Here is a 72,089-nt window from a genome sequence, read left to right as displayed (position 1 = left end):
CTAATTTTAGCTTGATTCTGTGAAATTCTTTAGCCTATCTGGAATCTTGGAATAACAGCAACTTGCCATTTTCTGCTTACTAAGTCATTTCTGTCCATTCTGTGCAATACAAAAAGCATATCTGAAGTTAAAAAGAATTACTCATCAGTGGCATACGCTGAAGTGTATATACTACAGAGCCACACCCAATTATACTTCCTTGTCTTCCTGTAACAGGTGGTACAACCAAATTTCTAACTGACTGATCTGTACTGATGTGTATTTAACAATTTCTGGCCAGGAATTTCTTTTCCTCCTTCCTTTTCTTCCTTTCTTCCTTCCTTTTCTGTAGATATATGAGGAGCTGTTTAAACTATAAAGGTGACATTGCTTTCCATTTATTTTATAGTACCTGTAGAATTAGGCTGTTTCCAACCAAGCATGGTGGCTCACGTCTGTAATCCCAGCAGTTTGGGAGGTCAAGGCGGGAGGATCACTTGAGGTCAGGAGTTCAAGACCAGCCAGGCCAACATGGTGAAACTCTGTCTTCACTAATAATACAAAAATTAGCTGGGCATGGTGGTGCATGCCTGTAATCCCAGCTACTCAGGAGGCTGAGGCAGGAGAATCACTTGAACCCGGGAGGCAGAAGTTGCAATGAGTGAGATTGCCCCACTGCTCTCCAGCCTGGGTGACAGAGTGAAACTGTCTCAAAAAAAAAAAAAAAAAAGAAGAATTAGGCTGTTTTCTTTTCTGCAAAATGTGGATAAAATTGTATTTACCTACTAGGGCAGTTGTGAAAATTAAATAAATTAATACATGTAAAGCATATAGTTCCTGTCACGTATTTAGGACTCAATACATTTTTATCTATATTATTTTATTATTGCCATTATTACTACTGCATTCTCAGCATTCAAACTCTATGACATTGTCGATATCGCATCAAAATGAGCACATACACACATATATTTATATCCATATTTATACATACATAATACATATATAAAATATACAGAGATTTTAGTTAATTTCTTTTGATACAGTTGTAATTTTCCATACACGTAGCAGTTTCTTATTATATTTTTAACAAATGAAGGGACTTCTACACTGCTTCACCTATTCAGTTTTATTCTATTCAACTAATGTTTGTTGGGTTGATTATTATGTGTTAGACACTTTTGTATTGTGTTGAGCATAAAGTGTCAAACCGTATTAATACTCCCTGCTCTTGTGGGGCTTAGAGTCTCGTAGAGAACACAGATATTAAACTAGAGATAACAAGTTAGATTAATGTTATGCTTGGGAAAATATTTGTTACTACAGGAAAGTACAACTGTCATCTCTTGACTTATTAGTTTCTAGGGAATAATAAATTTAATTATTTAATAATTCATTTTGATAACAGTTTCTTAAGACTATACAGCCTAACCACGTAAACTTTTGCACTTCTTGCTTTACTTGTTTTAAAAATAGAACCATTTGATCATTGGAATTTTTGTGGTAATCAGATATCTAATAGCTTGGAATAAAAGAATGAAGATTTTGAATCCAATTATTCACAAAATCAGAATGTACAGAGTTAATGAAGAAAACATAGGCACAAATTTGTTATCATTTAAAAATGCACTGGAGTTATCAGTGCACTTAGTGAATGAATACACGAATGAATGAGCAGAATAGAAGTTTGAAGGTAAAACACTGAAATATATTTAAGTTTAGATTTATCAAAGATTGACTTTATAACCTTTGCCAAGTCATATTTTATCTCTTTTATAAGGGTTTTGGTCTTTTAAAGCAGAAAATAATTAGGAGAAGTGAAACTGTACTTTAGAGTTTACAAACTACATCAACTATTCTGAATGAAAGGAAGTAATAAATATAAAAAAATTATAAAATTTTATACACTTCAGTTTTATTTGACATTTTAAGTAGCTGTAATGCCAAATATTACAGAAATAAGCAAGCTTTAGATGTCATAATGTATATCGCATTCTTCAAAGGAACTGTAATCCTCTTCAGGGCATAGACTTTCTTATTGATCTATGTATTTTAATGACTCTATAAATATATTTGGAAGGAATGAAGTGTTTTTGTTTATAATTGATTGAATAGCTAATGAAGAATTTTTTCCTAATATATTTATTTATATATCCATGCATATATTCATCTATTTAGCCAGGCAGCCAGCTATAGGTTTGGAGTTTGTCCGAGGCTGACAGTCATTCTTTCAAATAGACTTTTTTGAGTATCTTCTTTCTGTGTGCAATGCTAGGCTAGATGTGGCAAAAGAGATGAAGATAAACAGGGCTGGTTTCTGGCTTCAAGTGAGTCATGATTATCATCTAAAGGAAATTCTCTAAATATCATCAATTGTGTTAGTCATTTGTTTGCTCCAAGGTGCTACATTTTTATGGCTGAAACATCTTAGTCCATGTGATTTGGAAGTACTATAGAACATAAAATAGGCCAACATTTTTCAAAATAATTTTAAATCCTTACATTGAAATTCTTTTATAGTTGAAATTTCAGAATTTAAATATTAGTACTGCATTCATCTAAAATTTCTATATTGAAGTCTTTTTCTTTATTTTTCTCATTCTCAGTCTCCTTGCTACATCATCAAGTATATAAATGTAGGTATAACTTTCTATTATTAAATCAGAAACCAACAACTCTTTTTCTTCTTCATACTACATACATTATACCTTACACTGTATGTGTATGTGTATAACATGTATGCATATGTACTATATATACGCACACATGCAATAGTATACACGTTAACATCAAACATGAGGCCTTGCCTCTGTATACAGGGCAAAGTGTGATACACAAAAATGAGTTAGAGCTAATGAAAGAGAGAGAGAAAATTAGATTTTCTGAGGATCTAAAATAGCTGGCAAATAGCACTGCTTAGAAAGCCGACAAACTTTACCACAGGTGGCTTTAACTTTTCACTCATTGACTCCAGCTTATACACAATGCCTCTTAGCAAATAAGGGCACCAAAATGTTGTAACCAGCTATTGAGGCATTCAAGCAATAACAGGAAGAGATAAATGGCAACTCAACAGGAAGAAAGTAAAAGAAAAAAAGAATATTAAAATTCAGACACAAAATTCTGAAAGCGTAGCTACCTGGGATCAGTGAAAAACTCCAAACACTTTATAAGTCCTCAGGGCTGCCTTATTTCATAATATGATACAATAATTCATATTCATAATAATCATGTCAACAAACAAAAATGTTTTTCTATTTGATATAGTATTTTGAAGAAGTGAGTGCAATGTAATTCAGTTTATTAAATTTTCCTCCAAAATCATTTAAGAATTTGGTCACTGAATAGGGAAATTTCCATCAATCCAGACACTTTTCTGTGAAATGCTTTATTTTCTAATAACTTTGGGTGTGTAAGGCAGTCACTCACTTTTCCTGGGGTCTAACCCTATGCATTTATTTCTTTCTGGATCTTCTCTGTTTAACTTGCCTTCTCTTGGTAATAAAATTTCCTTAAATGCAGTGTGGTTAAGTATGAATATAGAGAAAGATTTGTCTTTATTATGTACTGGGGGAATCACATTAACGTTGCCATACTTTGTCATCTTTAGTGATAACGTTCTTAGAAATTCTTACCACAAATGTATTTTCAAAGTTACTCTACAGCTAAGAATGTGAGTGTATCATAAAATTGTCTCCTTTCAGTGGACAATTCCATTTACTCACTTAAGATTGTTTTGTTAATGCATCCAATTTCCTGGAATGACCTTTTATAACATTTCTTGGCTGTTGATACCATCGGTCCTTTTGGAATCCTGAAATTTAAAAGCATACGACTTTATAAGTCTTTTAAAAAGTTACTGTTTGTTTTTCGTCTATTTTAGTTATTTAGGCAATCACCAAGATTGATCGCCATTTGGTTTTCCATCTAGATTTAGAGGCTTACTGCTTATGGCTTTTATTTTCCTTTCTTTCTAATTCTTTTTTGTTTTCTTCCCTGTAATTTACATTAATTCGTTCTTCTTTTGTTAGCCTCAGTTTTTCTTCCCCACAGAATGCAGTCTTGGAAGAATGTCCATCAAGGTTTCCTGGCCTTCCTAAGCTAAGAGATGTCTAAAGCCCCAAAGACTGAAGTCTAAACTAGCATAAAAGGGTCATATAAGGGTCAGGCATGGTGGTTCATGCCTGTAATCCCAGCACTTTGGGAGACCGGGCTAAGCGAATCACGAGGTCAGGAGTTCAAGACCAGCCTGGCCAACATGGTGAAACCCTATCTCTAATAAAACTACAAAAAGCTAGCGGGGTGTAGTGGCAGGAACCCGTAATCCCAGCTACTCAGGAGTCTGAGGCAGGGGAATCACTTGAACCCAGGAGGCAGAGGTTGCAGTGAGCCGAGATCAGGCCATTGCACTGCAACCTGGGAGACAGAGTGAGACTCCGTCTCAAAAAACAAACAAACAAACAAACAAACAAAAGCAGTCATATAGGAATCCAGAAGATCCTAGATTTTATACTATCCACCAGAGAAGGGAATGGCAATAAAGTCATTTTTTTCTTTATGCACTAAATTATGAGCCTATCTTTCTGAGTTATTCCTACGCTCTCCTACTGCAGATGGCTTCCACTGTGTATGAAGGAAGAGTGTCTATGACAGCTCCAGTTTCCATCACCTTTATTGTTTGTAATCCCAGACGAAGAAAGATACATAATCTCTCCTGTCATCCATATATTAAACCTTCCAAGAAATCGATTGGCCATATGATTGAGTAGCATGCTCATTCTTGAACCAATCACGGTGGTTGGTGAAAATAGTTTATCTGATGGGCCAGCCTAGGGCATGTCCCCACCCATGAAAAAGAGAGGCAGAACAACGGGTTTGCAGCCTAATCACCACCACATGGAAGAACATGTGCTGAACGAGAATAATCAATGTCCATTATAAGGAACAGGCTAGGGCACCATCTAAGTGTAGACCTGGCTTTAAATAATAAAAACAGAAATTCTACTTTTAAAGTATGTGTACTTGTGCCAAATGCCCATTGCCTAGACATGTAACTTTGTACTAAATGTCATTCTTTTCTAAATGGAACATGATAAATTGTCACCCTGAATGCAGATTGACTTTTTAAAAAATGTAAGTCTTTTGATAGTGACTAACAATGACAACTAACAACATATAAACAAGGTACATGAAAATGAAGACCTCATAAGAGCAAAATGATGTTAACAGTAGTGAAATCTATTTTAAAATCCATTAGAAAAGCTTCAATAGGTACTAGTAATGAGTTTTAAAGCACCTAGGTCAGAAACATTAAACAAGCTGCTAGGTTACCCCACAAGATCCATTAATCATTTATGTTGCCTGCAAAACTGATCTGTTAAAATGGACTGAGCATGCAGTAGAGGAAGTGCTGACCTGTGAAATGTTCAGATGTGAGAACCACACAGATATTAACCACCAGTGACAGCTCCAATAAGAAGCTGAAGGCTATTGATACTCGAGGAAGAAAAAATTAGGAAAAATGACTGAGTAATCTGGCCAGATAAATGTTTCTCTACTTAACTGTTCTTGCTTTGTGCCAAGCAAAAACAGCCAGGTGCTCCACACAAAACGCCACTAGAAGCACTCTTCCCAGCCCTTTAAATTGGATTTGCTGGTTTCACCAACATGCGTCATCATTTGGATAAACCACCATGACCATCTCACTGGCTACTGACATTGCAGGATACCACACCTGTGGTATGCCTGCAGGCTTCAGCTATCACTTGTTGATGCATGTGCTAAGGGTCAAATGTGTATGTTCCTGAACCTCTTTATGCCAGTTCACTTATGACTATAATAAAATAATTAAATATTAATAAAGCAAAGTTATATTTATCATAAAAGTGTTGCTTCTGTGAAAATTAAGTTGGATCCATTGTAAAATCTTGACAAACACCATTTTCCAAAAAATGCTGTGGAATAAGGTAAGTTCAGCACTTACTTAAGGTGGTCATGCTAGCTGTCTTCCTTACCATCTCAGAGACTTTCCACTCCACTGTTTACCCTGTATATCGTCTGATGTTCCCCTCAACTTCACCTTTCTTTCTCCTCTTCCTGCTCTCTTCTGTTATTCAGGAGGCTGGACTATAAAAATTAACTCATCAATAGACTCCCTAGCTATCAGGCTCTGACTTGTTTTGGCCAATGAGGAACAATGGCAGGAGACAAAAGGAAGAGACGTTTTGAATGTTTATTGCTCTACTCCCTCCCAGTGGAGTCACATTGGGCTGGCTGTACCCCTGACCAAAGTTCTTATTTTCTGTCAGGTAGCATCCTTTCTCTGGCTTCCAGTAATTGCTCCCTTTTCTTTTCAGGCCTGTGAGTGTTAATGGTGCTCAATTTTTACTAGGGCACTACATCATCTCTGTGTTTCTCTATACTTTGTCCATGTCTTTGTTTCTAGCCCCCCCCTTTTTTTTTGAGATGTCATCTTGCTCTGTCACCCAGGCTGGTATGCAGTGGCATGATCTCGGCTCACTGCAACCTCTGCCTCCCGGGTTCACGTGATTCTCCTGCCTCAGCATCCCAAGTAGCTGGGATTATAGGCACCAGCTACCACACCCGGCTAATTTTTGTATTTTTAGTAGAGATGGGGTTTCATCATGTTGGCCAGGCTGGTCTCGAACTCCTGACCTCAGGTGATCCACCCGCCTCGGCGTCTCAAAGTGCTGGGATTACAGGCATGAGCCACCGTGCTCAGCCTAGACCTTATTTTAAACTTGCCATGACTTAATCATTTTGCGTCTATTAGCTGCTCCTACCTGCACCCTCACTGACTTAGCGAAGGAATTGAAAGTGTAGCTGCTGTCGTGAGACAGCCCTGGATGCCTGTATTGACTCTATCATTTCCTATTCTAAGTGGAGGATGTAGAGCAGCATCTAAGGTAACTTATCAAACTCCAGTTTTTTATTCATAAAAATATGGATAATAATAAATTTGACTCCAGAGCATACAATCTGTTCCTACCGCTATAGGAAGAATGAATTATTTATAGCTTTTTTTTGCTTAGTTCAATGTCTGGCACATACTAAGCACTTACTAAATTTTGGTGAATGAATAAATTAATTTGTGAATGAATGACAATATTTTCTTACACAGATGCACTTCCTGGCAAATGTTTCAATCAGTGATCTGATCCTCTATGGCATTTAGGAAAAATTTTCCTTAGGCAAGAACCAGATTTGCCCCATGTTGAGAACTTTCATTAATGTCTGTTCCCATTGGGTAAGCTCAAACTCTAAAATAAATCATGTAAAATTTAAATGAGCTAAAATAAAATGGGGCATAATGAGTCGTGAAGATACATGTTACTTTGGCCTTAGAGCCATGTGGGCTAGAATTAAAAAATATATATATTTTATATATATATACACACACATATATATTTGTATTAACTCTGTGTGTGTGTGAGTATATATATATATCTGACTTCCTAGTCAAGGTTAATACAAATATATATATTTGTGTGTATATATATACACACACATAAATATGCATGTGTATGTATACAAATTTATAAAATATATATACATATATAAAATATATAAAAATGAATATATATTTATCAGAGATAAATATATCAGAAATTATATATAAATACATACATAAAAATATATAATATATACATAGATATCTTCTCTGATATGTATATATATTAGAGAAGTATAAGCCAAGCAGAGTTGAAAGGGAATTGAGAGTACAGAAATGTGAGTTAGCTTTGCTGTGTTAGAAGATGGCAAATAGTTAAAACTGAGATATTACAAGACATTGAAGGAAAGGTCTAATAAAACCTCTCAGTTGAATAAAGTGATTTGGGGCAAAGATTAGATGAAGAAGGTAGACTTCCCACCTACAGTTCCAGAGAGTCTCAAAGAAATAGCCACTGACTTGAGAAAGAGGGGACCAGGGATGAAAGTGGGGTGGGGTGGGAGGCGCTGAGCATGCATGCAACACATGGGGTCTGAGAACTCTTCCTAGTCAGGAGCTTTATGAGTGGTTGCTGGTACATGGAACCAAAATTTAGGATCCAAAACCTATTAATTTTTTTTTTTTTTTTTTTTTGAGAGAGAGTCTCGCTCTGTCACCCAGGCTGGAGCGCAATGGCGTGATCTCGGCTCACTACAACCTCTGCCTCCCGGGTTCAAGCGATTCTCCTGCCTCAGCCTCCCGAGTAGCTGGGATTACAGGCACCCGCCATTGTGCCTGGCTAGTTTTTGTGTTTTTAGTAGAGGTGGGGTTTCACCATTTTGGCCGGGCTTCTCTCGAACTCCTGACCTCAGGTGATCTACCCACCTCGGCCTCCCAAAGTGCTAGGATTACAGGCATGAGCCACTGTGCCCATCCCAAAGCCTACTAATTTTTAAAGGGATTACATTGCTAAAGAAACTACAACTCTGGTCTAAAAAATCCTTTGATTTCAGGAGATCTAAAACAATCCTCAGGTGCCAAACCTTTGAAGAAAAAGAGCTAGGCTTCAAAGGCTATTACAGCTGCAGAAGAAGACACGGTCTCTAACATCTGCACCAGCTGTGGCCAAGGAGAATAAAGGACAAGGTAGACCTTCCATGTACACAGAATCAGGGGGTAGTAGAGAACACTGGTCAAAGGCATTCCTCCCAGGCAGCATAGTAATGATGGTGAGACAGCAGTGTACAAGAGCACACATGCACTTATTCTGGCAGCCTGAACAACCTTATATTCTCAAATTGGCTAATGGCACTGCACTGTCAAATTGCCAGGTGTAGTGTCTCACTTTAACAGAAATATCTTGCTTTAAATAATAAACACAAGCCTTTTTCAACTCGAAAATGTCAACTTGATAAAAAAGAAATAGACCATAAGATCATCATGGACATTATAACAATTCAAAATACCTCATAGAAGTATCTTCTTGGAAAATTGTAATTGCTAGTCTCTCATTTGGGAAATTCCAGTAATTGTCAAGACACTCAGGGAAACTAAAATTTCAGTGAATATGAAAATGATCAGGAGTCAATAGGATTGATTTTTAGCCGGCGATTATATCTTCATGGTCTTATCTGTGTTTGGTTTCTGTGTGAGCCACCAAACACAGCCTTGTTTATTGGATTGAGATATTCAGACCAGTGTGCCTGGGAGGTTCAAAGCAAAGGAAAGCATGGCCTGTCTTTCTCTACTACCAGTTTTACTTAAAGTCCAGATGGACACATTATTTTATATTAAAATAAACACACTATAATGTGGAATAGATTGAAACATTTAGATAAATTTTTAAGATGAGATATGAAACTGCAAATAAATTTATTTTTGCAACATTGACATATTTCAGCTTCCCTGAGCTGAATCACTTGGCAAGAACAAGTTTGCATGCCTAAGTTAACTGTGAAACTGGGAGGTGAGAGAGAACAGAAGGAATAAAGAAGTGTAGGAGGAATTTTACAATTAAACAAGATGGATATTGGTGCCTTATGATATTTATATCCAAGATCCCACTGATCTTAGGCCACTGGGTAGAAGAACAAGATTGAGGCCTAGGACTTACAAGATTGAATGCTCCAAGAAATTGTGATGTATCATGTTAACTTGGGCAGGATGAAGGTAGAGTAATGGCACACCTTTGCCCTTTGTGTCTTTTCATTTATTTTCCTTTCTTCCATTCAGCCATTCAGTTCAATTCAAAGTCAACATAATTCAGAATAGTAGTATTCCATTCAAAGACATATCAATGTTTAGATAGATGAATAGGTAGGTAGACAGATAGATGGAAAAGAGAGAAAAGGAGACACAGAGAAAGACAGCAATTCCATGAGTTAATGGAATCTTTACTCACCCCTCATCTTACCCCTACTCCTGCCACACAAGAGCAAGACTGAGCACAAGACTAAATGTAAGCAGAAGACCAAGACAGAGCAACTTGGGGACAATCACAGGAAGTTTTATCACAGTCAGCAAGGGACACTATATTTATCCCTGGAGCTGGTAAAGTGGGAGGATGAGTGTTTGGAATTGCAGGTGATCATCATTCTCATTACGGGATGAGGGACTACAGAAAAGAGCCAAACAAAGATGACAACAACCTAGAGAAGGCAGAGCCCTTCAGGCCCTGCATCAAGATAGACTCCAATCCAGCTGCAGTCTTGTGTTTCCCAGTTTCCTTCCCTGTTTCCATTAGTCTGAGATGGGTTTCTGATTTCTTGTCATTAAAAAATTCTGGAGCAGCAGTACGTAGAAATGATGGTGCAGAGGGAAAGGGGAAACTTGTTTCTGGGGTAACCATTACCTGTGCAAATGACCTTTTTCTTGATTGAACTAACAGTGACTGAAAATAAAATGTCGAGTCATGCCCTATGTGTAGGGATTTGATTAAAACTTAAATAAATACACAACAACCAACTTACTGGTAGTTCTTTTTGGATAGCATAAAAAACAATTGCATAAATATCCACTTTGCAAGCATGATGCCTGTGGTGCCAAAGAATGTCAGGGTATTGTTGCTGGAAATGTTTCAAAAATGGTTTTCAAAGATAAGGATTGGCAATTACAGGAGCGTCCTCAGAGACCTGACATGCTAAGATGTGCCAAGGGGTGGACCGCCCTCTTGAATTACATCTGGCACTGTTTGCCTTAGCAATTTAGAGAGTTCCTAAAGTTAGAAATCATCTTAGACCTTTTTGTAGCTGTCAAAACCAGCTCTGCAGACTCAACAGCTCTCTTTTCACCTGTAAATAAACCTATTTACTTGCAGGTATTTTATAAAAAGTCCCTACAACAAGTTCTATTGTCTTAGAGAACTTCTCTTGGCTTTACCCTCTATTTCTCATTAAAAATCGCCTGTTCAATGCTGGGTTCATGTTCCATTGCGTAACATCTGGTTTCTACTATTCTTCTCAGTGTTTTATTCTGACACTTTATTAGGACTGTCTGTATCAATTCTGCTTGCTATTTTTTTGAGACAGTTTCACTCCATCACCCAAGCTAGAGTGCTATGGCGCCATCTGGGCTCACTGCAATCTCTGCCTCCAGGGTTCAAGCAATTCTTGTGCATCAGCCTCCTGAGTAGCTGGGATTATAGGCACTTGCCACCATACCTGGCTTTTTGTTTGTTGTTTATTTTAGTAGAGACAGGGTTTTGCCATGTTGGCCAGGCTGGTCTCAAACTCCTGACCTCAAGTGATCTACCCAAAGTAATGGGATTACAGGTGTGAGCCACCGTGTCTGGCCTACTTGCTGTTTTTGAACCAGTTTATCTTGCCCTGGTCTCCAGAATCCCTCCATCAGCCTTCATTTGCTGAAGAAGTGAGTTTAGTCCCCTTCTTTGTGCTATATATATTCATTTGCTCCTCTAATTCCATGTCTATCTGGCTTCACCATGTTCAGAGCCTCAGGAGTCTGAATTTTATAGACAACAACAACTGGACGCTTTACCCCTGGTTTCTTGTTGGGATTGACCAATGGGAAGCACCTGTAGGAGAACAAAGGAACAGCAGGAGATGCAAGTGAGCTGATGACCTCTTGGCTTCCTTCTGTGACTGGCAGCAGGTTGTTTTCCCACCTCGTAGGCCACAGTTCCTCTCAGGGAGTCCTTGTATGTGGCTCTCTGTAGGTTTGGTTAACGGTCCTCACATCGGCCCTACGGTCTCTGCTGCAAATGCTCTGCATGTTTATCACCCCTTGATGGTTTCCCTTAACCTTGGCTATACCTTTGTAAAAAATTCCCTTTGCTACTCTTCTCAATTACTCCATGTACTGTGCCATCTTTCCCATCCACATGCTGACTAAAGTATCCCTGTTCCCTGATTGGTACATTGCACATTATAGGATCAGTAGCCACCTAGAGACCTTGAGTTCTATTCATGGGTTCATCATTTATAAGCTGGTTATAGGGCAAATATGTATGCATTACTTATTATATCCTGGACACTTTGCCTTGGACTTCATGCTACAGTGATGAATGTGGCATAATCCCTGTCTTAACAGGAAATACTATGAAAGAAACATATAGAACTTCACTGAGAGAGATCCCTGAGAGACTTTGGGAAGCTGAGATATGTGAACTGTATTTTATCAAATGAATGAAAGGTTAGTCAGTAGATGCTATGGTCTGAATGTCTGTGTCTGCTCAAAATCCATATTTTGAAATCCTAACCCCAAATGTGAAGGCATTAGAAGGTGAGGACCTTGGAAGGTGACTAGATTACCAGGAAGAACCAGCATGAATGGAGGCGAAGGCAGGAGAATGGCGTGAACCCAGGAGGCAGAGCTTGCAGTGAGCCAAGATAGCGCCACTGCACTCCAGCCTGGGCGACAGAGCAATATTCCGTCTCAAAAACAAAACAAAACAAAACAAAACAAAAAAATCACCTCAAAGAGCTCCTTTTTTTTTTTCACACCTCCTGCCATGTGCAGACACCGTTAGAAGACAGATCTCTTTAAAACAGCAACTGGGCCCTCACCAGACACCGAATCTTCTGGCTCCTGCGTCTTGGAATTCTCACCCTCCAGAACTGTGAGAGCTAAATTTCTGTTGTTTGTAAGTCATATAGTCTCTGCAACTCTGTTATAGAAGCCTGAATGGACTAAGACAGCAAACAACAGGAACAATACATAAAGGAGGCAACACACACAAATCAGAGAGACAAACCTGCCACTGAAACTGCTAGTACATGTGTCTATTTGCAGGTATGTCCGTGGAAGGAAGTAGCAAACAGCAGGAGGTGAAAATGCAAGCAAAGGCCATATTACAAAGAATGCATATTCATTCATCAAATATCTAAGTTTCATAGCATGTCATGTTGTGAATTTGTGGCTTTAATCTGCAGGTATACAAGACTAAGAGCTAGGATTGGAGGCAATACTTCTGTGACTGTATAACTGCAAAAGTTAGAAAAATGATTGGCATCATGAATTAAGCCCTATTGTATTCTAAAAATTAGATAAAAGCAGCCCATCCTATTATTTAAAAGTAACTAGGATGTGCTAAAGTAGTAGAAAGAGAGGAAAATAGCACTCATTTAAAACTGATGTAGAGTAACTTCTCTAGTCTAGAATAATATTTCTACAGCAGAGGGACATGAATGCTTTTAGAATCCCAGACAAAGGACTTGAGGTCCTCACCACTGTGGACCCCTGAGATGATGCTTCCCTCCAGCAACATTCTCAATGTCCTTTAAGAAGACTCCGTGCTCTCCATCTTCCCAATATACTCCCTCTCAGGATAACATCACTCCAGCCCAGGGGACCCGAATGTGTCATCTTCCCCCTCTCTGTCAGAACAGTTGTTTTTCAGAGCAAAAGTATCTCAATAGATACTTTTATTTTTTTTCTTTTTAGGAGCTTTATCATGTTTGACTTTAAGTGTTTATCATGTTTGACTTTTTAAGTGTTTTCAACCAGATCCCCATGGAACACTCTATCTCTATTAGAATCATTTTCTTTATGTGAGTGTATATTTTTCCTTGCCTTCTGAGGGATAGAAATGAGAATAGTCTTCAAAATTCTTGAAATGTCTATTTGTTTCTTTTGAAGAATGGATGAAATGTTTCTAAGTTGCAAACATATTCATAGCCAATGGAGGTGTTGTGTAACAGTAATGTTTTTATAGTCTTTTTCTTCCCCACACATCCAGGAATAGATGTGTTGTACATACAGATGACAAGCTTATAAAAGTTGAGTTTTGAGAAGTCACATAGAACACATGTAGCAAAGCCATAGCAGAAACTCTGGACCTTCCAAATATGCCCATCATCATAGGGTGAAACAGAGAAATGCAGTGATTAGGAATGCAAGCACTGGACTGGACTGCTGCATTGAAATCTCAGCAGGGTGGCCTGAGGGATGTTATTCAGTCTCTGTGCCTCAATTTCCTTATGGATAAATTGAAGATAATTATAGTATGTGTCACAGACTAAAACATGTAAAATGCTTAGCATAATGCTCAAATTACAGCATTATATTTATAACAATAATAGTTATGAATATCTTCTGACTCACATGCCCAGCCACCATTCTTAGTCTTGCTGCTTTAACTCTCCTTTATGAGCAAGCTTCTTGAAAATCTTTTCTATATACACTATCCCTACTTCTTTCAGCCCATTTCCTCTCCAAGCCTATTCTACTTTGTTTTTGTTTTCCATTCTGATACTGACAAACACAATAGATACTTTTTTTTTTGTTTGTTTGTTTTGAAATGGAGTCTTACTCTGTCACCCAGGCTGGAGTACAGTGGCACAATCTCAGCTCACTGCAACCTCTGCCTCCTGGGTTCAAGCGATTCTCCTGCCTCAGCCTCCTGAGTAGGTGGGATTACAGACATGAGCCACCACACCTGGCTACTTTTTGTATTTTTAGTAGAGATGGATTTTCCATGTTTGCCAGGCTGGTCTTGAACTCCTGATCTCAGGTGATCCTCCCACCTCAGCCTCCCAAAGTGCTAGGATTACAGGCGTGAGCCACCACACTGGCCCCCAATAGATACTTTTTAATTGCTGTTTTTACTTGAATTTTCAGAGACATTCAATATAGTTGTCTGTTTCTTTGTTTTCAAACATTTCTGATTCTATTACTACTTCTCTGACCACTCTTTACCAGTCTTCCTTAAGAGACTCTCCTTGTTCCTTCTCCCCAACCTTCAAATATTAGGATAATTTGTATCTCAGTCCTGGGATATCTGCTGTCCTCACTCAACATCTTTACTCCAAGCAACTTCACCCATTTCTGTAGTGTTAAATTCCATCTATATGTCCATCACTGCTATGGTACTCTGTGGCTGGGACTGCCCCAGGGAAGAGCTTAAAAGAACATAAATGGGAAATGTTCGGGTTTTATGACAAGAGTCTCAGATAAATTGAGATTGAAAAATTGCTGGCACAGAAGAATTTCAAGTCCTGGAACCTGGTCTTTGGGCACATATGATATGCCTTTGAGTTGCAGAATTATTGCCTTATATAGCAGCATAAGTTGTTTCTGACAAGGTCTTTCAAAAAGGAGAAGATTTGATTGTTCAGGGCTTCTCAGATATAGTGTACTTCTCACCCCATATGAGGTTGCTGAATATTACCACTGTCTTGAGTGAACTCTAGTGAAGAATAGCAGGGAAACTTGCTCAGATGTATAATTTGGTAGATATCACTGTTGAGTAATTAATAAAATATCTATGAGTCTTGTGTCTTTGAATTTGTCTCTGATTTCTTTGATCTAGGTCTGAGACATTTTTTGCATGTGAGTTGGATAGTAAAAATTATCGAAGAGCTTATGTGGGAGGAGAGGAAGCAAGGTTAACACAGCACTCCTCTCATGTCAGAGTGCGCTAATGTTAAGCCTGGTACATGATGGTAAAAGAATCAAAGACTTATTAGGCACGTTCAGTTATTGAGGGAAAAAGGGGAATTTATCCTGATGGATCCTAAAGGAGGCAAATTAAAGACTAACCCTTTCTTATTGCCCTAGAATGGTTGGAGGGCAGAAAGGCAGGACAGTGAGAAAGAAAAAGCAGAAGCAGACAGCAGTAGCCCAGGTATTCCTGGAGTACATCAATAAATCAAAGGGGGAGTAGTACATGGAACTGCTGATCACCAGGGCAATGGCGACTCATGCAGAAAATACAATGTCCTCCACCATCTTTAAGAAAGATGTAACTGAATAAACATAATATTTCTGAGGAAAGCCCTGGAAGATCTTGGACACAGAATATGATCAAATATGTCAACAGCTGAAAAATTTGATCCCCTGAGACTTCTAAAGTTAGTGGGTGCCCCCTTCTTCTTCTGTCAATGAATAGAGTATGTTTCACATTATCCTTCACCACAACCAGCAGTTTCAGCTTAGGTCTTCTAGTAGGAGAATAATGTGAAGCATCTGAGATTGAAATAGACAGTATACCTGCTTTCTTCCACGAAAAATATCTCCAGCAGCTGGGTGATATGGTTTGGCTCTTTGTCTCCATCCAAATCGCATGTTGAGCTGTAATCCTTAATGTTGCAGTGTGGGGTGACCTGGTGGGGATTGGTCATGTAGATGGATTTCCCCCTTGCTGTTCTCATAACAATGAGTGAGTCTCATGAGATCTGGTTGTTTAAAATTGCATACCACTTCCCCTTTCACTCTCCCACTCCTCCATGTGAAGAAGGCGCTTGCTTCCCCTTCACCTTTCTGCCTTTCTGCCATAATTGTAAGTATTCTGAGACCTCCCCAACCATCTTTTCTGTACACCTATGGAACTGCTGTACAGGAAGATTAAACGTCCTTTCTTCACAAATTACTCAGTCTCGTGTAGTTTTTTATTGCAGTGTCAGAATGGACTAATAGAGAGAATTGGTACCAGATAAGTGGGGCATTGCTATAAAGATCTTTGAAAATGTAGAAGGGAGTTTGGAACTGGGTAATGGGCAGAAGTTGGAGCAGTTTGGAGGGATCAGAAGAAGACAGGAAAATGAGGGAAAGTTTGGAACTTCCTAGAGACTTGTTGAATGGTTGTGATCAAAATGCTGATAGTGATATGGACAGTGAAGTCACAGCTGAGGAGGTCTTAGATGGAGATGAGGAACATATTGGGAACTGGAGCAAAGGTCACTTTTGCTATACTTTAGCAAAGAGACAGGTGGCATTCTGCCTCTGCTCTAGAGATCTGTGAAACTTTGAACTTTAGGGAGATGATTTAGCATATCTGGTTAAAGAATGTATCTTGGCTAAAGTGGGCCAAGGTATAGCTCAGGCCACTGCTTCAGAGGTGCAAGCCCCAAGCCTTGGCAGCTTCCACACTGTGTTGGGCTTGTAGGTGTGCAGAAGGCAATAGTTGAGTTTTGGGGGCCTGTGCCTAGATTTCAGAGGATTTATAGAAATGCCTGGATGTCCAGGCAGAAGTCTGTGCAGGGGTGGAGCCCTCATGGTGAACTTCTACTAAGGCAGTGCAGAGGGGAAATGTGGGGTTGGAGCCCCAACACACAGTCTTCACTAGAGCACTGCCTAGTGGAGCTCTGAGAAGAGGCCTACCATCCTTCAGACCCCAGAATGGTAGATTCACTGATAGCTTGTACTTAAAAGGCACTTAACACGAGCCTGTGAAAGTAGCTGCAAGGCCTGTACCCTGCAGAGACACAAAGATGGAGTCTCGGGAGGTCACCCCTTGCCTCAGCGTTACCTGAATGTGAGATATGGAGTTGAAGGAGATTATTTTGGAGCTTTAAGATTTAATGACTGCCCTGCTGAGTTTTGGACTCACATGGGCCTGTAACCCCTTTGTTTTGGTCAATTTCTCCTTTCTGGAATAGTAGCATTTACCCAATGCCTATATCCCCATTATATCTTGGCAGTAACTAACTTGATTTTGATTTTACAGGCTCATAGGCAGAGGGGAGTTGCCTTGTCTCAGGTAAGACTTTGGACTTGGACTTTTGAGTTAATGCTGGAATTAGTTAAGATTCTGGCAGACAGTTGGGAAGGCATGATTGGTTTTGAAATGTGAGAAGATCATGAGATTTGGGAGGGGCCAGGGGCAGGATGATATGGCTTGGCTCTGTGTCCCCACCCAAATCTCCTGTTGAACTGTAATCCTTAATGTTGGGGAAGGGACCTAGTAGGAGGTGATCGGATCATGGGGACAGATTTCCTTGTTGCTATTCCCATGATAGTGAGTGAGTTCTCAGGAGATCTGATTGTTTAAAAGTATGTGTCACTTCCCCTTTTTCTTTCTCTCTCCTGCTGCGCCATGTGAAGATGGTGCTTGCTTCCCCTTTGCTTTCCTGCTATGATTGCCAAGTTTTCTGAGGCTTCCCCAACCATGCTTCCTGTAAAACCTATAAAACTGAGAATCAATTTAACCTTTTTGCTTCATAAATTACCCAGTCTCAGGTAGTTCTTTATAGCAGTGTAAGAATGAGCTGATACACTGAGACACCAGTTAAAACAGCACTTTGTCCATTTTTGGTGAATTGAGATAGGATTTATTGAGCTTCATGGGAAAGAGATTCACTGGATCAAAGGTTCCCTCCAAGAACCGCTAGAATAAGAGCACATAAACCTAAATGAGAGTCAGTTAACTTTTAGTGATGTAAGCACAAAACAGATGAATTTGTCTTTTACCCTTGATTATTGGATGTCAAAGGAAGAAGTCATGTTAAGAGTAAAGAAGCTATGAATCTATAATCCCAATGGGTATGTGGTAATTACACTTCTGCAAAATGTGAGGATATTCTTTAACAACTATGGCTGGTAATTCTTAGGAATTAAGGTACCAGAAAGATTGTTATTGCAGGTATGTTTCAGAATCCCAGCATGCAAATTTAGGAGTGATTGCAAGCAATTTAAACATAAAGATTTCCAGTTAAATAAATTTTGCATACCAGGGCCCAGATATTAGGTATATTTCTGCCCATTTGTAACTGAGAATTTGTGGTAATAAAAAAGACACATCCTTTGCCTTGTATATAATTTCACCTTGCAAATATCTAGATAATTCATAGGGGCATGAAAAGGTGAGGCCGGAACATTAGTGCATATTGAGCTATTGAATTTTCTGAAATACAAGGATAGGGGAAACTTATAACAAAAATTTTTAAAGAGAAGCAGTTGTATAATTCCCCATCCCACCCCTGATGAGATAGATGACCTAAGGAAAGAAGTTGTAAAGTACTCTCTCTTCAGAACTTTCAAATATGAAGACACATCATATTTATTTACTCCCTGACTTCCTTTACTTACTCTTTTTTATAAAATTTCTCTATGCTGAAGGATTTAGGGTTAGGAAACCCAGAAGGAATATTTTCCAGCCTTATTCAGAAGCTGTTCCTTTTTGATATTTCATTCTAGTGTCTCAAATGCATTTAAAAAATATATCAACTTATTTCCTTTTTTATGTCAAATATAGATATCAAAATTGGCAATAGCTACTTGTGTTTTTTAATTCTGTTCTTTTAGTTTTAAGGTTCTTTAGGTATTTTTTCCTAAAGTTTAGAGAAAAAACAATGTACTTCTTCTGTGAATGGGAAAAGTATAGTGTCTATAAGTTCCATACAATAATCCTTCATCAATTGTACAGTTCAAGTCCCTGAAAAGGGACTGACCAAAGTCAGCAAAATTGAAGATCATACAAAACAGAGAATTTGGGGAAAAGTATTTTTAAACATAAACACTTCCAGAAAGTATCCATTTCTAAAACACATCTGTTTCTCCTGGTAAACTTTCTCTACAACCACCTTCTCTGAGTTTATTCAGGAAATAGCCATGTGAAGTTGGCTAGTTCCCTAGAAGTTGACCTACTAGGGAAGGGTCAACCACAATTTTATAGTATATAGACAACACTTCTTAGTAAAAATATTCACCTACACCTTATTAGATTTAAATGGAATATGTTTTGAAGTTATATCTCCCCTTACTTCATTTGATCAAGACTTCAAAAATGCTTCTGTACCTTCCTGGATTTTTTACACATCATAACAGGGGTTATGAGTACCCTTCCTAAGCCTAGCATTCCATCAACACATCAGTAGGTGGATTGAACTATAGACGTTAGCATCTCCAACACCTCTCCCACAGGGCTGTCAACTAGATTTACACAAAGAGGAAGGATTAACATTGATAAATTAATCAATTTAGTGGTTCCAAAGTAAAAAAAATGCATGTCAAAGTGCTATATAGCTTTAAATTGTATAAACACCCATTAGTCTGCATTATCTCCCAACTGTAGTCATCAACAAGGTGATTAATTTGGAATTGCTGTGCTTACATTTTCATGCATTATAAAATGACTGACTCACTTCTCCCTTTCTCCCTACTCCTCCTTATTTCATTATGAAAGTGATAATCTATGCCAAATCTGAGTTTCACTGAATGTCAAGTGTAGATCACTAGGGAAAACTAAGGCAAAAGACCATTTGCCACTTGCCAACACTCATTCATGAACAACCACAAGGATGCATTCTATCTTATGAGGAAGTGGTGTCGGTATTTACATTAACATGGGAACACCTTGTTCACATCATGAGTAAGCCAAAATGGGCATGTTAATGTATTTGAACAGATGTGTCAACGTTATTCTTCAAGAAAGAGTGATGCAGTTATACAATTTTTTTTTGCCTAATTTATTTCAGCACATTTTTGAGAGCTATGATGCTGCAACATAACATAGGTGTAAAAATAGGATAGATTTATATAATCCTGACAAATAATGGAATCTTGAGCTTCGAGGTCATAGGCTTGATATTCAGTGAATCTGAAGGCTAAAGATCTGATCTGTCTTCTTCTCTATTGTGTCTCTACCACTTTTCAGGGTGCTGCCTAAAACATATTAGATACTCCATAAACATTTCTGATGAATTAATGAGTTAACAAACTCTACTATTCATCTAAGCTATAGCCTTTCTAATTGTTCACGGTGTAGGCGTCATGCATTTGAGCTCTGATTCTGACTTCATACTCCCACTGGCACTGGGCTCCTGCTCTGAACCCTCTCAAGGGGGCCTTACCAACCATCTCCCTTTTAAAGACTTCCTCCTCTGGGGGTTGAACCCTTTCTACCATGTACCACCTCCTAATAGACCAGTTATGTTTGAGATGTTGCAGTTGGCTTTGAATACAATTCGTTCTCCACATTTGTCTCTCTTGTGCTTCACCAGCAAAATTTAAATGTATTGAGTATGGAGCATATGATCTAGCTCTTGAGGTTTGTGTAGTCCTATTTATTCACCTTTGTGTCTATAGTGAGGACAGTTATTCCCTTTCTTATTTGTCTTTTCTTTAAAACTCTGCTCGTGGTGCTCCAGCTTGTGCCAGCACCAGACTTTCCAGAGTTGTAAACAGCGGAAGAAAAGGAAGGGACCATGTGTAGAAATCAGAGAAAAGCATATTTTAGGTCACTATAAGAAAAAACTTTTTAATAGGCTTACCAGATTACCAAAAATGTTCAAATATGAACTGCATGACCATGTGTTAGGGGAAGAGTAAAATAAAGTTTTATGTTCATAAAAAGGTCCATAGGTACAATATCTGTGGCCAGCGGCTCCTTTCCTTCAATCCCACATGAAAGGACATGTCAGATGTCCCCCACCTATGAATTTTAAAGGATTTGGCTAAATTATGAAGGCCTTACAACCTCAAGGAGATACAAGCTAATGATTTCATTTTTAAGTAGAAAATAGTTAATTTTATGTGATCACCATAGGTTCAGATAAACTGCATCCTATAAAAAGGTATAGATAGTTTTAGAATCAATCGTATCCAGTGATGGACTTCAGGTCTAATTCCAACAAGCAGTACAACTGTTGGCAAATTTATTCACCTTCCCACAGATAAAAATTTTATCTATAAATAAGTACAAAAATGTATCGTGCTGTACACACACACACACACACACACACTTAGTGTATACATATATATGTTGTATGTATAGTATATATATGATAGACATATATTCACAGTTAATTTTTAATATATGTTAAAATATGTTTTCTTTTCAACATGAATCTGGTAGTAGATGTAGTTGGCCATAATGGCTTAGTTTTTTTGCATTCATACCTTATTTTGCTGGTACCCCATTAAATACCTCCTTACACTACATCTTTTATTCATCATATTATGTGGGGAAGAACTATGTAGGTTAGAAAAACAAGGTTTAGAGCACTTAAGATATTCTCCTAATATGACTAGTAAGAAGCACAGTTGATGTGACCTTTGGGCAGTTGTGATATCAGATCTAGATTTTTAATTTCTAACTGATGCTGTCAAACCAGTGCTACCCTGGAAGGAATCACACCATCATTTTCCTATCATTGATAATACCTGAGAAAATTTAGTCTCAATATGTTGATGCTGTGAGTGACGCTGTTTAGTTTACTTTTACCATTCCACAAGTACCTTGTTGCCTCAAAGTATGCAATCCAAAGAGCTGGAAATTGTTTGATTAAGGACAATTAGAGCTGCTCATAATTGGGTAACACAGATCTAAGCAGGATGAAATGCATTGTTTAAAATGCCAGCAGTGTTTGTGGGTGAGTTGTCCAAAGTGCAATGAGCGTTTGCTATATCTTTCTAGAACAAGGGTGTACACCTTTCTACTGTGTTTGAGCAGTGACTCACTTCTCTAGTGAATTCTTTTACGAGGAAAATAATTATGTGCTTATTTTTACTAGGGGAAAATCTTGATTTCTTTATTATACTTTAAGTTCTGAGACACGTGTGGAGAATGTGCAGGTTTGTTACATACTTATACATGTGCCATGGTGGTTTGCTGCACCCATCTATCTGTCATCTATATTAGGTGTTTCTCCTAATGTTATCCCTGCCCTAGCCCCCCACCCCAGTGAGAGGCCTGGTGTGTGATGTTCCCCTCCCCATGTCCATGTGTTCTCATTGTTCAGCTCCCACTTATGAGTGAGATCATGCAGTGTTTGGTTTTCTGTTCCTGTGTTTGCTGAGAATGATGGTTTCCAGTTTCATCCATGTTCCTGCAAAGGACAACAACTCATCCTTTTTATGGCTGCATAGTATTCCAAGGTGTATATGTGCCACATTTTCTTTATCCAGTCTATCATTGATGGGCATTCGGGTTGGTTCCAAGTCTTTGCTGTTGTGAAAAGTGCTGCAATAAACATACATTTGCATGTGTCTTTATAGTAGAATGATTTATAATCTTTTGGGTATATACCCAGTAATGGGATTGCTGGGTCAAATGGTATTTCTGGTTCTCAATCCTTGAGGAATCACCACACTGTCTTCCACAATGGTTGAACTGGTTTACAGTCCCACCAACAGTGTAAAAGCATTCCTTTCTCCTCATCCTCTCCAGCATCTGTTGTTTCCTGACTTTTTAATGATTGCCATTCTAACTGGCATGAGATGGTATTTCATTGTGGGTTTGATTTGCGTTTCTCTAATGACCAGTAATGATGAGCTTTTTTTCATATGTCTGTTGACCACATAAATGTCTTCTTTTAAGAGGTGTCTGTTCATATCCTTCACCCACTTATTGATGGGGCTTTTTTTTCTTGTAAATTTAAGTTCCTTGTAGATTATGGGTATTAGCCCTTTGTCAGATGGGTAGATTGCAAAAATTTTCTCCCATTCTGTAGGTTGCCTATCCACTCTAATGATAGTTTCTTTTGCTGTGCAGAAGCTCTTTAGTTTAATTAGAACCCATTGGTTAATTCTGGCTTTTGTTGCCATTACTTTTGGTGTTTTAGTCATGAAGTCTTTGCCCATGCCTATGTCTTGAATGGTATCGCCTAGGTTTTCTTGTAGGATTTTTATGGTGTTAGGTTTACATTAAAGTCTTTAATCCATTTTGAGTTAATTTTTGTATAAGGTGTAAGGAAGGGGTCCAATTTTATTTTTCTGCATATGGCTATCCAGTTTTCCCAACACCATGTTTAAAATAGGGAATCCTTTCCCCATTGCTTGTTTCTGTCAGGTTTGTCAAAGATCAGATGGTTGTAGATGTGTAGCATTATTTCTGAGGCCTTTGATCTGTTCCATTAGTCTATATATTTGTTTTGGTACAAATACCATGCCGTTTTGGTTACTGGAGGTTTGTAGAATAGTTTGAATTCAGGTAGCATGATGCCTCCAGTTTTTTCCTTTTTACTTAGGATTTTCTTGGTTATACGGGCTATTTTTTGGTTCCATATGAACTTTAAAGTAGTTTTTTCCAATTCTGTGAAGAAAGTCAGTGGTAGCTTGATGGGAATAGCATTGAATCTATAAATTACTTTGGGCAGTATGGCCACTTTCATGATATTGATTCTTCCTATCCACGAGCATGGAATGTTTTTCCATTTGTTTGTGTCCTCTCTGATTTCCTTGAGCAGTGGTTTGTAGTTCTGCTTGAAGAAGTCCTTCACATCCCTTGTAAGTTGGATTCCTAGGTATTTTATTCTCTTTGTAGCAATTGTGAATGGAAATTCACTCATGAGTTGGCTCTCTGTCTATTATTGGTGTATTGCAATGCTTGTGATTTTTGCACGTTGATTTTGTATCCTGAGACTTTGCTGAAGTTGCTTATCAGCTTAAGGAGATTTTGGGCTGAGACCATCGGGTTTTCTAAATGTACAATTACGTCATCGCAAACAGAGACAATTTGACATCTTCTCTACCTATTTGAATGCCTTTTATTTCTTTCTTTTGCTTGATTGCTCTGGCCCAAACTTCCAATACTATGTTGAATAGTAGTGGTGAGAAAGGGCATCCTTGTGCCCATTTTCAAAGGGAATGGTTCCAGCTTTTGCCTATTCAGTATGATATTGGCTGTGAGTTTGTCATAAACAGCTTTATTATTTTGAGAAACATTCCGTCAATAAATAGTTTATTGAGAGTTTTTAACATAAAGGGTGTTGAATTTTATCAAAGGCCTTTTCTGCATCTGTTGAGATAATCATGTGGTTTTTGTTATTGTTCTGTTTATGTGATGGATTATGTTTATTGATTTGTGTATGTTGAACTAGCCTTGCATCCCAGGGATGATGCTGACTTGATCATGGTGGGTAAGCTTTCTAATGTGCTGCTGAATTTGGTTTGCCAATATTGTATTGAGGATTTTCACATCAATGTTCATTAAGGATATTGGCCTGAAATTTTTGTTATTGTTGTTTCTCTGCCAGGTTTTGGTATCAGGATGATGTTGGCTTCATAAAATGAGTTAGGAAGGGGTCCCTCTTTTTCTATTGTTTGGAATAGTTTCTGAAGGAATGGCACCAGCTCCTCTTTGTACCTCTGGTAGAATTTGGCTATGAATCTGTCTAGTCTTGGGATTTTTTTGGTTGGTAGGCTATTAATTACTGCCTCAATTTCAGAACTTGTTATTGGATATAATAGACATTTACAGAACTCTCCACCCAAAATCAACAGAATATACATTCTTCTCAGCACCACATTGCACTTACTCTAAAATTGACCACATAATTGGAAGTAAAACACTCCTCAGCAAATGCAAAATAATGGAAATCATAACAAACAGTCTCTCAGACCACAGTGCAATCAAGTTAGAACTCAGGATTAAGAAAGTCACTCAAAACCGCACAACTACATGGAAACTGAACAACCTGCTCCTGAATAACTGACTACTGGGTGACTAACAAAATTGAGGCAGAAATAAATAAGTTCTCTGAAACCAATGAGAACAAAGGCACAACGTACCAAAATCTCTGGGACACAGCTAAAGCAGTGTTGAGAGGGAAATTTATAGAACTAAATGCCAACAGGAGAAAGCAGGAAAGATCTAAAATCGACACCCTAACATCACAATTAAAAGAACTAGAGAAGCAAGAGCAAGCAAATTCAAAAGCTAGCAGAAGACAAGAAATAACTAACATCAGAGCAGAATTGAAGGAGATAGAGACATGAAAAACCCATTAAAAAGTCCAGGAATCCAGGAGATGGTATTTTGAAAAGATTAACAGAATTGATTTTTATATATCTGTTTTGATTGCCCTATATCTGTAGTTATCTGCAGAATTGTACTGTGGCTGCCGTAAGTCACCTCCTCAATACTAATGCCTATGTGGACATTTGTGAATTGAAAAACAAAACAGTGAACACTAAATGTGTAAGGCAAGTTGCTGTATCCAGCATCTCTGTTAATTAATCCTCATCATTAACTTTGGAATGTAGTACAGATAAGTTGTTTGAGCCCTGCTATAACAAGACCATTGTGGATGAATTTCCATTCAATACATGAGCAATGCACAGAAATTGGAGAAGACATTGCATTGGCCGTTTCAATCAGCAGGCTAATGGCATTAATTTCTTTTATATGTGAGCTGATTTTGGTAAATTGCTTAGCTTCCTTGGACCTCAGTGTTATCATTGGGAAGTGGCAGTAAAAATGACTGTTTTTCGTCCTTCACAGAGTTTATCAGAATTAAATGAAAAATGATATGTGAAGGCATTTTTTAAAGCACAAAGTGCTTCACAAATTTGAGTTTTCATAATAATTTTAATTAAGTTTGTGGTGTCTTCAAAATTTCTTTCAGGCAAAGTTGCAGGATATACTTTATTTGTTGAAGTTCTGGTATCTTCTCTTAGAAGCATCACAGAAAAGATGAGTCATTGAAAGAACTATTATAACATTCACAGTAAATAATAATAGCACTTACAGTACACACAATAAATACTCACACTTTGGGAGCTTAGAACAAATCAGAACATGGATCCTTAACATGAAGCTGCCCAGAGGCAACATTTGCTGCATGTCTTTCCTTCCTCTCTTCTTATATATGAGTTTTTTTTTCCACAGGTGTTTCTAGATTTTCATTCCTCATAATCTGGGATGGCTTTCTATCCAAGGAAACTGGCTTTGATATGATGTCCTGCTTTGTAATTTGCCTTAAACTTTCTGCCTTTAAATATCATGTGCTATCATCTCAAAAGAGTTTAACTAGTAACCTGATGAATGTCAAACATATAACAAATTCCTATTAAGCTGAATTGAATAAGGTATTAATGGGATACCTTGACTTTGATGTCATCATATCCTAATGACATTCTATTTGGTTAGAACCTTCTGAACCTTCCTCCAGAAGACATGAAATGATCACAATTTTAGCTAGAAGACTTTTGACCTCTAATCTTTAATTTTAATTTTTAACCCATATGACTTAAAATTTGTGTTAAAAATTAATTAGTTGCCAACATTTTGAAATATGAACATATGTTACGAACTCCCAGCTTTCTGACTTCTCTTGAAATGTAGCAAGATTGGGTCCTTCCTAGCACTAGTAGCAGCCACTGAGGAGCAGCTGGCTCCTTTGGAAGGGCAAGCTGTGCTCAGTGCACTAGGGTCCCCACCTGTTCCACTTCATTTATATATGTCAACTGTCTGGCCCCTGTAGGATCTGAGTTTATGGCCCTTGTTGAACCCACAGAAATAACCTAATTAAATCCTATCTCATAACCAGTTAGTCATGGGTGAAATCATGAACAGATGGTTTAAGGTGAACATATGTTGTTGATCTGTTTCTCTTATTTCATTAACCATTTTGCCAGCATTTGAAACAGTCTAATCATATGTCACAAACCAGAACTGGAGTAGCAGTTTATAGGGTGATGATCTGCAGCATCTTTGAACTGTTTATTTTTAAATTCCTAGTGAAAGCTGCTTTGAGGTTTGATCTACAGTTCAAGGTAGAATTTTACCAGCTCAGTAAATGTGAGTTCTAGGCATGTTCCAAATTCTGTACCTCACACGTTTCTGTGATTTCAGAATATTAGAAGGGACATCTCCAGTAGGATTTTTAGCACATATATTTATGAAGAGTAAAAGGCCTCCCATGAAATGTCACCATGAGTGATATGTTAGAGGCAAGGACGATGGGGCCTGGAAATGATGTTGGTAGCACTTTGAAGCTTCCAGAATTTTCTTAAGGCTTCACAAACTCCTTCCCTCACTCCCCATGCCTAAGGTGAATAAAATTGAGGCAGGTAAACCTAAGATAAATAAAAATGAAGTTAAGTTAATAGCAGTGGGTAATTTAGCAAGAGAACTATAACTAATATTGTTTGTGAACAATTTCCCATTTTTTTCTTTTGATTTCAAGAGTTCCATTTTTCTTAAATCAGAGTGTGACTATATAGGGGCCTGAGATTAAGGTGTGGGCCTACAGAAAGGGGTCCAAAGCACCTACTTGTTATATGTTAGTGAAATTGGTAGATCAGAATCACAAAAACAGTATTCCTCATTCCACATAGTCTGAAACAAGACACAAAGCTAGAAGTCCCCCATATAAAGGTTTGGGGTTAAAGCATTTCTCTATCTGTGCCAACAAGGAAAACTTCCAAGTATGGCCATAGCCATAGGGTGTGACTGGTAAAAGATCTGGGCATCTTGGATTCAAAGATCTTATTATTGCTCACAGAAAGCCCTTCTACATGTCAGGCTTTGGGCCAGGGCAGGTTAGCCTAATCATCAACAACCTTCCTAATCATCACCAATAAACTGGGCAGTTATCCACTGGGATAGACACAGAGTGCTCTAGGGAGAAATGGTAGAGCAAATACCAAGAGAACAACTCATTTGACATCTAGACAACCATCCATTTTGTGCACAATTAGTAATTAAAATTCTCTCTCAAGACCCATGTAACCTGGTGAGCTACTGGGTCAATAACATACCATGTGTGAAAATATGAAAATCATCACAAAAGAGCATGATGATGGAGGCTCCATACCTTAGTTTAGCATTTCCTAGCTGTGTTGACTCAGATCAAATGTAGTATAATTAGGAAAAAAAAGGATGGATAATAGTAACTGTAATGATGGTCACAGGAAAAGAGCAAATACGTAGGATGAGGGAAGTTACTTTTTCTTCTTGATGAACTCACAGACAAAGTACATGGTAAGATGGCACTCTGTGTCATTCCATCGGCCAGAGCTCAGCATCTCCACACAGTCCTCATGACCATAGGGGTCACTGGGTTCCCCCTCATTCCAGTTGCTATAGTTCTGCAGTGGAGTGTTGTCTGTGAACACGTACTGTCCCTCCCTTTCAAGGTCATTCACGCCAATGAACACCCGAAAGAAGCCACTCTTGGCAACATAGTCAGCTATGAGTGTGTTGGCAGCTTCATCCTTGGGCATGGCTAGCATTCCACCCCGAATCCTGCAGTGGGTTAGGGATTCCCTGTAGTTCTTCTCTTCCTGCACGATGTAGTAGAATTTCTCTTCAGTTTCCCTAATCCCTGCTATCACTGCAGGGAGAGAAAAAAAGGAGTATCATTATGTATCACAAAAAGATAAAAGGTAATAGAATTATATGATATTGCCAGATTTACATTTATTTATTCAATATTCAAGAAGTATTTTTCAAAGTCCTATTATGAGGTAGTCACAGATTTAATCACCCCCACCTCTAGTTATCAAATAGAGAACAAATATCTACCGTTTGTTCTCCCTTCCTTTTCTCTTCAACTTTTCACACACCTGGCCAGCACAAAGTTGACAAAGACGTGTTACGTGAACTTTCAGTCAGCCCATCTCATACTATGTTTCCCAACATTGTTGATGCTTTAGCTCTACTTGTGACCACACAAGCAGACCCTTCTCTCTTGTACTTCCATGCCTTTTATGCCCAGAAAGTCTTTTCTACCTGGCAAACTTCTACTTATCCTTTAGATCTCAGCGGAAATGTATCCCCCTATAGGAAGTCTTTCCAATGCCCTTGTGTAGACATGGCAGTCACTCTTCCCCATGTTTCTATTGCCCCTTTCACTTCCTCCTTCTAGCACTCAACACATTTTAGTCTCATCATTTGTCTGCATTTCTCTCCTACTTACTTGTGAATGTCTTAAGGACAATGACCATGTCTTTGACACTCTTTAGCTTTAGTGCCTGGAATACTTATAGGAATGGTAAATGCTTATTCAAATGATGTAGGAATAATACAGATGTTTGTCCACATTGGACCAAATTCCTGCGCTGTGAACATGTATATGAATTGGGTTTGTCCATATTTCATCCCAGGTACAAGAGGAAGACTGAGCTACTGAGTTAGCTTCAGGACAGAACTGGAGACTGAGAATCACCCTTCACTCATAATATGGCATTTATGTTTTGGGTGTCAGGGGCCTCTATATACGTATTTTAGGATCCATAACTTTAATTCACAAAGAAATCTATGACCACTAAAATGTTCAGAACTATTGCTCTATGTTCTCCCTGTATGGTCTGACTTATTCACGACAGTTTAAGTCATATCAGAGACAGAATCTTCAGTACAGATTATAACTAGAGTTATAATTAGTATGGTTAGTTAATATCAAGTATTTCCTTTGCCTCTAGTGTTATAAGATGAGGATGAACATGAGACAGCATCTATGTGATTCCAACAATGTACAACAAATATAGCTGAATTACAATAAATGAAAGTATATGTAAAAGAAACCAATTTTAACTGTGATTAAAATAGTTACCTTATTAATACTATTTCAGAAGAAAATACACAAGCCCTTTCCACTTCAAGGGCTTTTCTGATAACTACTATTAAAAAAATGGACAAGGGATAACAAAAATGACCAGTATTGGAAGTTGCAAAACTGATAAACACATAATGTTTGTATTGTGGATAGAGGAGTCAGAGAAGCTTGTAATACATTCCTACTCTACTGCTCATTAGGTCTGTCATGGGCAAGGTACTTCCTCTAAGCTTTAGTTCGATCATAGTATCTACATACTACATAAACAACTATGAGAACTCAGTGAGATAATGCTAGTAGTTGTGCACTATTCCATGCACTCAAGAAAGCAGCTATTGTTATTATTACCTCTGTTTTCTGAGATGCTAGTTCTGACTCTTACCGTCTCTTTTTATTCTTACAGCATAGCTTGCCACACTCTGCTCTTTTCTCCATTTCCCTCACCTAAGAAAGTCTTTCTCTTCCCATAGGCAATGCACATACATATAAATATATGTAGTGGACTTGAGGTGTCCTGGGGGAGTCTTAGTGGATAATTAGCAATTTGGAAGACCCTTAAGCTGGTGACACTATCTCAATAGCCCTTTGTCCAACCCAAGATATTTCCACCTACGAGTATTGGAATTGTAGTGTTGACAGAGATTTATCAATAGATACATAACACAAAAGAGAATATGTTCACCATTCTTGACAAATTTCATAGATGTCTTGAGCCGAGCAATACTAATATCCAGTTGTCCAACAAATTTCCGATATCTTCCACAATCACAGACGGTACCTTTTAAATGACAAAAACTGTGAATTCATGTTGAAGTACATGCAGACCAGTGGAAAGGAACATTTGCTCTCTTTCCAATATTCACTATCGTTTTCTAGTCTGGTTCTACATATCTGTGAATGGCTATACTTTAAACCTTTTATTTAAAATAAGGTTTCCAATTTACATTATTGATAGAATTTCAGAATATATCTTTGTAAATATTTTGAATGAATTATAAGACAATTCTAAACTAGATTATTAAAAAGAAGAATACATACAACAAATCACTGCATACACATTTTGGACCATTTGGCATTTTCTTTGTTGAACACAGAATGTGTCTGCCCAATCTCAGAATAAAATTTTTATAACTTTCTTGAAACATATTTCCTGCCAGTGTTCTCTTGTGTTATTGCATTATTCACTAGGTGACAGTTTTTCCAAGACAGAAGAAACTTTTCATGATTAAATCAAATGTTAATTCTAATTATCCATTTAAAATACAGCTTGCATGTTTCAAGGACAAAGTTTAAATCATATAAATAGATTCGACTTAAGTTTGTAAAAGCCAGTTGCCCAGTTTGTGGATTAACTATGATTTTAATGTGTCTGTCATTCTTCTTTGCTCACCTAGCTTTTCAACAACCAGCGAATATTGCTGTGACAGAGAGGGAATTACAAGGAAACTCATGTAAAATTCAAATGATTCCCTTTTTCTATTTAATGGCTGTTGTACATAAACATTTCAATTTTTTTTCCTTTGGTAGCTTGAAAATTAAAAATAATTTTATTAGCCAAAGGAATAAATATGGCCTTATTTATCCATATTCATATGAAATATGAAGAATGTCAAACAGTTCTTAGAATTGTCTTCACCATAGCCCTGTGAATAGAAAACAATTGAAATTACCAATCTTTCTTTCCCTGTGTAAAGCACTGGGAATAAAGCTCCAGGAGAATAACCCTAGATAATCTCCCGGTCATGGAAAGCATGTACTGTAACCAGGGGCCTGTCTGTATCAGGTCAGGCTGCTGCTGCACTCTGATGGCCAGTATTTGGTTGAGATGCTAGTGAAAGGCAAGGCAGGGCATGCTGAGGCAGGGCCTAGTGCCAGCTTTTCCTCTTGGCCCAGAAGAATTAGGCTGCTTCCTGATGGACTGGGCTTTCTTCTCATAGTAAGCATGGCAGGGATGAAACGTGCCATCATCCCCATCCCCAGGGCTTGGAAAGTCCCCAGCAGGGAGACAGGAAAGTCCCCTTCTTCCCTTTCTTCTAGCCTGAGGAAAATAAGGTTAAGCATACTAAAAGAACTCTTGCTTTTCATTTAAAATATATTTATTTTTGAGATGAATAAATTTGGAATGATGCTAGAAATCAAAGAGAACATTGAACATATCATACCTGCTTTGCCTTTTTCTCCAGGTATTCCAAGCAAACCTTTTTCCCCTTTGTCACCTGAATAAAAACAATAGCAACCAAAATAAAATAAAATTAAAGTAAAAGAAGAAAGGAAATAAGGAAGGAAGGAAGGAAGGAAAGAAGGAAGGAAGGAAGGAAACAAAGAAGGAAGGAAGAAAAGGAAGGAGGACAGAAGGAAGGAAGGAGGGAGGGAGGGAGGTAAGGAGGGAGAAAGGAGTGAATTCACATCTAGAGTCAAAGCAGTTTTAAATTTTATTTGCAATATCTACAACTAATATCTCTAATATCTCTTGGTTTTTTATACATAATGTGATTTTCAATTGGCTACACAGGCACAACTAATTAAACGAGTCATAATTTATTTAGATTGAATATAGAATTCCAGCAGGGTTTGTGAGAAGCATTTGAATTTGTGTAACCTATGCTACTAACAATTTTTTAATAACGTGGCCCTCTGAACAAGGCTAATACAATTCTCAGCATGTTTTCAATTTTAAAAATACCATTGTTTTGTGAATCTCGATCAATTTGTTAGCACACTGCAGTGTCTTTGTACTTATTATGCCCCAAATTATTCTAAGGGGCTTTGCCCTTGGATTTCCAAAACAAAACAAAACAGAACAAAAAACACATGTATTGTGCTTTTTCAATTTAATTAGACAAATATTTACTATTTACTTACTCTATGAAAAACAAAAGACTGGGTACTTTGAAAGGATATACAGAGACATGACTTCAACCTATGACTTGAAGGAGTTTACAATTTTTAGAAGTGAAGTGATGTATGCAAATACTAATAATGCAAAGTCATGTCAAATATATTATACTGAAATAGCAACCTTGGTACTTTCCCTTTCTGTACTTCTTTATATGTAACCATTTTCTCACTTGCAGGTAACCACAAAATAATTCTCAGGGAAGCGGGATTTTTAAAGCAGAGAGAAAGAATAAAACACGTTAATTTTTTTTTCAACTTCAAAATAAGCTCTTGAGGCCCACATCAGACGCAATAATTGAAAGCAAAAGCTTTTGATTTTCAGGAAAAAATGTTTGGCTGAGATTCTTAAGAATCAAAAGGGAAGACCCTGACAGAAGTAAAATAGAGTTTATGCTTCAATAGTGATCTGGAAAAAAAGAATAAGAAAGAACTCACGAGGGATGAATACAGGATGAAGGTCACCTAGGCTAGGTGTATGGGGCTTACCCTCACAGGAATGTGGTGTGGTCAAAGAATTGGTTATATGGCCCAAGGGGACAATGCAAAAGGGAATGGAGTTGGTATTAAGGTTCTGCCAAGCCTCATCCTTCACCAGAAACAGAGAAAAAGTGAAAGCCACTCTAAAACCCGTAGGATGCCCCATGTTGTGTACACTGAGGACACCCATTGGCTTTTCTCATCATTGTCTGATGTGTACTTTTCCTTACGTAGTTACTCTTATCATTCAGAAGAAGGCATGCCTGCTGGGGCCCCAAGGATTTGCTGAGCCTTTCTAAACTGAGCCATGTGGACCCTTTTCTTCAGAGTTGATGCCAGTCATTCGTGTGCTCTCCAAACAGAAGGTGGGGGTCTTTGAAGGCCAGAATACAATTTACACATGCAGGAGGAAGGCTTGGAACTTGTACTTGGAAGAAACGAGAACATGGTGAAATCTATACCAATGGAACATGATACATGTTGTGAGAAAGACATTGAACAGAGAGATAACATACTCTGAGAGGAAGGCAGAAGAGACAGTGCTTCCAGTGGAAGGGTAAAGGAAAGCTTAGCATTTGAGCTTTGCTATGAAAAGCTTCAGCAACTGAATGAAAGTGGGCACAAGGTCAGGTTCAAGATACAGCAGAGGATATAGTTGGGCATGAACATATGTCAAACACCCTACTCAGTAATATCAACCTGCTCACACCTTAGTTATATCCTGCAAATTCCTTATTTCTCTTATATGTAAGTTGGAAAAAGTAAGAATAGATTTTGAGATCTTAATGGAAGAAAGGGAATATACATTTTACTAAGTACCCATCAATCATCAAGTACTATTCTGGATACCTTATACATATTATCACATTAAATCCTATGAACTAAGTGTTATCATTGTCTTTATTCTACAACTTGAAGAAATTGAGGATCAGAGAGGCAAAATAACTTGCTTAAGGACATCTAGCCATTAAATGGCAGTGCTCGTATTCCTGCCCAACCATTTCTGACTCCCCTTTCATGGTGCTTCCAAATGAGTTAACCAGTGGTTTAATGAAAAAAAGCAAGGTGTTTGAAAAATGTTATCAAAATTTGCAAAGAATAACAGTCCTCATCACCATCAAAAACATTATGCACTTAAAAGATTGTATGACTATGGGTTTAATGTTTTGATTTTTTAAAACATTATCTTTTCTTCGCATGTGAATACCTTTTAATTCAACATAGATGGAACGTTGATTCCAGTTATGCTATGATCCTAGTTCTGGGCTAAGCTTTATAATGGACATAAAAGAAGCATAAATCGAGTGCCTTGGGCAAATGATGGGCTTTTAAGGAAAGCAAAACACACATAAGAGAACAAAGAGATGAGACACTATCATGTACTAACAGAGTGAAGTAAATGAAAAGCCTGGCAGGAATTCAGAAAAAGAAAAGATGGTGTGAATCAGAGTGGAGAAGACTTCACTGAAGCAGTAGCCTTTAGCTAGAACTTAATAATATAGAAAACAGTTTCTTGAATTGGTATGTGACCGCTTTTTTTGAGAAGATGTAAACTCTGTGACTGCTTTTCAGTATTTTGACATGAATTCTTTTCATTTCATGACAAATGGGAACACCAAAGCAGTGTGGTGCAATGAAAGATCACGAAAGCTCCCCAAAATCAGGGTTTGAATCCTGGCTTTGCCACTTACCGGCTACACATGGACAGGTTACTTAATTTCTCTAAGCCTTCTTTTCTTTATTTTAAAAGCAGAAATAATTAGCACTTAAAATTATGAGATCATTAAGGAGAATAAATTAGATATAGTAATGTTTTCTTATAATGGGATCAGCACTGGGCTTGACTTACAGAGAATGCTCAACCAATGTTAACTTCGGTTTCCTGAATCTGAGTTATGGTAAAGGAATGCATGCCAAGTACTTAGCCAGCTTATGGAAAATTTGAGCTTAGAATATCTACTTCCCCAAAACAAATTATGATTTAAAGTCATCCACAAAAACTGATTTTGGTCCATGAGTGGGACTATGTCTGTAATAACTGTCCGAAAGTTGAAGAATTAGAGGTCACATTCAAACAAACAAACAAAAAAATCATAATGCTTTCAGCGTAAATGGATTATTGACCTTAAATAAAAGCATTTATTTTGCTATGAGATGGAATTTACCTATACTAAATCACTATTATTTCTTATTCCTAAAATGAAATATTGACATCTAGAAAGCTACCCTATCCATGCAAGTGACAACGTTAAGGTCAGCCTAGAAAGTTGAGATTAATCTGAGTCAGTAAAAAATTTAGAAAGGCAATCATAAAAATGAGGACAATAAATTTCGAAGTACAGATTAAAAATGAAAGTAATCCAAGCGAGCTGGATCATTGTATCTCCATTTTAAAAAATTCCAGGACATGCTCACAAATTTGATGGCATATCTCTAGAGGAGAAGAAAATCTTAGTAGCTAATGGTGGAAATCGATATTAAGGAAAAGTGGTACTTATAGGAATACGGAGTAGTAAAGAGAGACAAACTGTAAAAAGTAATAAGTTTTATTAGGCAGTTTTTCATGCTTAATGCAACAAACATCGAGAAAGTATCTATAATATATAATAGGCATTAAGATAAAGTGGTTAAATACTAGGGTCCTGACAGAGCTTATTTTATTTAAACAAACAAACCCAGTGAACTTTTCATTCATTTGTTCTCCCAAGAAGTTCAGAGTCTATGAGGGGAAACAGAGAAGCTAATCAGATACGACAGTGAGTACAGTGACAAAGGTATGTATTAGGTGCTATATACCGGAGCCTTACCGGAGGAATTAGCATGAAGTAAATAAGGTTAGTTAACCCTATCATTTCCAGACTGTTACTTTTTCAACATTTCTGGATGTTCATCCACTTTGGGGCTCAGCTAGTCATACTAAAAACTCTTGAGCCTTTCTTGTCTTCGTCATCTACTATGTTCCCAAGTTACGCAGTCTTACTGTATTCAAGGGTTAAGACTGTGCTTAAGATCATTAGCTTTAACTCTTCTAGATGGAATCCCATCAAGACTTACACATCTAAATCCAGGGAAGTGCAAAATCTAGAATGACCATTAAAAAAGAAGTTCTTCAATTCTGGACTTATTCATGGCAGCGACTTACCCTCTCCCTCCACTTCTGCTATCTCCACAGGGCAATACAAGACATAGATGAGATCTTAATCACATTTAGCATAGCTGCATCTCAAAAATTTTGAAGTCCAACATCCCACTTTCCGGCTATACCTTTCTGTCTCTTTTAACCACTGGTTTAAGGAAGTTGATACAGATAGGGACAGATCCATGATGCATTTTATCTGAAGCTTATACAATTTGAAGGGACTTCTTTGAAAAAAGATACAAAATTAAAAATGGAAAAGTGGTTGTAAAAATGAATATCTATCATAAGAAATAAAAACAAATCACTAAATTTTAAAAGTAGACCAATGGCACATTACGAAATTCACTAAACATCATAATATTTTAATCAATAAATGAATTATTGTGCCTTGAAAATGCTTTTATTCATAATTATTAGTTATGTATGTTTGGCTGCATTCATATTGCTACTTTATCTGTCCACAAATTTCTAATATCATTTTTAAGAGATGATAGAGGGATAATGTAGTCAGATAATAATCTTTCCCTTAGCACAGTTAACCAAAAATTATTTTATTAAACTTCGCTTACTGAAAAAAACCACAAAGAAAATTTGCCAACACAAAGATTCAGCTTGATGACTTTGTACAGAATAAAATACCCATGTAACCAATACCAAGATCCTCAAGCAGCCGCTTTTGTGTCATCTGCAGATTATTATAGCCCTCCTTTCTAAAGATCACCATACTGACTTAGAACTGTGTTACAAGTTTTCAAGCCATAAATTTTTCATGTTGTTGAAATTTCTATAAATAGAACCATTTGGCATATAGGTTTTTTCTGTATAGAATATTTTCCCCAATACTGTGTCCATATCTTCATTCATTTTTTTGCATATTGAAATAGTATATTTATTTCCATGGTATGGTGAAGCAAAATATGAGAGTTTCAGTTGTTCCACATCCTTGTCAACACTAGATATTGTCAGTCATTTTTATTTTAGCCATTTTGGTTAGTATGCAGTACTATCATAGTTTAGTCAAATTTCCATCACCCTAATGAGGTTGACACTTTTTAATATATTTATTGATCATCTGAATATGTTCTTTTGTTAAGTGACTATTCTTTTGACCTTTTTTATTCTTTTGGGTTGTCAGTTATTTTTCTTACTGATTTGTATAATCTCTTTGTATGTTTTACATATAAGCCCTTTATTGAATACAAAGGTAGCACATAGCCAGCTTTGTGGTTTCCTTTTTTGTTCTCTGAGAAGTATCTTTTAATGAATATAAGCTCTTTATTTTATTTTGTTTTTGAGATGGAGTCTCACTCTGTTGCCCAGGCTGGAGTGCAGCAGCGTGATCTTTGCTCACTGCAATCTCCACCTCCCTGGTTCAAGTGATTCTCCCACCTCAGGCTCCCAAGTAGCTGGAATTACAGGCATATGCCACCATAGCCAGCTAATTTTTGCATTTTTAGTAGAGATGGGGTTTCGCCATGCTGGCTAGGCTGGTCTCGAATTCCCAATCTCAGGTGACCTGACTGCCTCGGCCTCCCAAAGTGCTGGGAGTACAGGCATGAGCCACTGCATCTGGCCAGAAGTTCTTTATTTTGATAGGCTTCAATTTGTTAGTTTTTCTTACATGGTCTTTGTCATATTCTGTTTAAAAATGTGTTGGCTACCATAGGATCAAAAATATAGACCTCTATATTAACTTCCAGAGGCATTATTGCTTTACCTTTCAAATTTAGGTCTCTCAGATTTGGGTTTACTACCAAACTTAGATCTATAAACCATTGATTTTAGGTACAGTGTTAAGTATGGGATCGAGATTATTATTTTTATACATGAATAACCAATAACTCAGTACTATATATTGATTAGCTTGTGACTTCCATTACAAAATAGTGTCAGCTTTGCATAAATCAAGTTTGGTAGTCTGTTTCTGGACTCTTCCTATTAATTCATTTGTCTGTCTCTTCATGAAATTACACTATTCTAATGGTTTAGTTTCCTAATCAATGTATAAACTCAAACTCAGTAATTTAAGTCTTCTACCTTTGTTTTTATTTTTCATTTTTTCAAGATTGTCTTGGGTATTCTTGGTCATTTTCATTTACACATACATTCTGAATTGGTTTATCAATTCTAAAAGAACACTTCTGGGATTTTTTATTTTTATTTTTATTTTTATTTTTGAGATAGAGTCTCACTCTATTGCCCAGGCTGGAGTGCAGTGCGGGGATCTCGGCTCACTGCAACCTCTGCCTCCCAGGTTCAAGCCATTCTCCCACCTCAGCCTTCCAAGTAGCTGGGATTACAGGCATGCACCACCACACCAGGCTAAGTTTTGTATTTTTAGTAGAGACAGGGTTTTACCATGTTGGCCAGGCTGGTCTCAAACTCCTGACCTCAGGTGATCCATCCGCCTCGGCCCCCAAAAGTGATAGGATTAAAAGCATGAGCCATCACGCCTGACCCACTTCTGGGATTTTGATTGAGGTAGCATTGAGTCAATGGATCAATTTGGGAGAGAATTGGCATATCAACAATATTAAGTCTCTGAACCCATTAACATAGTTTTACCTTCATTACCTTAGATATTCTTTAATTTCTTTCATTGTCATTATGTGGAGTTTATTATGGAGGGCTTGTAACTTTTGTTGGATTCATTTTTACATATTTACTTATTTCGACACTATTATAAATGTCTCTTTTTAAATTGTTTCTATGTAGAAACAAAATTGATTTTTGTATGTCAAGCCATCTAAAAAACGCATCAATACCAATAGATTATCTATAGATGCTTTTGTACTTTCTAAGTATACAATCATGTTCTCCACAAATAGTAATGCTCAAATTCCTTTATTTTCAATTATGATTTTTATTTTTCTTCCATTTTTGCTGTGGTTAGAACCTCACACATAATATTGATTAGAATTGCTGATAGAGGGCTATGCTAATTTACTTCCCAGTCTCAGGAGATAAGTGTTCAGTATTTTATTATGGAGTATCATTTTTAAGTAGATTTTTGTTGTTGTTGGTATTCCTTTACAAATTATGTTTCCTTCTATTTCTAATTTGCTAATAGTTTTTAAAAACATGAATAGGTATAGGTTTAATTAAGTGTTTTCTGAAGTAGTATTTCTGGAGTTCTAACTGGGAATATGGGGGCATTTCCTGGGCCACTCCTCTTTGACAGGCCTTGAATATGAATCCAGTTTCAGTAACTTTCTGCTCAAGCCTTTTAGCCACTTAGGGCTGCCCCACTTACGAACTGGTGAATGACTTGGAAGGAAGGTAGTGCAGAATGCATCACTTGCCTTAGTATGATTCCCTTCTCCTCCAGATCATGGCCCCTAAAGTTCTATTCATTTTGGTTGCATTGTCATACCTTCAAATATGTATTTAAATTTTTTTCTGGACCCAGCTAGTCATACTTAGCAGAAAGATTAATGTAAGGCAGGCAAATCTGTCATGGCCTATAGCAGAAGTCTGAATTTTGTCTTTATTAGTAGTAGTGTCAGATTTTTCTTTCACCATTACAACTTGTTATTGGTAATATATGTCAATTAATAATATTGTCAATTTTGAGAATATACTCTATAGTTTTCATATATAAGCTGTTAGATTTGGAAACATTTTTTTCCACAGACTAGCTCTGGCCCTGTATATTTCAACCATTGCTTCTTTTCCATAACCTGCACGTTTTGTGGGCTGCATGCTCCAGGACACATTGATATGATGATCTGACCTCTGGCTCAGCACTTTGCATCCTGGCTTTGGATAGAGCTGCATAGTAAGTGGTAGGAGTATTCTTGGAATCTATTTCTACATTGGAATTGCTAGCAATAAGTATAAATGGAAGTCACATCAAACTATGTAAAGATATCTCATTAACTCCAAACTAAACATTTCTCCCTCAAGCTCCTCTTAGCTAGCTCTGAAGATTCTTGTATCCACTCCAAAACTGCCCAGTACAAGAAGGATGATGAGGGAAGCTGGAGCAGAAGGAGAGAGCAGTCTTAACCTGTGCTTTTTCAATGGGGCAATATCACTTAAAGATGCACAAGTTAGTTTTTAGGAAATGGAATTGTACTCTTTTAAAAATATATAAAGCACAAACATACACAGAATACCTAAATAAATATATCATCCATGGGTGGTATTAAAAATTCATGGGGAAGGGCAATTAGAAAAGAAATATGTCTTAAAACCTTGTTAGGGGAGTAGTAACTTTAAAAAATGTTAAGGAGCACTATTTTAATCATTTGAGGTGAATCTGTCTTCCTTCACAAATTTTATCGAGGTATATGACCGTGTGAACCCATTGCTGTGGCTTTTATCTGTGTCTTGGGAAGGACTGAAACATGTGAGGACTCTTCATGGTAAAACCATCACAGACACACACTGCGGCAGGACTTCTGAACCATGGGAAGCTCACATGGCGCTTCCCCAGCTATAAGGATTTCAACCACAGGGAAATACACAATATAACCCACCAGATCAGAAACACCCATAGCAATTTCTCTTCAGTGGCACTGCCTTTCATCCCTGTCTCTGAATACAGGCTGAAGGGAATATCTCAAATGAATGAGTTGGAGAGTGGAGAAAGAGGGAGTACTGAGCCACAGGATGGGAAGAGAGAGGCCACAGCCTAAGCTCAGACTACAGTCTGTCAACCTGCCTACAAGGACATACTGCTGGACAAGTAAGCCACATGCTTAGTTACGCAGCTGCTCAAGCATTTACAAAAAGATGGAGGGTACATCAAGGCTACAGAAATTATATTACCCATGGGACTGAGCTTCCCCTAATTTTTTTTTGTACAAGCATCTCTTGCATCTCTCTCTAGTGCATTTTGCCTATTTCCATAATGTTACTATTCTTCAAGACCTATGTCTGTTCTTTTGCATATCAATCTTGCCTTACTCTCCAATATGAGTCCTGGGGTAGTCATGTTATTCAGTATTATAATTATTTTTTTTTTCTTTGAGATGGAGTCTCACTCTATGTCCCAAGCTGGAGTTCAGTGACATGATCTTGGCTGAACGCAAACTCTGCCTCCCAGGTTCAAGCGATTCTTGTACCTTAGCCTCCTGAGTAGCTGGGATTACAGCCATGTACCACCACACTGAGTTAATTTTTGTATTTTTAGTAGAGATGGGGTTTTGCCATCTTGGCCATGCTGGTCTCGAACTCCTGACTTCAGGTGATCCACCCGTCTCAGCCTCCTAAAGTGTTGGGATTACAGGCGTGAGCCACTGCGCCGGGCCTCTAATTCTTTTTAAGAAAGTTCTATCTTCCTGAATAGTCTATGAATCTCTTGGAATAAAATTTTATGTTCATTCAGTTTCATATCTCTAAACTAAGTAAAACAATGCTTGCTTAAATTACTGAATATCAGGAGCAATTAGAACCTGCTACCATTGTGGGGCTTTGTGAGAGGAGGATAGGGAAGGAAGGCTTAGACAATACAGAGGTGACTGTCTCTGTTTTCTAATATTCAGGCTTTAATGATGTATAAGATCAGGGCCAGGTGCAATGGTTCATGCCTGTAACCCCAGCATTTTGGGAGGCCGAGGTGGGCAGATCACTTGAGGTCAGGAGATAGAGACCATCTTGGCTAGCACAGTGAAACCCCTGTCTCTACTAAAAATATAAAGAAACAGCTGGGCATGGTGGTGGGCACCTGTAGTCCCAGCTACTTGGGAGGCTGAGGCAGGAGAATTGCTTGAACCTGAGAGGCAGAGGTTGCAATGAGTTGAGATCCCACCGCTGCACTCCAGCCTGGGTGACAGAGTGAGACTCCATCTCAAAAAAAAAAAAAAAAAAATCAGGACATGACTGAAAACAAATGGGTATCCACATATATGCTCCAAGTTTCTATCCTGTTAATAGATCATAGGCACAGAATTTTTGGTTAATCCCCTCAGATTAAAAAAGAAAATTTTACTGTCCTCTGCCTATTTTGTATTTTATTAATAATCGTGTATCATTTTGATCATAGCAAGGATTTGTAGCCAACAAGTAGATCCCAGGAGATTATTCAACATAAAGATTATCCGACCTTGATGCTTGATTTTGTTTCTAAAATCTTGTTTCATTTTTTTTTGAGCTGTGAGATATATTGCTTATATATGGAAGTAAGAGACAAACTATGAAGACAGAATTATTAATTTAAAAGAAGAAAAAGGAGACATTTTTATGATACAAAACACCTTAAAACAATTAAGGGTATCCTCAATTTGCTTTATTTATTTATTTATTTATTTTAGAGACAGGGTCTTACTCTGTCACCCAGGCTGGAGTGCAGTGGTGTGATCATGGTTCACTGCAGACTCAAACTTCTGGGCTCAAATGATCCTCCTACCTCAGCCTCCTATGTAGTTGGGACTATGGTTGTGTGCCACCATGCCCAGCTAATTAAATTTTTTTTTTTTTTTTTTTTTTTTTTTTTAGAGACTGGGTCTTTCTCTGTTGTCCAGACTGATTTTGAATTCCTGGCTTCAAGGTATCCTCCTACCTTGGTCTCCCAGTGTTGGGATTACAGGTGTGAGCCATTGCACCCAGCCTCAATTTGCTTTGAATTGCTACTGGAGAATAGTAAGATGCAACTTACCCTTCTTGCCAATGGGCCCAGTCTTGCCAATATTGCCCTGATCTCCTATATCACCCAGTTCTCCTTTAATTCCTGAAAAGCAAACATGTTATCTTTTTATCATAAGGTTTTATCTTCCCTTGAAACGTGGCTAATGTGATATTCACTTGAAAGAAATACCAAAAAGTGTATTCTTCTGCCAGTGATAGCTAATATATATCCCGTGCTCTATTGTCTAGTTTAACAGACTTATAGTGTATGTATTAAAATTAATATGTGAGTGAGTATGAATATATACTATGGACATGATGATATTAAAATACTTGCTGATGTAGTATTTCTGGAATTACTATGGCAGAGGATGTTTAAAAGAAAGGTTAGAGAAGGGCCGGGTGAAAGTATTCTTGATTCAATTCTGTTTTTTTTCTTCTTTAGCTGCATTCTGTCTTCCTTTTGGAATTCTATTTCTTCTCTATTTTAAAACAAGATTTGACAATCGTGCCACTTAAAAACAGGGCGGGGAACGTGCAGTCATAAAACCTAATGATCAAAGAAACATCAGACATGGTCCTGCTGAATTTTCTTTCAAAAAACTACGGTCAAGAATCACTGAGCTTTTCCAATATTATTTCGTTTTACAAAAATCTAAAAAAAAAAATTGCCAATTAAAAATCTTTGTTTTCTAAGAATAATTTTGGAATTGACATTCATATTTATAGATAGGTTTAAGTCAGCATTTCCCAAATTGAGGTCTCACAGGTCTGTGAGTCTCTCTTCCTTTTAAATTATTCAAGATTTAAAAATAAGTGGTCTAGGGCAGCCCTCTTTTCGCAGTTGATGAGAAATATTTTAAGTGTTCAGAAGGTGCACACAAACACATCACAACCCAGAAGCTATATTTTGGTAAGGCCAATGCCCAGCTTTGTGAGTGAAGATACTTCCTAATCACCTCTGTGTTACCCTCTTCATCTTTAATCCCACTTCTCCCATACCCCACCATTTCCCCACTGTGTTATTCTTTTGTATTATGAAACGGGGGGGGGCGGGGGTGGGAATTAAAGAAATAAAGAGATCTTGGGGAAAGATGAATAGATCAATGAATCAGGTAGCTCTTTTTGTTCTTTTTATCTTCCTCCTTAAACTCTACGCCCGCTTTAAAAAAAATGCTGCTTAGCAGTGGCTTTAGAAGGGAGACACAGGTATGAACACAGCTCTATAACACATCGTTTCTTAATATTCTCAGAGACTGCTTTTCCCTGGGGCTCCCAGTGTCCCACACCAGCCAGCCCTAAGAATGCAACTTGAGAAACTCAGAGTCTTGTTGACAGGTAATCTCAGAGGGGCATTCAGATGGTGAGTTAATTCATGTGTGAAATATATTTCAGGCATTGCTGGGGCAGAGGGCATTATGAAAGCTGCTAATTTCCAGGGCAAGGGCCAGGAGAGAAAGAAGAGCAATTATGACATTAAAATGTCAGTTTCACATCATTTTAGTTACCTTTCGGCCCCATGCGTCCCACTTTGCCATGCTTTCCCTCTTCTCCTGGATCTCCTTTTTCACCATCATCTCCTTTTGAAACAGAAAATGAGACATAATGAAGCATCTCGAATATTTACATGACCACATTCTCCCAGAGGAAGGTGGAAATGGTTACACTCCTTCCCTCAGCTCAGTGCTTGCCTCACAACCCAGCCATGAGTATGGACATATGTTCACACAGACTTGACACTCAGGTGAAAGGAAGAAACTTCCAGTATATTTTATTTTTTACTTTTCTCCACATCCAACTCTATGTTTGAAGAAACATCCTTGTTGCTGAATTGAGATGTTTGGCCTGACAAATCTTTATTCTTGCTGTAGAATCTAGCAAATTCTTGATGGACAATAAACATAAAACTTACACACACACACACACACACACAGAGGTACACATAAATTATTACTCTCTGACTGCATGCTTGGGAACCCCAAAATTGTAGGCATGACCTAGGAAGTTAAGAACAGGAGACTAGGGATGGGGAAGCCACAAAGCAGTTTTCTGTGAGTGGCAACTGTCTTAATCATAGGCAACTGTAGCTCCAGCACCTTGAAGAATTAAAGATTCTTAATGGTTTAATGAACAGTGCCCAGACTGAGAATCAGGGGTCTTGGATATTAATGCCATGTTAGTCACTGATGGGTTGAACAAATCTTCAACAAGCCAGTGATTGAGTGTATTGACTTTGGACTAGGACAGATTTGACTGAAGTCTCAGCTCCACCACTCACTATCTGGAGAAATTTGAGTACAGAACTTCCCCGAGTCTCAGCTTTCTCTCCAGCAAATGGATCTAATAATACCTACTGGAATGGGCTTTTAGGTAGGTTAAATGAGACAATAGACATAGAACACCTGGGATACAATCAGTGCTTAGCAATGATGGCTGCTGTTTTTGTTTCCTTTATGCTTCCTTTCCTAAATCTGGGGATAGTATCTGCTCTCCACACCTCACTCAGTTGTTTTAGGATCAACAAGGTGAGCATGTGAATGTGCTTTGAAAACAAAGAGCACAACATACACGATATTATGACCAGATACTTGCATTATCACCACAGCAATCTCAGGGCATGAAAAAGCCCTGTCCATCAGCAGAGGAAAGGAGGAGAAACAAAACCTTCTAAAGACAAAAATGAAGTTCTTGGGATTAGATAATTTGAGTGTGAGAAACTTGTGTTGTTCATTGATTTATCCAAGAAAAAAACACCACCAGAGATTTTCCCTCTTTTTATTTTTATTTTTTCTGAGTGCAGAATGTTGACATTTTAAATGAAAGCAAACACAATGTATGGAAGAGTTGGATTTCTGGGTTGTGAGACTGATCAGACATTGAAATACTTCACAAAGGAAGCTATAAATGCCTCCTAGGATGGTTTTCAAAAAAGAATGCACAGGTGATATCTGTGGTCAGACCAGAGGGGAGAATTAGGTGAACTAGATGACATTTTTCTTCTTTTTCTTTCCTTTTCTTTTCTTTTCCTCCCTCCCTCCCTCCTTCCCTCCCTCCCTCCCTTCTTTCCTTCCTTCCTTCCTTCTTTCCTTCCTTCCTTCCTTCCTTCCTTCCTTTTTCCCTTCCCACTATCCTTCCTTCACACTATTCCTTCCTTCTTTCTCTCTCTCTTTCTCTCTTTCTTTCTGACAGTGTCTTTCTTTGTCACCCAGGCTGGAGTGCAGTGGTGCGAACACAGCTCATTGTAGCCTCAACCTCCTGGACTCAAGTGATCCTCCTGTAGATGACATTTTTCTAGCTAAAGTTAACAGTGAATGTCTATTGAGCAATTATAAAGTCAGTCAAGCACAAGCTAAGGACTTGACATGTAGTCATCACAGCAATTCTAGGAGATGGAAACTCTCATTGCTCTATTTTATGAATGAAAAAAAATGAGACTATGTGGCTAAGTTGCTTGCCTATTGTCATAGAGCTTTTTAGTAGTCAAATGAGGATTCAACAACATGTACGTTTCTATCCCTCTAGAATCCTCATGGTACACAGTTGTATCTTTTGGCCTAGATTCTGTAACTCTTAGCAGATAGTGGATTTTACAGAATTTGACATTCTGTCAAATTTTTCAGGGAGAAGAGGGGAGTTGCAAAAAGAGTGATAGTTTTTGTCTCCTTTTATACAAGAAAGATAATGGGAGAAAAGAAAAAAACCCAACTAATTCCTTAATGACTTTATTCACAGGAAGTGTTTCCTTGGGATAGGGATAGGGTAGCATAACTGAGACACCACTTTGCCATTCACTGAGGGACTTTGGGAAGTCCTTTAACTTTTCTGAGCTTTTTTTCATGCATTCATAGAATAGACAAAAATTACACTTTTTTTTTTTTTTTTTCCCAGAGGGTGTTTAGCAAAGGTAAAGCTAGAAAAGTATTTTCCTTCAGGAAGTCCTTTCTAACACTCCCACACTGGGTTAAATTCTCCCTCTAATTACCTTTGTGGCTTAAAAATAACACTTTATACCAAACGTGTTGGCGTATCTCCACTTATCTCTTACATCTCCCTGTGATCCAAAGTATGGTGGGATCATAAGTGATTTATTCTAGCATCTCCAGAATTTAGCACAGTGCCTGGCTCTGATGTTTAATAAATGTAGTTGAACTGAGTACACTTTGTGTGAACCATAAGACATTCTACAAATATAATAATACTGTTTATCAAATACTTTGTGCCAAAAATGTTCTCAGCACTTGGCATACAATCTATCATTTGATTCCCACAGCAAGCTTTGAGATGTGTACTATCCTTTGCTCCATTTTACAGAAGAGGAAATGGGGTCACAGAGAGGTTAAGTAACATCCAGGTCACATAGCTCATAAGTAGTAAAGCCAGGATTTAAACCAGGGTCATCTGTCCTAGCCCATGTTCTGAACAAGCTGGATGATTTAGAGCAAATTCCTGCCTTAGCATTTCTGGGTCTTGGATTGCTCTTCTGTACAATGGGACTAGTGATGCGTGTCCTGCTCATGAAAAGGCAAGATCAAAAACAAGCACGTATGTGAAGCCCTTTGAGAATCAAAATGCCACACAGATGTGATTATTGGTGCCATTATTCTTTCTCCTTCCTTCTTCCCCTTTTATAAGCTTTCCCATTCATTTTCAAGCAAGTGTCTCACTGGAGGCACCCGGGTGAGTGACTTAGTCATCTACTGCTCCTTGGTGGCTATTGATGGAGATCTGGGAGGGTGAAATAGGATTATTTATTATTCTTTGACCCATGTGACTGCATCCCAGCCTGGTGGCCAAGCAGGCTGCGGGTAGAGATGAAGTAAACAACTTGAGCCCTAGCCTTCAGCGTGGGTCCTGGTTTGTTTGATCTTTTACTTGCTTTAATGAGAACAGAAGGGAGATGTAAAAGCAAGCTTTGGCTGGGGCTCTCCACCTGGCTCACAGTTGTTTGTTTTTATATTTATTAGATGAGTAGGACCAATTTGGACTATTTTACTTCATTTAGAAATAGCCACTTGTATTTGAAAATTAAGTGAAAAGCTATAAATTGAAATGAATTAATTTCATTTTTACAAAAATGATTTGCTTTGCTCACACTCCCTCTCCAAGCCACCAGCAGAATTCCAACAGAGTACACATTTGACCACATTTTCTTAGATAGGACTTTTCCCCCGCAATTAGCAAAAAATCTTTTAAAATTGAATTCTAGTTGGAACCCAGGCCAGTACCCTTTACTCAAAGGAAATACTTATTGAAAAGTTGTGAATTGTTTTGGAGATGCTAAAAATAATTAATTAAAGTCCTTTTCCCATTGTCAAAACAATCTTATAGACTGGGGAGTTGTTAGTAACCTTTGTCCTGATCAGCCTTAGAATTGAATGGGATAGGCTGGGCACAGTGGCTCACGCCTGTAATCTCAGCACTTTGGGAGGCTGAGGCGGGTAAATTGCTTGAAGTCAGGAGTTCAAGAACAGCCTGACCAACATGGTGAAACCCCGTCTAAGAATATAAAAGTTAGCTGGGCATGGTGGCAGGTTTCTGTAATCCCAGCTACTCGGTAGGCTGAGGCAGGAGATCGCTTGAACCCAGGAGGTGGAGGTTGCAGATTGTGCTACTGCACCCCAGCCTGGGTGACAGAGCGAGACTCCGTCTCAAAAAAAAAAAAAAAAAAAAAAAAAAAAAAAAAATTAAAATTAAAGAATTGAATGGAATAGGTGGTATGTTGTGCTTTCTTAACAAGGCAAGAACTTCTGCCTAAAATATATCCTTCCCACTCCTACTTACATTTTCTTCCCATCTATGCCAATTGCATCCTCATTCTTGGAAATTTCAGTAGTCATCAATTATTCCCCATACCTCTTACATACATGACATGTACCAGTAGAGTCATAAAACAGACCACTCCCTAGTACTTTTACTTCCCCAATCTCAACCTCATCACTTCACTGAAATCTTCAGGCCTCATTGGGACCTGCTATTGTTTGCCTTCTCCCCATTCACCCATTTAACATTCCCTTGGTGCCTTCACCTACCCAACCTGCCTATTCCTGGCTATCCTGAATTCTTTCAAGTCAGCCACTTCTGCACAGCTTTCCCTAAGGTAAAGAAAGTGTAATGCCTTGGTTAAGAGTACTCTGGAACAAGCCATTTCATTTCTTCAAATCTCAGTTTTCTCATCCATAAATGGAGAGAATAGTCCCAACCTCATAGGATTGCTGTGGATTAATGGAGACAGTGGATGAAAAGTGTTCAACACCATGCCTGGCTTAGTTGGTAAACTCATCAGTGTCTGCTTTAATGAGAATAGAAGTAGATGAGTGATTATTTCTTCATATTCACTACCTCAATCTCTATTATATAATCATTACTTACTCTTTTACTTGGCTGTATGTTTTTTTACCCTTTATTGTGAAACTTTTTCACATAATTAAAGATAAAAACCCATTACTGAGATTGACCAATCTGCACATTGTTATTGCTTCATGTATTTATTTTTGCTATATTTTTTTAAAAAGTAAATTATAGACATGAACATACCTCCCTTAAGTACTTCAGTGAGTGATTCTAAAGGGTAAGAACAAACTCCCATATAAACATATTATCGTTATATCAATCTTGCTTTTTAAAGGGCTGTAGGCATTTGAAAAAGTCACCTTGATAGACTTCTGTGATCTTGTTCATCTCAAGCCCACACTGCTGTGCTATATATAATCTCATACAAGGAAGAAATGAGTACTTAGAAGAGAAGTAGACATTCAGAGGAGTAAGTCTAAATCCTTTGAAAACAAATCATGACAAATAATTCCATTTTCTCTTCTGAAAGAACTAATAGATCAATAAACTGCCTTGGACACAGTTGTTGGAAGACTAAAAATTTCCACTGGTGATTCACAGAAGGGAGTCATTCCTGGAAAGTTAGGATGACATATGGATGAAGCCCCGGAGAGGGTCCTGACCTTGCATATTCAGGAGTCAAATCTTAATCACATTGCTTATCAGCCCTGTGAACTTAGCTATGATATTTAAACTCTCAGTGCTCCCATTTTCTTATCTATAATTGGAAATAACTAGAATGCTTACCTGTTCTAGAGTCTCCCATCCTGGGGGTTGCTCCCTCACTCTGAGACCTATGCTACTTCGATTTACTTTAATAATTTTGTGATGGAAATTTAGGGGAAGCTTTCTTTGTATTTCTTTTAATAAAAACGTAAAAAGCAAGCGAGCATGGATTTTGAATGAAGTCTGATTTGTAGACATTATAGGTTTGCAACCATCATTGTTGTGAGGCAGGTTATCTGTGGAAAACGGAGGCCCAGACCCTGGCAATGTTGCTCAAGAACAAATAAACAACAGTGTGCTTCTCGGGAATAGAAAAAAAATAAGTACATGATAGTGGGGCAAGGGTCTTCTAAGAGATTTTTCTGAGATTCTATCTAATATGGTTTGGCTGTGTTCCCACCCAAATCTCATCTTGAATTGTGGCTTCCACAATTCCCATGAGTCATGGGAGGGACCTGGGGAAAGATAATTGAATCATGGGGGCAGGTCTTTTCCATGCTCTTCTTGTGGTAGTGAAAAAGTCTCATGGGATCTGATGGTTTTATAAAGAAGAGCTCCTCTGCACATGCTCTCTTCTTGCCTGCCGCCGTGTAAGACGTCCCTTGCTCTTCCACCATGATAGCGAGGCCTTCCCAGCCATGTGGAACTGTGAGTCAATTAAATGTCTTTCCTTCATAAATTACCCAGTCTTGAGCATGTCTTTATTAGCAAGGTTAGAACAGGCTAATATGGTATCCTAACATTATCTTATGTTGAATGTGCAGGAAATGAGATTTTTCATATAAAACAATTAGCACTTTTTCTAACACATTTAAAGCATTCAAAAATGTTGTTTATTATTGGCTTAAAGTAAGGATATGGTTTAAAAAGAACCAACTGCATCTTAGTCCGTAGAAAATTATGTGTCTTTAAGGGGAAAAGCTGTCTCAGGAAGAGTCTGATAAGAAAGATAGCAACTCCTTACAAAGATGCGATTTGCCAAGGAACTCCACCTTTAGGAACCATGTGTGTATTGGCAGATAGGGCACTCATTCAAGTTCCCTCTGAAAGCTCAGAACAACGGACAAAATAGGAATTTTATAGTCACACGTACTTAGGCTCAACTCCTGAATTTCCTGTCTAACAGCTATTACATTTTAATGTAATAGATAACTGAATTTAATAAATTATTTAATTTTAATAATTTTATTAAGTAATTTGTTAAATTATTTGATAAATTATTTAAACTTACATTAAATCTTACACTAAATAATTAACCTTCCTGCTTTAGTTTCCTATCCGGGAAAATGGGGATGATGACCCTTTTCTCATGGAATTACCTAAAGATTAAGTAAGATTATGGATGATAAAATTCATCAAAGAGCCCCTTGCATGGAATGTACTCTCACTGATGCATAAATATTGCAACCATAGTGAGCGTTTTTTGCTTTCATTTTCTTGGTATCCACTCCCTGGGCTTCAGGTAACAGCTCCACGGTTTTCTGTAGGAAATCACACTTACTCATTCTCAATCCATATGGTTTAGACCACATCCATAATAATTCATTCAGCAAGTCACGTGTGACCCAATAAGAGCCCACAAGTCTCATTTTGAGGATTTTATTTAGAACTTTCAAAAATGGAGATTTGCTTTTTCTGCAGGAGTCTCAGAGAAGATAAACTATCATTGAAGAATCTGAATCTATTTTGACACCATTAAGAGAGAACCCACATTACAGTCATTATAGAGGAAAGCAGAATGGTGTGATAAAGACTCCGCCCAGAAGACGTGATTTGAGCAGCTGGACCTAACTCAATTTGAATCCCCTCCTGTTATGTGAATCTGTGAATTCCCCTGCTTTTCTCTGTGTGTTTGGTTGACCAGTGTAAGTTTGGTTTGTGTTGATCTCTGTCACTTGGCAACACAAACTTCTGTACTAATACAACCACTTGATAATGATTAGGAGACGTTCCTTCCCAGGAAGAGGTCAAAGCCTCAGGAGAAGATGGACAAAAAAGCAGATAATTACTGTGATAAATGCTGACAGTCACTGCTGTGGGAGCACAAAGGAGGAAACACCTAACCCTACCTGCCCACACTTCAAATTCTCCACTATTCGTTGTCAAAAAGAAGTAAATAGGATCCTTTAGACTGAGCTCCACCAGAATAAACTTACATTATAAGGTAAATACAAAGAAAATAAGCTAAAATACAAATTTGTCCTTATATGAGGGCAAGCTGGTGCTAAAATGTCTTTGCCAATGAAATTTTATGTGGATTTTTGTCTTCTGTTGAACTCCTTGGACCTTGTCCTAATAAAATTCCTAAATAAAATTCAGAAAGTTCAGCTCACGTGTTACCTCCTTTCCCAAGGAATCTTCTCAGTACAGATTTTCCTAGCTCCATCTCCCTCTTCAATGGTCAGAACTAAACTAAATCCCTGGAGGGTAATCCCCTCTCACTTTACAGCGTCCTATTGCATTGTGTCATAGGTGATGAGATAGGTCAGGGATGATAGACTGTATTCCTAGCACTTGGCACAGAATCTGAGAATCTGTAAATAGGTGATTGCTCAATACTTGTTTTCAAAATAAAAGGAGTAACATCCTTAAAGACAAGGTAGATAAATGTGAGCTTAATGACAATACAGTCAAATGAGTTTGTAATTGATTGAAATGTCTTTCTCAATAATGGCTGATTAATGGATCGACTCCAGCCTGCTGGGAGGTCTGTGCTGATGGCCAATAATCTCGTAAGGCAGCCCAGGAGGCAAATACACACACCACTGCCTCTACTGCTTCTGTCCACTCCATATTCTTGTTTCTTCTTCCAATTTACCTTTGTCTCTCAATATTACAGTCATGGTCTAATTTCCAAGGCTCGGTACCCAAATCAGCTTCCTCACTCTCATCTTGACTCTTAATTTTCATATGTTCACTCTGTCTTTTTTTTTCCTCCCATCCCTGCTGTTATTTTATGCCTTCCTGTCTTTATGCTGTAACCCTGTTCCTTACAGGTGATTCCTAAAGATTTTCATTGATGTATCTCAAGTGCCTAGATTAGTGTCTGTTCAATAAATACTTCTTGAAATATTGGTTTCCTTGAATCTGAACTTTACTTTTCCCAACTATCTTGCAAATTAATCTTTATTAAATCATATTTTCATCATACTACTGCCCAATTCAAAATGTTTCAACAGTTCTTCTGTGTTTACAGGCCACTTCAAACTAATTAGTCTAGTATATGAACCTTCACAGGCTGGCATCAATGGAACTTTCCCACATTATTTTCTGACATTCTGATAAATGGCTAATTTACATACACTCATTACAACCCTGGAGTTTCTCTGCTGCATAACCTTCTATTCCTGTCCAATCTGTTTATGCATTGTTCATCAAAATGTCTTTCAGTTCCCACCTCCATTGAAAAACATTTTTTTTTCATTTGCAATTAATCTGTTTAGAGAAGAATCTAAAGGTCGTAAAAGGAAAGATAGACATATATAGCATATGAGAAATTAGTAATATTGTAATATGCAAAGAACTTTTGAAAATTGCTTTGCAAAAAGGACAATAAATAAAATTTAAAAATCTAAAAATATAAGCAATAAATAATAGATGAAAATGTCCAGACTATTAGAGAAATATATGTATGTATATGTATAAGTCTATGTCATATTTCATCATGGAATGTTATCATTCATTGTTCTTGGCTATTCTATTGCAACCTAGCAAAAGAGACAACTGAGGATTTCAAGTATCCTACAGTCTCTCCTATTTGAATTACAAAGTATCTTCTTTTTGTTTTCAAGCTTATTTGGCTTAAAAAGAATGATCACTTGGAGTCTGCATTTACTTTGCAGTCATCACATGTTTGAGTAAGTGGGTGGGGGTGGGAGGGTGGGAACTAACACTGTACTTAATGAAAAATGCAACACTAAGGTTTGTTAGGCAGGTTTCCTTCTGCCTTCACATATCATTCATTATTAAAATGCATTCTCAGCCAGGCCCATAGAAACAAAAACAAAGAGAAATCCCATCAATTCGGGACTAAGTGGCACGCTTCTGCAATGCAATGCAGTTGTTAAGAGCATAGGATCTGGGATCAAAGCGCTTAGTTCAAGTCCGGGCTCCATCACTGACAGGGTATGGGACTTTAGCAATCCATTTAAATTCTGTAAGCCTCAATTTGCTCATCAGTAAGTCAGAATAATGAAGTGCCTCCTTCACAGGGTTGTTGTGAGGAGTAAATGTGGTCATGCACATGAAGAGCTTAGAAGGGTGTTTAGAAGGTAGTGAGAACTCCGGAATATTACATTATTACATTATGCCAGTAGCATCCAAGGGGCCATGAGGAATATCTAGTCACTAGAAATGAGAGAGGTACAAAGAAGAGGACAAGGGGAAGAAAGCCTCTGTGAGAACTTATCCTGTCGTGCAGATTTGCAACATCCTGGTTGGGGTTGGGGTTGGGGTGTGTATGTGTGTGTGTGTGTGTGTGTGTGTGTGTCTTCGCAGAGCAGATTTATGCTTTTGGCATCTAAACATTTACAACACTCTGTATATGTAACATACAATATTCTCTCTAAAATTAATTTCAGCACAAAGTGAGTTAGAAACAAATTTAAGGAAAAAGTGTAGTATTGTTATTAAATGTAGTTATTAGGTTGGTGTTAAAGTAATTGCAGTTTTAGCCATTACTTTTGATAACTGTATTATTATGTATACCAACATCTCAATCTATGAACATCTCAAGTATCTGTGAGAATGGTAGTATCCTCTTTGATAATCATCAAACATTGAATGAGACAAAATATAAAAACTGTAAGTCAAGATGATGGGCTATGTGATTAGTTTTTCTAGAAAAACAATGTCTAAGAAATATTTATGATATCTATTCCCAACTGCCGACTGGAATTTTCCGCTGGTGTTCACATGCAACTGAAACACAATTAAGAACTCATAATCTCCCAATTTTACTTCTGAAGTATCTCTCTATTGCACCCCATTCTCTCTATTCCAGCAACCCTTATGCAACTCTCATCTTTCATTTATGTCCCACTAAGACCTTCTCATATCCTTCAGTCTATCTTCAACCCTGCTAAGAGAATTCTCTGCCTAAAAAGCAAATCTAATGTTGTTCTACTCAAAGACTTCCATTGGTTCCTCTGGTTTAAACTATCATTTGGTTGACTGGACCAGATACAAACAATCTCACAACTTCTGCTAAAATAACTCTGAAAATTATGTGGAAAAGAAAACCCACCGTTCAATGAAAATTAGGTTAGCAGATGACATGGTTTGATGTTTGTCTTCTCCAAATCTCATGTTGAAATATAATCCCCCTCGTTGGAGGTGGGGCCTGGCAGGATGTGTTTGGGTCATGTAGGAGGATCTCTTATGCCTGACTTGGTGCTTTCCTTGTGGTAATGAGTGGGTTCTCGCTCTCAGTTTACACCGGATCTGGTTATTTGAAAGAGTGTGAACTATCCTCCTTTCTTTTGCTCTTCTGCCATGATTGTACTTTTCCTGAGGCCCTCACCAGAAGCAGATAGTGGCATCACACTTTTTGTACAGTCTGCAGTAGCATGAACAAAATAAACCTCTTTTTAATAAACTACCCAATTTAAGGTATTCCTTTATATTATGGCAACATAAAATGGATTAATGCAGCAGACAAGTATAATAAGTTGTTATTTATGTTGAAGCCATTGGAGTTAAAACAAAAAAACAACAAAACTAATTCTGTGTTCTACCTTATTAAAATGCCAATCCTGTCCACTTAAAAGGGGGCAGGATAGGCCGGGCACGGGGGCTCACGCCTGTAATCCCAGCACTTTGGGAGGCCGAGGCGGGTGGATCAGGAGGTCAGGAGATAGAGGCCATCCTGGCTAACACTGTGAAACTCCGTCTCTACTAAAAAATACAAAACAAAATTAGCTGGGCGTGGTGGCGGGCGCCTGTAGTCCCAGCTACTCGAGAGGCTGAGGCAGGAGAATGGCGTAAACCCGGGAGGCGGAGCTTGCAGTGAGCCGAGATCGTGCCACTGCACTCCAGCCTGGGCGACAGAGCGAGACTCTGTCTCAGAAAAAAAGAGGGGGAGGGGCAGGATAACACTTAGTTAGCTCCTCCTCCATTGAATATCCTTTGCTTTAAGACTCAGAGTCTTTACTAACTAGAAAACTGAGTCAATAACTTCGTTGCACTGGTGATGTTTTTTGATGCTCTAACCTCTCACTTGCCCATTTTTCTACATTCCCAAAATTCAGACAAGAAAAGATATAGAAAAGGCAGTGATATGATGCATTTTAGGAGATTATCTTCCCCTTAATAAAGTCCTGTGGGCAGATGGTGGGACACCTTGGCAGTTGAGAATGCTGGACATTTTAGTTTTGGATATCAGAAAGAGGGAGCAGAAAAAAATTTCACATTGGTGTGGATAGGCCACATTAGAATAATACGGACATGGTATTATCTCCCAAATCATGGAGAGGCAAAATATATATATATATATTATATATATATCATTCTCTACTCAGGCTAATCAAAATTTCGAGCTCATTTTAATTTGAAAAGTAAAATGTCATCTTAAGTGTGCTCCAGTTGAGGAAAGCAGGTCATATCCCTTGCCTTTGTACATTCTATGTGAGCTTTATTCTTGGTCTGTGTCTGTGGTCTAGCACTGGCTTTGCCCCAAAATCATTGGTGACATTGTCCAGCTTTGCCCTTCAAGTGAAGCATGGTGCTAGGGTTACAATGATAAATTGGTTCCAGAGACTTTCCCTTGTGGTGTATCAAAGTTCCCCGACCCACGCACATTTCTTTGGGGGCTTTCACTTTTGTCTAGAGTATATTGTCACACTTGCGGCTACACTGGATCCCTCAACTTCCCATTGGACATATGGGCCTCCTTCTTTTGGTTGTCCTGTCATTTGGTCACCCAGTATGTGGTCTGATGAGAGAAAGATGACTTTTTCACAGCTTTTGGCTCTGACTGGAGAAATCTTTTTCTAAATCCTGGTTCATCTCAGGCCAGGCAGAACAACACTATCAAAACTATTTTTGACTGCACTCGATGCTATAATGTCTTGCACATACACTTATCCCTGAGCAGCATCAAATAAATGACCTTCAAAGTCTATAAGCTCTGAATGCAGGTAACAATAAGTTATCTGTTTAAAGAATTTTGTGTCCTCAGCACATCTAGCCTGTCTTCTTAAGATATGGGTGATTATTCCTGAGATGACATTATCTCATTTAACAGATCTCAGCTTCTCTCACCAGCTGGGTTGATTAGGGCTCCTCTCTTCGTAGTTAGGGAGGTAGAATGGGTACAGGGTTTCTCCTCAGAAAACTTTCTCACAGCTGTGTGGTGAAATCACATGCAAGAGCAGTACGCTTTAGTTTCCTTCTCCTTAAAATAAAGGTGATGATCCTTATAGGTGTCAGTTGAGCTAAAATAGAATAATAGATGAAGCTTTGCAAATTCTAAAGAATGACTTCTGTTCATATAATTTGTTTAACAGATACAAGCATCTTCCCGTAACCACAAGAGACCTAAACTGATGCTTCCAGAGCTGTCGAATCAAGAACAATCACAGTAAATAATGTGAAAAGAAACCCCACATTATTTAGATGCTGCTTTACTTGAATCTCTGAGTGTCCGATTTTTACTGTGTGTATGTACAATTCTTTTCTAAAAGAGCAGAGAAAGCTATAAAATATAATTTAAAGAATTGTATAAAATTACAGGATATTGCAAGTCCAATATGTAATGCAAAAATAACAGACAAATTGGTTATGGGTTGAAATATCATGAAGAAACTAACAGAGTTACCAAGTTTTTACAAGTAGAATTTTATAAATATAAACAAGAGGAGTAAGAGAGAAACAGAGAATTTGTGCCTGGCCTATATGTCATCAATGACCCAAGGCCAGTAGAATAGCCTGCCTATATGACATAGACAGTAGCTAAAGGAAATATTTCTTAAAGGAAGAAGGAAGAACAATAAACAGGAAACACAATCTCATTCTCCCTTGGGTTTTGCTCTCCCATGGTTTGCTCTTATTTTACAGAGTCCCTGAGACTACAGGTGCTAAGAGTTTTATGTGGCTTAACTCATTTTTTTCCTCACCACAACCCTATGAAGAAATCACACTATTATCATCCTTATGTTACTGATGAGAAATCTGAGATACAGTTTTCTGTTTTCACTCATGTAATCCCCATGACAAACCTGAGGGTATTTACTAGTTATTTCCATTTTACTAATAAGGAACGCCAGGATCAGTTGGAGAACTAGAGAAAGGAAGCAATATCAGCGAAGAGAAGAGGTGGTCTCAAGTTTGTGAGCTCTTGATAAATAAAAGTTGACTTTGGAGTAAGACTGAAAACAGGCAGAAAATTGCAGTAAGTAGGAGAAAGGAGCTGTCTTTCCCTGGTACATTTCTATTTGGGGAGCTGACTTTACAATCTATGAGCTTTTCTTTAGGAATGGGGGAAGAGAGCCTATAGTAACAAACAGGAGTGGAGACTAGTGAAAGAAATGGTAGGTAAGCTATATACTAAACATGTTTCAATTTCAAAATAAGCATTTGAGGTGGGCAATATGATCTCCATTGTATTTCTAATTTTTTTTTAATTTTTAATTTTTGTGGGTGTGTGGTAGGTGTATACATTTATGGGGTCCATGAGATATTTTGGTACAAGCATGCAATGTATAACAATCACATCATGGGAAACTGGATATACTCAACATTTCTCCTTTGTGTTACAATGTAATTATACTCTTTTAGTTATTACAAATGTACAATTAAATTATTACTGGCTATAGTTCAGCTGTTGTCCTATCAAATATTAGGTCTTTTTCTTTTTTTCTATTATTTTTGTACCCATTAATTGTCCCTATGTCCCCCAACTCCCCTTCCTAGCCTCTGTTAATCATCTTGCTATTCTCTATCTCCATGAGTTCAATATTTTGGCCATTTTATAGATGAAGACATTTAAGCTTAAGATCGTATAGCTAGGTAAGTGGCAGAGCTCACATTCAAAACTATACATATATATATATATATGTCCATGATATATACATATAAAAGCCCATGATCTTCACATACATGAAAATGCCTATCACTATGATCTCTACTAGTGATTAATACATATCCAAATTATTATGTAAGAGTGTTGAAGAGAGACATGGCTTATTAAGTTCATATTAAAATGAAACAAATTATTTTATTTTTTTTGAAACGGAGTCTCGCTCTGTTGCACAGGCTGGAGTGCAGTGGCGCCATCTCTGCTCACTGCAAGCTCCGCCTCCCGGGTTCACGCCATTCTCCTGCCTCAGCCTCCGAGTAGCTGGGACTACAGGCGCCCGCCACCACGCCCAGCTAATTTTTTGTATTTTTAGTAGAGACAGGGTTTCACCATGTTAGCCAGGATGGTCTCGATCTCCTGACCTCGTGATCCACCTGCCTCGGCCTCCCAAATTGCTGGGATTACAGGCGTGAGCCACCGTGCCCAGCCGAAACAAATTGTTTTTTATCATTACCATTTAGTACTACTTCCTGACTCATCTTTACCCACACTTTTATTGACTGGAATTTTATTCTTCCCTTCCTGACCTAAACTTGAAATGCCTTCTTAGTATCTACCTAAAGAAAAAAAGATGAAAAATTGTTCTAAGTATCGATACGCTGAAATACAAAAGTTAAAAAAAAACACTGAAAATATTGTTCTGTCCTTATGCATAAAATACATATTAAAACACATAATGAAAGAATCTAGTGAATTAATACAATTAATAAAAAGTTTTGGGAAAACACCTAGTTGTTTACCCTTTCTGATAGTTACCGAAAAAGAATCAGCAACTCAACTTGCATCAGGGTGACTGAGCTAGAATAGTTCTGTGTCATGTTTATACATTGATCTCATGGAACTCCTTTTCTAATGTTAATTTATAAAACCAACTAATCATTTTATGTTTAATGAGAATGATATAAGGTGAGGAAAATGATGTAACATGGTGGAATGGAACAATGCCTGCTCCAAAAATCTGGAATCTGAGTTCTAGTTCTAGCCCTGCTACCTATTAGCCGCTGTGTGACCTAGAACAAGTTATTTTACCTCTCCAGGCCTCAGTTTTCACAAAAGTAAAAATAACTGGAGTTAAACAAAATTATCTCTGAGGGTGACCTCACAGGTAGTAAGACTTCCAGTGTGAGTATGAAAAAGATTGGACATTCTTGGGCGTTTCTCTCTATCCATTTGGGTAAGTCACAGAATGTCTTATTTGTGTTGGGGGCTAAGAAGTATCTTGGTAAATTATTCAAGTTGTGTCAATTGCTGGGATCCAGAGCCATGTCCAGTAAAATAGTGGATGGCCAAATAGAAATCTAGTTTTCAGTAGCTAAGAGGTCTTCTGAGAAAGGAATTATCCCTGAGGATAGGGGTGACGACTGTCAGGCTTTACTCATGGCATAGCCTCTCTCATCAGAGAAGAGCAGCAACTGTGCAGAGCTTGTATTGTCTGACACTCAGGTGTGTGCCCTGGAGTTCCATGGGGACCAAGGGGGGTTTAAGTAAAGAGACTGAAGTAGCCATTTCCTCTGGCCCCATAAAACACTGAGGTGCCGTCAACACTGTGTAGGGGCCTCTCTGGCTTGCTAGTGGGTTTAGCAGGTTGATTGGAACATAGGGCCCAACTAGAACTTAACTGGCTTTTAATTTGCCTCTTCTGGCTCTGTGGACCTACGTTAGGGACTTAATAATTCTTACCTCAATTTCTTCATCTGTCTAATGGGAGTGATAAAGCCTTTTTTTCTCAAAAGTCCATTGAGATAATAAAGTATTTTTTCTCAGAGTTCACTGAGATAATAAAATCTTTTTGCTCAAAGTCCATTGAAGTAATTAAATTTAAACATGGTTGTAAAGCACTCACAGAGTGCTGGGTGAATGGCAGCTACTCAATGTGTGCTAGCAGTCTTGCTCCTGCCACCCCATTGGATGTGGTGATTAGAGTCATGCTGAAAGGGAAAGAGCTTTGCTCTGCCTTGTGGTTTCATCACAGGCCACACTTGTGGAGGAGTCATGATGGTTACCCGTGAGAATCACAGTGTCCTCAGAAGTGTCGGAAAGGCTTCCTTAGTGAAGGAGGCAGCAGTGTGTTACTGGCTAGGCAGAGACAGGGGCACCTGGGAAGCAGAGGCACTATTGTAATTACGAGAAAGGCAGTGGCCCCTGGCAGGGAGGTTCTTAAGTTGTTGGGGAAGTGGCACAATGGCCATGGCCCCCAGGAGCAGTCCTTTTATGGGAGCATGTGCAACAGTTTTTAGGAACTTCAGGACATACTTAGAGGATATTTTGAAAGAGTTGTGTTAATAGATCAAGACCTCAAATTAAAATGTTGGGGGTCTTTCACGGAAAATGTGGGTAGATTCATTTAATCACAAATATGTATTGAGCACCCACCCTGTGTTGGGAGCTCTTCCAGGTTTAGAAAACCACGCTCAGCAAGAAGGACTGGCATCCTTGTCCATTTGGGAAGCCTGCACGCCAGGACTGACTATACATACATCAATACACAAGAGATTTTCACTTAGTACTAAGCCTGTGAAAATAAAATACCTTGGAACTATGACAAAGAGTACAGGGGTAGGTAGGCAGGGCCTTGCTGCACGGATAACACTTGAGCTAAGACCTCCATGAGGACAAGGAACTATCCTTGGGAAGATCTGGATAAGGGTGGACCAGGCAGAAGAGCCATCAAGAGCCAAGGTCCCGAGTCAGGAAGGAGAGCGAAGACCAGCATGCCCATTGAAAAGCAGAAGTGAAAACAGCAGTTTGAAATGATGGGGGAGAAGCTGAGAGAAGTCAGTTGGAAAAAAGACCTTGTAGGTCACACACAAAAAAATGTCATTGAAAAGGCCCTACTAAAAAGCTAGCAAACATCAAAATAAGCAATAGGGTAAAATAACATTATTTCCAAACAAATTAATGAAGTAATGAAGTTGATTATCAAAGAGAAGATATGCCCTCATTTTCAGCATATTTTAGTACCCAAGACAGTGCCGGGCTGTGAGGTTTCATGATGCCATGTTCTTTGACTTTGCCCTGTACATTTTTTTAATCACCAAAATGTGACTGGTGGACTGTATTTTCAAATCTGATATATAACTAGTACAAACTAGTGGATATAATGAAATGACACTGGTCTTGGAGCCAGAAGGCCCAGGGTCAAGTTCAAGATGCAAGATTCCACCTGCTGAAAGACCTTGGGCACTCCCCTTGGCCCCACTGGTATTGTTTCCTTAGGTCTAAGTTTAAAGAAATTGCTACCATATAGGGAAATTACGGGAATTAAACAAGACAATGATTTTAAAGGTCCTTGAAAACTGTAAAGCATCATCCACATTAATTGGTTAAAATCATTTTTTAACATTTTTTGTTTAAAACTTGTCTCTCTTTTGCTTTGTGTTCATTTATTTTTCTTTTTAATTTTTTATGGATACTTAATAGTTGTACATATTTTGTCATTGTTATTTTCAAGGGAAACCACTAGAGGTCAGAATTTCACATAAATTGTTTAAAGAAACCACCAAGATGGGGGGGAGGGAGAAAAAGAGAGAAAGGGAGAGAGGGAGAGAAGGAGAGAGGGAGGGAGGGAGGAGGGAAGGGGACGGTGGGGGGAGGGAGGGGGAGAGAGAGAGAGAAAGAGAGAGAGAGAGAGAATGAATTTCATTTTCCTGTTAGGTAACATAAACAATAAGTTTAAGGCATAGAAAGAAAAATAATGATGGCTTGCAACAGAGATGTTTTGATAACTTATTCTCAAAATTGTTATTTGACAGACTTAGATAGTGAGAGAAGGGAAAGATAGAATACAATTTTTTTAAATTTCTATTGATGATGTCTACACAGCTTAAAGTTCACATTGGTTATGATAATTCTGAAAACAGGTCTGTGACGAAGGCTCACTTTGCAAATGAAGACACTGAAGTGTAACAGATGTAACAACATGCTGAAGATAGTCAGATTGACTCCAGTGTCTTTCTTTCCACTAAGCCATGTCTGGGAAATAAGACTTTAAAAATAATATCTGTATATTGGTCAATATATACTATGATTGGTTAGCATTTCTGGGTTTTTACAAATGGCATTCTGCAATTCTAAATAAATTATTTAGTTTTCACTCTCCCAAATGAATTTAGGGAAAATTCCTTTCACCATCTGTTTCCCAGAGTATCTAGAAATTTCTGAGCACTGTGCTGCAGTGCTAGAAAATACAGTAATGAGATGATTAGCCATGGAGAAAAGTATCAAGACTAGCTTGATCTTAGGGAAAAAATATTGAAAAAACAGTAATAACCCAGTCCTTTAAAACATTTGCTTAGCCATCATACTATTCTTTTTTTAATTTTGTAGAGGTAAATATACATATCTGCCTTATTTTGGAGTAGGGAGGGGTTGCGTATTCATGAAGGAACAAGGTAGAGTAGATGGCTGTGTGTGTGTGTATGAGAGATACATATATATACACATATATGTATATGTGTATATATGTGTGTGTATATATATGTGTGTGTGTGTGTATATATATGTGTATATATATTGAGATGGGGGTCTCACTCTGTTGTCCAGGCTGGAGTGAAGTGGCATGATCATGGCCCATGCAGGCTCAACTGTCTGAACTCAAGCAATCCTCCTGCCTCAGACACCCAAGTAACTGGGACTACAGCTGTGCACCACCACACCTGGCTAATTAAAAAAAACTATTTTAATTTTTTGTAGAGATGGGGTCTCCTTATGTCACCCAGGCTGGTCTCAAACTGTTGGGCTCAAGCGAGTCACTTACCTTAACCTCCCAAAGTGTTGGGATTACAGACAACACACCTGGCCCACTGTTCCTATCTTAAGAGAAGGTATCATGTCTTTGTTTCTGGTGTACTCATATCATCTAGCACAATTCCTAGAGCAGAGGAAAGGCAGCGATGAATATGAATATACTCATGTTGCTTTAGGTGCATTTAGGTGTGTAGGAAATTTTCAAAGAAAAAGCATAAATTAACTGGTGCCAACCTCAAGAGTCTGTAATAGAATACAAAGCTTGGTATGTAGATGCAAGAGCTAAGACAGGTTCCTTATCTTAGTTTCCAGCCCCTAGCAGCTAACATGATGCCTGGAACTTAGTAGGTATTCAGTACATTTGAGGATCATGAATTTCTTTATTAAGAATAAAATTTATTAACTTTTATTAAGAATTTATTTTATTAAGAATAAAATTTTATTAAAAATAAAATTTAGAGTCCATTTGATGCAGTTTCCAAGCTCTAGATGAAGAAGAGGAAATCAAACCCAAGAACATAGCAAACAAACTTGGTTCTAGAACCCAGGGTTCTAGAGCACCGCTTCCCAAATCCTTTTCCCCAGGAGCACTCACTTCATTTTGTCACAGTCTGGCTTGTAATTATCTCATAATGTCTGCACGTGCTCAGGAGGAAAGTTAGTGAGATTTCCACTGTTTGAAATCTTAACAGGGTTTCTAATGGGAAAATGGGGAGGGAGAAATTTTCTACTAAGTAAAAAATAGTACTATTCTCAAATGGATTCTCCCATTTGCAGGGACAAGGAAAACTTTAATTTTCGATGCCTCCCATGACACCCCAGGAATAATCTAAAGTTTCCTATACTCTAAGGAAAGTTCAGTACAGGTTTTAAGTAAATACTTTATTTCTAATCAAAACTTTCTTTCTGAACATTTGCCCTCACATTATTCATTTATTCACCCAAGAAATTATTTGGAAGCTCTAAGGTCTCATTGTTCCTTACAGCATTTATTTTATCGTATCAAAGGTTAAAACTTGGATTGCAATCTTAGAGGAAAATTAATTCAGTGATTAAGAAAAATGCACTTTAAGCAATACACATTTAAATAACTGACAAGCATGGGGCAACGTATTTCTGATTTTTTTTTTTTTAAAAAAACACTTTTTTCTACTTAAAATTTTAGGCAGCTGCAATTCTTCCACCCTATAGCCTGGAGAAACAGCATGAATTACTAATAAGGGAGCACCAATCTGCAGTGCAGTGACCACTTTCAGAACAAAAGGGTAAAAGCTAAAACCAGAAAAATAGATTTTTTTATCTACTAGTTGCTTAAAGCATATTTGGACCTTGGCTCTACTGGAGAACATTTTGCAATATTCTACCATTCTTGAGCAGAAGGCACTTGGCCCCAAAGACTACACTTCCAAAGAAAGAAATGGTCATTTATATACTACCTACGATGCTTGACAGAATGTTTCCATCCTCTACGTTGGAACTCAGGATCCCATTAACTCATGAAATATATATTTAAGATTTAAGTTTTATTTTACTGACCCTTTGCTTAAACAGCTTCACCAGCATCAGTATTAGAAAGGAGGAGAATACAAACAGCTCAAGAATAGAGATCCTTTTAAGGAAGGAAAGGACTTCTGAAGACTCATGCTTGGATTGTGCATCTATCCCGGAGCAGAACAGAACAGGGACTTTCCCCCTGCCCCGGGTAAGTTCCCTCAGATCTCTGTCCTGGGTTTCCCCTTCCCAACATCCTCTTACCTAACATCAAGGGAGAGCTTTAAATAAGTAACAGACCAGATTTGGAAAATCCTGATTTTCCAAAATAGAAGGGAAGTGGGAGGAAACTAGGGAGGAGAGAAGAGAAAGTCATTGAAATCTAGGAAGGGGTTCAGAGATGAGGGAAGAGATCATATTTATTATACATGAAAATCGTGGTTTTCTTTCCTCACCTTTGGGTCCTGGTGAAATTGTGTGTGTGGCACAGACTTCAGCGGTAGGACGGCTATCGATATCCAGACCCAGACTCTGAATTTGCAAAAGAAATAGTACCAGGAGGATAAATTGGTTTCTTCGAAGCAAGGATGCAAGGCCATTCATTGCTGTGGTTCCTCAGAAAAGGGTCTCCCAGAAATGCCAAATAAACAGCTTTATTTTAAATAAAACCTCCTGCTTTGGGGAAGAACGGGAAGTATTTGGAACACACATTCCAAAAAGGGCTACAGAGGCAGGAAGGAAGCATACCCTAGATTGTTTATTTTCTCAGTGTTCCAGATGGACCATACATTGTCCAGACTGTTTATTTTCAAGTGACAACAGTTTATTGAAAATTATCTCTGAACTCCAGTGTGCATGTCAGTGGAAACATCCCTAAGAGCAAAGAAGATAGAGATGCCTTCTGCTGAGTACTTGAGCTGACAATTTAATAGGCTATATTGCACTTAAACACTGAGTTTCAGAAAGGTTGTGAACCAGAGAGGTCTTCAGTTAGCAACATGTTGTGCAAACACCATGCATGGCTTTGAGCTTTTCATAAAGTGATATTTATTACCTGCTTGTGCCTGTTGAACGCTAATGCTTCCAATGCCCTCCATGGCCTTCTTTCTCTTGCTACCAAGATTATTCTCTTGTGACTAAGTTCAAAAGGAAAGAACAACCAGCTTTTCTGTGAAGCAACTTGGTGATAAGTATTAGGAATGTTAAAATGTTTATAACCTTTGGCCTGGTTTATAGCTTTTAGCCTTTCTGTGCACTATCTCAAGGAAATACTCTGAAATGTGGGCAAAGCTTCATTTGAAGGGACGTGGCAGAAAGGGGAAAGGCCTTCAATTGTCTAACAACGTGTTAACAGAGGGCAAATTATGGTAAATAAAAATGTATGAGAGGGTATGACATGATGATTTGATTAAAGCGGTGTTTTCAGCAAGTTTTTTATAAAATAAGGGGTAAAAACTTGTGGTATGTTTCACAGAAAGCTCAATAGATTTAGATGTAGAGTATGTAGATGAGATATAGATAGAGATACAGAGATCGGGATCTCTATCTATTCCACAAACCTATAACCTGTACAAATAGTATAGGCATAGCAAGATATTGGAAGATTGGAACCAGAATCACATATATTGGAGAGGCCCCTTACCTTCTCCATTCTTGAACAGGCATCTCAACTAAGAGTTAGGTGAAAGGGATTTTGGACCTGTTTTCCTTGAAATTGGAAAAGAAGGACCTTACAGATCCTGATACAGACTGACTGCTGCAAAACTATCCCTAAGAAATGTCATCATAAGTAACCATCAATCCAAGAAATACAGGTGCATTGGTTTCCTAGGGCTGCCATAACAAAGCACCACAAACTGAATGACTTACACCAGTGGCCAGTTGGCTAAAACCGACACCAGGGACCAGTTTGGTGGAAGACCATTTTTCTATGGGGAAGATGGGGAAATAGTTGCAGGATGATTCAAGTACCTTTTTTTTTTTTTTTTTTTTTTTTTAGACGGAGTCCCGCTGTCGCCCAGGCTAGAGTACAGTTGCATGAGCTTGGCTCACTGTAACCTCTGCCTCCAGGGTTCAAGCGATTCTCATGCCTCAGCCTCCCAAGTAGCTGAGATTACAGGTATGCACCACTGCACCTGGCTAATTTTTTGTATTTTTAGCACAGTCGGGGGTTCACCATGTTGGCCAGGCTGGTCTCCAACTCTTGACCTCAAGTGATCTGCCCGCCTTGGCCTCCGTAAGTGCTGGGATTACAGGTGTGAGCCACTGTGCCTGGCCTCAAGCACATTACATTTATTGTACACTTTATTTTTATTATTTACATTGTATTATATAATGAAATAATTATACAACTCACTATAACGTAGAATCAGTGGGAGCCCTGAACTTGTTTTACTGCAACTAGATGCTCCCATCTGGGGATGATAGGAGACAGTGATAGGAGACATCAGGCATTAGATTCTCCTAAATATCAGGCAACCTAAATCCCCACTTGCACAATTCACAATAGGGTTTGCGCTCCTATGAGAACCTAATGCCACTGCTGATCTGAGAGGAGGTGGAACTCAGGCAGTAATGTGACTGATGAGGGGCAGCTGTAAATAGAGATGAAACTTGGCAGGCTCACCTGCCACTCACCTCCTGCTGTACAGCCCTGTTCCTAACAGGCCCCAAACCGATACCAGTCTGTGGCCTGGGGATTGGGGACCCCTGACTTAAACAGCAGAAATTTGCTCTGAGGTAATGGGGATCAGAACTTCAACACACGAATTTTGAGGTGGGAGGGAGACAACTGAATACATCACAACAGGTTTATAGTGTAACTGACTGACTTTTTTATAAGCAGTACAGGGAAGGAAACTGGCACTGATTGAATAGTCATTATATGCAGGCTGAGAGCTAGTCTCAACTTGAGTTTATTTAGTCTCAAAATAGTCCTGTGGATTATATAGTAGTCCTTTCATTTTGCAAACAAAGCAGCTGAGGCTCAAAAAAATAAAGCAGTTTGAATGAGGTCATCCATTGAAAAAGTGACCAAAAAAAAAAAAAAAAAAAACCTCAAATACAAATTTATTTCCCAAAATCCTGCTTTTAAAATACTATTTGGTTTCCATAAAGATGAACATTCTCAAGCATTGAGGATGCATTAATTTTCCACAAACACTTAAAACGTCTAAAGTGGATGCATTTGTCAGGTTAACAGCGATAGAAAAATCATGAGAATAGAATGATGTTAGGAACCTAAAATTTTACATCTGTCATAGCCAGATATGTGATATAGAGCAAATCACGTAATGTCAATTGCCACGAGGCATATAAAGTGAGTTTGGACTTCATATTTAACATTCTTTCTAAATTCTATGATTCTAAGAAAATTGGTACTCTTTAAATTGTTTAGACTACCCTAAGTCTATTTCACTATTTGTTTATTTTCAAACATTTCCTGGCATACAATGAGAACAGAATCATTGCATTTATATATAGAAATTAACTGGTCACCATTTCAAATAAATAATAGTCCTTAAAAAATTTTCTTGGCATATTCTGTCCCCCTCCCTTTTTTTTTTTAACTCAATGAAGCATAAAAATATATTCCTATATAATGTAGAAAATACTACATCAAAATTTAAATTGCTACAGAGAATTCACATATTTTATATAAAACATTACTTAATTTTAAAATGGGAAAGATGATTGAATACACAAAAGACAGTGGTTGAATGATGTTAAGTATATCGTCTCTAGTGTGCAAAAAAATAGTGCTTCTCAGAAAGATTTCTACTGACATTTAAAAGGGTTCAGTCTTGTTTATTCAGAAAATGAAGTCGCTGAGAACAACAAGCCAACACTGTTTTTGCCTTAAAACGTCGTTTTAAAATAGACAACAAGCCAGTCAAGTTTACAGATGGCATAAAAGTGGAAGAGGTTAATGGTAAATCTAAAAAGAAAAGAATTAGTGGCTAGTTTATAAAACTGTCTTCATAGTTCTACTTTTTCTGACTGCTTTCATCTTTAAATTCCCAAGATATTGGAATTCCAGGCTTAGCTTTGTGTTTGTCCAAATATGACCTGTCATTAAAGTAAATAACAAGTGATATTTGCCCTGTTATTCCTCTACTCTTTGTGTGTGTGTGTGTGTATGTGTGTATGTGTGTGAATTGAATTGTGGCCTTAAAAATATATATATATCCACATCTAACCCAGGAACCTGTGAATGTGACCTTATGTGACAAAAGGGTCTTTGCAGACATAATTAAGCTAAGAGTCTCAAGATGAGATCATCCTAGATTATCTGGGTGGATCCTAAATCCAGTGACTAGGGTCCTTAGAAGAGACACCCAAAGGAGGGAGACAGAGACGAAAGGAGAAGGCCATGTGCAGACCAAGGCAGAAATGAGAGTTACACAACAACAAACTAAAGAATGGGCTTGCAGCCACCATAAACTGTCAGAGGCAAGGAGTGCTTCTCCCCTCCAGCCTGCAGAGTAGAGTTCTCTACTCCCTATACCTTGATTTTGTACTTGTGGCCTTGAGAAGTATGAGATAATAAAGTTCTGCTGTATTAGGGCACTAAGTTTGGGGTAACTTGTTATGGCAGCCCCAAACTAACACTCCATTTTTGTGCTATTCATCCACAGTAACTAGAAAAAATGACACATCAGAACGTTTACTCAGTGCTTGACAGACACCCAGCAACATCTGTTCTTGTGCATTTTAATGATCATGCATCCAGCTTCATGATATTTTCCTGGAAGGAAAATAAATTCCAGGATATGAAAAAAGCGTATCCTAAGGCAGAAGTATTTTACTAGTTAAAACAGGATAGCAACACCAGGACAATCTCATCTCCAGAAGGGGTTTCTTGACAAATTGATATAACTCAACTTTGGACTTGGTTTCAGCTTTATCCATTCACGTAAGTACTTAGTGGATTAAAGTTCTCTCTTGCGAGTTAATTTCACTTTATACAGTTTGTAAAAGATGAAACTTAGTAGAGTGACTTTTAAAATAAAGCATTTAGAAAGTAACATGCAAACACATAATAATTTCGTTTTTACGTTTCAAATTTCATATTATAAAACCACATTTAAAAAATCAAGGCTAGGCATAGTGGCTCATGTCTGTAATCCCAGCACTTTGGGAGGCTGAAGTGGGTAGAGTGTTTGAGGTTAAGAGCTCAAGACCAGCCTGGCCAACATAGTGAAACCCTATCTCTACTAAAAATATAAACATTAGCTAGGTGTGGTGACCCATGCCTGTAGTACCGGCTACTCGGGAGGTTGAGGTAGGAGAATCACTTGAACCCGGGAGATGGAGGTTGCAGTGAGCCGAGATCATGCCACTACACTCCAGCCTGAGCAACAGAGTGAGACTCCATCTTAAAAAAAATAATAAAAATTAAAAAAAAATCAAATATTCAACCTGGGAAAGCTGACTTTTTAAAAAAAAGTCAAATGGTTTTAACAGGCTTATGAGACAAAATCAGAAGGCCTCCCACCGTTTGCTCTCCACTCTTGAGTCTTACTCCTATAAGAATACCTATAGGAGTATTTAATTATTAGTAAAATAATTATTTTAGTGCTTCTTAATTTATCTCCTTTGTTTTTTTAAGTAACAAACTTAAACTGATACTCTGCTTTTTATTTTTTTCTCATTGACTTCTCAATATGGAAGATGGAGATGTTTCTCTCGTTCCTAGGTCTACATCTTCCACACACATTTTCCTTCTTTTAATCCTAGTAACTTAATGTTACAATTTTAATCCAATAATGTTTACAATATAATGGGCCTGTAACAATTATTCACAGCAGAGGTACATAGCACATTATGATTACATTGTGTTTCATGTACTAATTTTGTTTCTCCCTAGGTTTAATAATTGCTTTTTTTTTTTTTTTTTGCATAGCTTTCTATATACCAAACCCATAGTAACCACCAATTATTTGAGATTTGTCAGTTTTGTAGAAATGTAAAGTCTTCTATTAGTTTCCATTACTTTTCTTAGAAATATCTTTGGGAACCCTCAAACTTATTGCTCCATTAAGATTGGAAGGCTTGTTGGCAAGCTGTTATCCTGAGACTCATCTTCACTATTGTCTAGGAATTGATATTATTATTACGCAACTCCTTTTCTGACATCTGCATCTTTTTTTTCCTTGGTTTCATCCTTCATTTTAATATAGTATGTCTTCTAGTAGTTTCCTGAAAGGGAGTGGACTCCAGATAAACTTTTGAGACATTGCAGGTCTAAAAATATAGTAATTGTACCTTCAAATTATATGATATTTTGGCCGGATATAGGATCCCATTATGAAAATAATTTTTACCCTGAGGTGTAAAGATATTATTCTATTTTCTTTTAGCTTTTAGTGTTGCTGCTGAGAAATTTGATGTTGTTCATATTTTCTCCAGTTTCTACAGAATATGTTTTTTCTCTCTTTAGAAGTTTTCTGAGTTTTTTAAAACACCAGCTATTCTGAAATTTCAATGATATGGACTTAATGTGGACCTTTTTGCATTTACTGTATTGGCTAACTGTAGATCCTTTAAGTCTGGAAATAATTGTCCATCAGTATTATAAATTTTCATGTGTTGGCTCCTTATAATTTCATTACCTCCACCTCTCTGTCCCCATCCCTGTCTCTCAAGACCATTTCTCAATGTTATATTGGATCTTTTGGATTAATCTTCTAATTTCTGGTGTATTTATCCACTCATGTCTTTCTTTTGTTGAATGTGTGTTTTACA

The 72,089-nt window shown here is 37.9% G+C and overlaps 1 protein-coding gene and 1 long non-coding RNA gene across 4 annotated transcripts; one reads left to right on the top strand and one right to left on the bottom strand.

Annotated features, from left to right (window-relative positions):
- Positions 1 to 25,896: 25,896 nt before the first annotated feature.
- On the bottom strand, positions 25,897 to 66,074 carry COLEC10 (collectin subfamily member 10). Of its 3 annotated transcripts, XR_001905819.3 has the most exons (7): positions 65,798 to 66,074; positions 44,482 to 44,553; positions 43,005 to 43,076; positions 32,052 to 32,105; positions 30,572 to 30,667; positions 28,147 to 28,665; positions 25,897 to 27,406 (listed from the first exon to the last, which is right to left on the bottom strand). XR_001905819.3 is itself a non-coding variant. In XM_017962258.3 (6 exons), exons 1-6 carry the CDS (start codon positions 65,943 to 65,945, stop codon positions 28,274 to 28,276), a joined length of 834 nt encoding a protein of 277 aa, XP_017817747.2. In that variant the 5' UTR covers positions 65,946 to 66,074; the 3' UTR covers positions 25,960 to 28,273. The 3 variants fall into 3 exon arrangements, 2 of the variants coding, with proteins under 2 accessions (XP_017817747.2, XP_017817748.2); XM_017962258.3 differs by having other exon boundaries at positions 25,960 to 28,665; XM_017962259.3 differs by lacking the exon at positions 65,798 to 66,074 and adding an exon at positions 50,051 to 50,136 and having other exon boundaries at positions 25,960 to 28,665.
- LOC101002488 lies at positions 60,187 to 70,278 on the top strand. The gene is made up of 3 exons (XR_002523963.2): positions 60,187 to 60,279; positions 65,017 to 65,553; positions 69,980 to 70,278. It is a non-coding gene; the product is annotated as an uncharacterized LOC101002488 (long non-coding RNA).
- The last annotated feature ends 1,811 nt before the right edge of the window (positions 70,279 to 72,089 follow it).

The sequence above is a fragment of the Papio anubis genome, chromosome 8 (assembly GCF_008728515.1).
Source record: "Papio anubis isolate 15944 chromosome 8, Panubis1.0, whole genome shotgun sequence".
NCBI classification, from domain to species: domain Eukaryota; kingdom Metazoa; phylum Chordata; class Mammalia; order Primates; family Cercopithecidae; genus Papio; species Papio anubis.
This window is presented reverse-complemented; position numbering and strand designations above follow the sequence as displayed.

Excerpts from the sequence above, each read along its gene's own strand:
- COLEC10 (XM_017962258.3), bottom strand. The coding sequence starts at position 65,945 with ATGAATGGCCTTGCATCCTTGCTTCGAAGAAACCAATTTATCCTCCTG. Across the intron at positions 30,668-32,051 it reads TGGAGAAAAAGGCAAAGCAG|GTACCGTCTGTGATTGTGGA; the intron begins GTATGATATGTT and ends GTCATTTAAAAG. Across the intron at positions 28,666-30,571 it reads TATGAAATTTGTCAAGAATG|TGATAGCAGGGATTAGGGAA; the intron begins GTGAACATATTC and ends CTCTCCCTGCAG.